This window comes from Dipteris shenzhenensis, chromosome 29 (assembly GCF_047967505.1).
Source record: "Dipteris shenzhenensis isolate YYH24624 ecotype China chromosome 29, Dip_SZ_1.0, whole genome shotgun sequence".
Classification (NCBI taxonomy): domain Eukaryota; kingdom Viridiplantae; phylum Streptophyta; class Polypodiopsida; order Gleicheniales; family Dipteridaceae; genus Dipteris; species Dipteris shenzhenensis.
In genome coordinates, this window is record NC_141624.1 from 25,445,281 (window position 1) to 25,517,369 (window position 72,089).

General features: G+C 40.6%; 1 non-coding gene and 1 pseudogene across 1 annotated transcript; both read left to right on the top strand.

Moving 5' to 3' along the window:
- The first annotated feature begins 18,719 nt into the window (after window positions 1–18,719).
- Window positions 18,720–21,411, top strand: LOC147882632 (serine carboxypeptidase-like 50 pseudogene; annotated as a pseudogene).
- A 12,748-nt stretch (window positions 21,412–34,159) lies between these two features.
- TRNAD-GUC (transfer RNA aspartic acid (anticodon GUC)) lies at window positions 34,160–34,231 on the top strand. The gene has a single exon. It is a non-coding gene; the product is annotated as a tRNA-Asp (tRNA).
- The last annotated feature ends 37,858 nt before the right edge of the window (window positions 34,232–72,089 follow it).

Genomic DNA, 72,089 nt, shown 5'->3' on the forward strand with positions numbered 1-72,089 from the left:
AAGTGGATTCACATCCTGGAAAGTGATTCTCCTCATTTACACATCCCTCATGGGTGCCTTATGCATTTTCTTCTCATTGAAGACTACATCATGGCTGTGTATGATCTTCTTTGCTTTTGGATCCCAAAGACGATAGCCCATCTCTCCACTTTTACCATAACCCAAAAAGATGCATTTCTAAGACTTAGGATCTAGCTTCTTTCGAAGCTCTTTTGGCACATGTGCATATGCCTCACACCCAAATATACATAGATGAGAGCAAGAGGGCTTCTGGCCACTCCATGCCTCTTCAGAAATACCACCATCCAAACTCTTACTAGGTGATCTATTGATCACATGCACTGCAGTCTTCATTGCCTTAGCCCAAAAACCACCAGAAAGACTTGCATTGGAAAGCATGCATTGCAACCTTTCTTGAATGGTACAGTTCATCTTTTTTGCAACTGGATTTTGCTTTGGAGTACAAGGGGATGTGAGCTCCCTCTTAATCCCACGTGTATCATAGAAATGTTGAAAGTCATGAGAGAGATAATCTCCACCATTGTCAGTCCATAGGCATTTAAGCGTTCTACTTGACTGATTCTCAACCAAGGCCAGCCATTTCTAAAATACTTGGAACACATCACTCTTTCGAGCTATGGCATAACCCCACACTTTCCTAGTTGCATCATCAATGAATGTCACATAGTGTTCAGCCCCGCCTAATGACCGTGTAGGCATGGGACCACATATGTCTGAATGCACCAAATCAAGCTTTTCAAACTCTTTCTTTCCCCTTCTTTTATGGGCTGATTTAGTCTGCTTCCCATAGAGACAGTGCTCACAAAATTCAAAATCACAGAAACTCAAATGCAGTACATAACCCAAATGGCATAAGAGTTTCATCCCATTTTGGCTCATATGGCCCAACCAACAATGCCATAAAAAAGTGCTTGGCTACTCGAGTATTGCAACAACATGATCAAATACCCTTGATACATGTAAGGGATACAAACTCCCACACTTGGCACCCCTAGCCAAAAGCATAACGGTCTTCTGAATTTTCCAACTCCCAAAACCAAAGTTGGTTTGAAAACCAGCATCATCTAGCTGACTCGTTGAAATGAGACTCTTAGTCAACTTAGGCACATGTCTCACATTTTTCAAAAGAAATGTAGACCCATTTGCAAAAGAAAACTTTATGTCATTTACTCCCACTATGTCACATGCATAGTCATTTCCAAGATGCATACAACTTGTCTTTCCACTCTCATAAGTGGAGAACCATTCCCTATGGGGAGTAACATGGAATGAAGCACCAGAATCCAAAATCCAATCCTGGGAATATGCATCATCTGAAGTGGTAAGCAACTTTGCAGATAAACTAGACATGAAGAGAATGTCATTGTCACTATCATGTGTGACTGCATTGATCTCCTCGATCTTCACTTTTCCTTTGTCCTCCCTTGGACTCTCTTCCTTTTGATTTGCACCCCAATTTGCATTCTTTTTCTTATCCTTTTGCTCTCTTTCCAGCTTGTAGCAATCCTTTTTCATATGGCCCTTCTTGCCACAGTGGTAACACTCAATGTTCTGTGCCCTGGATTTGCTACGAGACTTCCCTCTTTCTTGGGACTTCCCCCTGAATTGTGATCTACCCCTTTGCACATTTAAGGCTGCATCCTGCTTGTTGCCATCCATAGACTTTCGTTTAATCTCCTTGGCCAACAACCTACCCACAACATCATCAAACTTCAGTACTCCACCAGGTGCAGAGTTACTGACAGTTGTACGGAAGGTATCCCATGAGGATGGCAATGAATATAAGAGAAATATTGCCTTAGTCTCCGCATCAAAATTCATCTTCTGAGCCTAAAGTTGGCTGAAACTAATATTGAATTCATTCAAGTGAGAAGCAATGGAGACCCCTTCCTTCATCTACAGCTCAAACAACCTCTTCATGAGGTAAACTTTATTAGAGGCAACTTCCTTCTCATAAGTGGCACACAGTTTCTTCCACAAATCTTCCATAGTCTGCTCATTTACTATTGTGAAATAAACTGACTCTGCAAGATGAAATCTAATAGTAGACTTTGCTAATGCATCCAACTCATTCCAATCTCATCCTCAGACATATCCGCAAGCTTTGCTTCAACACTTGCCAAGGGTTTAATCTACTTCTTTTGAATAAGCACATCCCTTATCTGTTCTTTCCACAAAGAAAATTTTGTCGCATCAAACTTTTTAATGGTGAAAAACTCCTCTCCAAACATGGAAGAGGATGCCATGATGCAAATGAAGCAAAATTTCCAAATGCTAGTACCTGCAAAAGAGAAATCACACCAAATACCAGGTGCACCCAAATGTGTCTGCTTTAATGAAGGATAGTGTCACCAAAACTCAAAAGTCAAAGCATCAAAAAATGCATCTGACTCATGTGCATATACTATGCATCCATATGAGCAGATCTTGCCCAAAAGAAAAAGCCAACTACAATGCCAATCCAAAATGCTAATAAGTGCCAAATGGCTCAAGCATAGACACCGTCCATGGGCATATGCATTACCAATATCTCATCGAAGAGAGCATAACACTATCAGTGCATCACCTGCAATGTGTCAAAGCTGTCCCTCAGCATAAAATAGCATCCATGTGCAAAGCGTCCATAAAAAATAGCATCCCACAAGGTAATCTCGGCCTATCAGTGCATCCAATAAGGATCGCAATGCATCCAAATGGCCTATAAATCATCCATTGCAACCCAATGCACACCACAAATGAGCACACATGGCTCAAATTACAACCAGAGTGATCTGCATAAGGTATGCTCAAGAAATCATGGTCCCACGGCAATGACCGCTACTGAAAATAGAATCTGAGATGCCTCAAAATATGGGTGCCATTGCATAATCGGACTCAGCAAGACAATCAGCAAATATCTCTCTTCTGCTAGGACTCCAAAATCCCAACCGATGAGTGAGAAATGGGAGTCAACACTTATCCACTGCCATGTGGCATAAATCTAAGGTATCAAAACCTTATAATGAAAAATGCATAACAGAGAGACAAAATCCAATACAAGAGATCTATAACTCTAAAAATATTCCACCAAATTGCACAAGAACTGATAGGTAGGGGTTTTTAGGCGTTCGAAACACAATGGGATAGACGGTTTTGGAAACCGTGGTCTCAATCACTGGGTCCAACACACGCACTAAAAAACGTTTTTGGAAATAGAACTGTTTCTAAACTCCACTGGAGTGCGAATGATGAGCAACATAGAAGTTTTAGGACCTCCTGAGTCCAGCGGAATTGACAGATCTACAAATGGTTGCTCCAAACTTGAGTTCCAACACCCGGGCAGAGAAACATAGAAACTCACACAATGAGTCAAAAATCCAATGAAATGATCCCAAATTCAAGAATGAAGGTGTTTCCAAGCTCCTGAAGTGAAGTGGACACCAAAAGTAGGCAATAGTTGCCTCTACAAGTCAATACGGAGTCTCTGTCGTCAAACGGAACAAGGAAAAGCTTAAAAAACGACTTTTTCTTTGAAAACACTTAACATGCTCTCAAAACCACTTTGCAAAACCAAAGTGACTTTCCAAAGGTTCCTTGAAGGTCTCTGCACACTCAGATGCAAGTAAAATCACCCAAAAAGCTTCCCACAGAGCTTCTCCTTCCTCCCACAGAGCTACTAAGCTTCCAGGCATTCACACATGCTCAGCTAGATCACCCAGGCTCTGATACTAGTTGAGAGAGAGAAACAGAGAGCCACACAAGTTTTGGTGGGTGCAAAACACCCTAATCTTCTTTTTCATTAATTTATATTATGTGTTTGAGTATTGTACATAACTGAGGTAAAGGCACAGTGACCTTTAAGCCCCACACTCTTCACTAGTCTTTTGTATCCCAGCACTAGCCATCTGGTCACGCAGATTTTTGATTCGGGTTATGAATGCCTCCAGTGTCTCTTCTTCATTAAAGTTCTCAGCTGCGAGCTGATTCTCCAGGTTCTGGATCCTTGTCTAATTTTTCATCTCATACTGACTCTTCAATATGTTCTAGGCCACAGTTGCCTTAGATGTATGCTGAATCAAGGTCAAAACACTATCAGTAGTACTTGTAACCAGGGCACACATAGCATCTATGCTCCTGCGTTTCCAAGCTCGTAGAAGGTCGGCATTAGGAGGTATCGTACTCCCTGAATTTGCTGGGTTAGGGGTTCTTTATGGTTCTAGTTCAGTCCCCAGTATTGTCTCCAGAAGCTCATATGAATCCAGAATAGCAGTAATTTTAAACTTCCACAGAGTGTACTTCGTACCATCTAGCTTGCCTTCAGTGAAGGTTGGTGGGCAAATCCTCAACGCCTGGATTGTTGGTACAGTAGCAGCAATCGATTCTATTGAGCCACTTCCTATTGCCATCACTCCGTATGCTGTTGAAGCCCTCGCCTTTCTTCTATTCTTCGATCCTTAGAGCCGCCTGGGCTCTGATACCATGTTAAATTACATGGCGTAGTGGAAAAAAACTGAACATACAGAATAGAGAGTGCACACCAAAGTGGATATGAACAAAATTTTCCTTCAATATTGATGTAGTAAAGATGATGGCTACGTCCACCCATGCACTCCCATAGTGGAGCTTAGATGGTGATCTAGACAGATACTAGGTGAAGAGCTACTAGCTGGAAGATCTAATTTGATCTGAACTAATCTGATACAATGGATTGGGGAGGTCGCCTCTTTATACCTATGAGGGCGGTAGTCAGATCAACGTAGTCAGTGGAACTGACCAATCAACCTATGCAATTAAGCCGACTAGTCAACCTAGTCGGTGGAACCGACTAGTCATCCATGGAATATTCCCTATACCATCGCCTGCTGAACTCGATCCGCGTCCTGTTGAGCCACATCCTATTGCCATCACTCCGTATGCTATTGAATCCCTTGCCTCTCTTCTATTCTTCGATCCTTAGAGCCACTTGGGCTCTGATACCATGTTAAATTACACGGCCCAGTAGAATACATTCTATTTAAACATGCCCCAAACATGCATTCTATTTTAAGCAAGGGGAAGGGGACGGGTCAACTGAAGGGGAAGGGAAAAAGAACATGCATTCTATTTTAAACAAGGGGAAGGGGAAGGGATAAGGAAAGGAAGAGGGGAAGGAAAAGGGAGAAGGGGAAGTGGTAGGGGAAGGGAACATGGAAGGGGAAGGAAAAACAAAGCATGCATTCTATTTTAAACAAGGTGAAGGGGAAGGGGAACTAGAAGGGCAAGGGACATTAAGGGGAAGGGAAAAGGAAAGGGACATGAAGAAGGGGAAGGGAAAGGGGAAAGGGGAGGGGAGGGAAGGGGAAGAGAAAATGGAAAGTGAGAAGGAAAAAAGGAAAAGGGGAAGAGAAGGTGAAGGGGAAGAGAAAAGGGCGAAGTGAAAAGGGAAAGGAAAGAGCCAAGTGAAAAGGGTGAAGGGAAAGGGAATGGAAATTTAGGGTAAGGGGAAGGGAATTGAAAAGGGGAAGTTGAGAGAAAAACTTGAGAAGAGAAACCAAAATCAAGATACCTGGAAAGAAACTTCATTTTTAACGTGTCTCCTCACTCCAATCGATGTCCCTCTTGCCCATGAGGTGGTTACAAGATATAGAGGTTCACTGGAAGCTTAACACAGATGAATGAAACTGATGTAATTTGGGTTTTAGGTTGTATCTCTCATAGCATCAATATTAGCATCGCTATTTGGTCCAAAAAAATGTTGAAAATCAATAGGTGCATTAATTTTCTTCTTTTTCTATTTCATCTCAAAATTTTAATACTTCTCTCCATCCTAGTTCTTCATAGAGTTTAGAAGATGATAACATGTAGTGGATTGTGAAATTTTGAAACCTAGGAGTTTTGTTTTAGGGTCTATATCCCTCTTTTTACTGCACATTGCCTTACTGAATTTTTGATAGGATAAGGCTAAATTCATGGCTCTGTGATCCGTAGTGGGAAAAGACTTGGTATGCATATAGGTCACTAAGGGCCCCAAATTTGTACCAAATCTTGTTTAAAAAATGGTTCCACATGTTTTTTTAGAAAGACCCTATGTGGGTCCACAACGTCCGTTTTCCATGGGCATGTGGGGCATCCATGCGTGAAACTAGATCAAATTAGCAAGCCTATAATTCATGATGGTACAAACATTCATGATCAGTGTTATTGCATTTGGAGTAGCATGATGCCTTGTTTTAGGTTTACCTCCTTTTTTTACCAAACCAATTTGACTGAATTTTTGATAAGCGTAAGGCTAAATCCATGGCTCCATGACCTTTAACGGGACAAGAATTGGTATGTATCTAGGTGTCTGAGCTCCTAGATTTATATCAAATCTTGTCTACAAAATAGTCCTGCACATCCACTTCTTTTAGAAAAACCCTATGTGGCATGCAGTGCTACACTATGGGAGAACGATGTTGTTTCCATGGGCATGTTAGGCATCCGTGGGAGAAATTGGACCTAAATTGGTAGGAATCTATTTAATAAAGGTACAAATATTCATGCCATGTTTTATTGCATTTGGAGTAGCATGACGCCTTATTTTAAGGTCCGTATCTCTTTTTTTACTAGACCTTGCATCACTAAAGTTTAGATAGGGTAAGGCTTCTAGCCATGAAAATGGTACCCAATGGCATGATACTTTGCATGGGCCTCAAAATAAGTAATTTTAAGGCTTTCACAAAGTATCATGCCCATCAGGTACCATTTGCATGGTGAAGAAAGAATATTTCATTGTTTTTCACCATGCATCATGCATGAGCATAGGAAAACATGCAGAGGAAGCATGCCTCAATGGTCATCTAGCCATGTAAATGATATTTGATGTGCATTATAGATTGTAAGGGACTTATTCTAGGTGATTTTAAGGCCCATTCAGGACATCATGCCCATTGAGTACCATTTGCATGGCTAGAAGCACACCAATGTGTGTTTTGCATCGAAAATGCATGTTGCATGGTGAAAAACAAGGAAATATTCTTTCTTCACCATGCAAATGGTATCCAATGGGATGATACTTTACATGGGTATTAGACCAGGTGATTTTAAGGGACCTACAGATTACCATGCCCATCTTGTACCACTTGCATGGCTAGAAGACAATGGTCATCTAGCCATGTAAATGATATTTGATGTGCATTATAGTTTGTAAGAGACTTATTCTAGGCGATTTTAAGGCCCATTTAGGACATCATGCCCATCAAGTACCATTTGCATGGCTCGAAGCACACCGATGTGTGTTTTGCATTGAAAATGCATGTTGCATGGTGAAAAACAAGGAAATATTCTTTCTTCACCATGCAAATGGTATCCAATGGGATGATACTTTACATGGGTATCAGACCAGGTGATTTTAAGGAACCTGCAGATTACCATGCCCATCTTGTACCATTTGCATGACTAGAAGACTAGCAATGCATGTTCTCCTCCACTCCTGCATGATGCATGGTGAAAAGAAAGGAAATATTCGTTCCAAGCCATGAAAACGGTACTCGATGGGCATGATACTTTCCTGATACTTTGCAAGAGCATTAAATTAGATAAGTTTAAGGCATGTGCAAGGTATCATGTCCATCAAGTACCATTCATGACTAGAAGCACAACAATGCATGTTTTGCATCGGAAATGCATGATGCATTGTGAAAAACAAGGCAATAATCTTTTTTCACCATGCACATGGTACCCATTGGCCATGACACTTTGCATGAGCCTTAAATTAGGTGATTGTAAGCCTTGTGGAAGCTATCTTGCCGACCAGGTACCATTTGTATGGCTAAAAGACCACCGATGCATGGTTTGCTAAGAAACAAAGTCTCACTATATCAGTTCGAAAGTAGTCAATATATTCTATAATGGTAGCTGATCCACATCAAACACTGTGAGTACATGGTATTTCCGCCCATCAATTTCATGAGATGGATTAACTTTTTTTGGATATCAAAGGATGGTTAGACATTGGCTTTTAGTCCCTCTTTTAGTAAGAGTTCTAATATACTCTAAAGTATAGTTTCATTTCATGTACTTCCGAACTGGTGCTTTGAATTCATTGAATGGATCAATGTCCCAGGTTACTTTAAACACTACTTCCAAAAGGAAATAAAATTCTTGACTCAAAAAAGTATGCAAAGAAAATGCTTGCATCATTAAGAATTGGATTACAAGTCAATTCATGCATGCCCCAATGATTGCATCCTTTATAGAGGAACATATGATCACTCTACAACTTGTCCACAATGTGACGCATCTCGATATTGGCAAGACACCCAAGGACTAGAGGAACATATGATCACTCTACAACTTGTCCACAATGTGACACATCTCGATACCGGCAAGACACCTAAGGACAAAATATTTTGGGAAAGGTATTGTGATGCATGCCCATATTAACACACATCTCGCACCTATTTTATTGTGGATCATTATTTGGACTTATGGATTGGCATTCTTGCGACACACTCTGCGGATGGAACATAGTAAGGATCCCTACAGATGGAAAGGCTTAGAGACATGTAGAAAACAAGTGGCCAGAGTTTGGTCTTTGGCCTTGACATTTGCGTCTTGGATTAGCTATGGATGGTGTTAATCCATTTGGCCATCAGTTCACATCATGGTAGTAGTAGTCACAATCTACAATATTTCTCCTTGGACCTTGGCTGACCATAAAGAAGGTGCATTTGGTGGTCCCTCATTGTGCCAAGCAAGTACAAGGTGAAGGACATGATTGCATATCTAGCCCCTTTGGTAGACAAGCTACAAATTTTATGTAATGGCATGTAGGTTTATGAAATTTCAAAGCCTTTGGGCCAACACCATTTTCAAGTAAAAGGCATTATGATGAGAACCACGCATGATTATCTCAGATTGCATGATTGCTCAAGTATGAAAATTCTATTCCTTAAGATTCACCAAAATCGATTTGTGATTGTTTTCTTCTTTTACTTCTCAAAACCATTTTCTTGTGTCCTATATTTTAAATAGGTCTGCAAGTGTCCGGATACCACACATGTCCAATTTGTGAATATAGTTTGTGGAGTAGATACTCAAAAACTATTTCAGAGATGGTATTTGAGAAGCACAGGCGGTTTCTTCCTATGGACCATCCATATTGAGTGGATCCATCCTTTGGGAAGAAAAAGTAGCTCCTATTCCTCATCATGATATTTGGTGATTGGGAGCAACTTTGGCATGATGCAGAAGTCAAAACACCTCCACTTGGCATACAACATCTTTCCATATTTAATACTCTATAGAGGTAGCATACAATCACATATCTATTGGACCCAATGCACGTATTAAAAAAAGTGGAAACATATTATTGGGGATAGAGATACCCAAAAAACACAAGAGGACTTGAAAGTGATGAAAACCAAAAGAGCCTTCTAGCCAAAGCAAAACTATGCCGGCAAGGTGATTTTACCAAAGGAACGATGGGTGTTGACAAAAGAAGAAGAGACCTTGGTGAAGAGTGTTATCATGGGTAAACCAGGTACATGTATAGCTTAAAGGATAAATTTACTTCGAATGAGAAACTAAGTGGTATAAAGTTGCATGATTGGCACAAAATGATACAAGTAACATTATTTCCACTTGATTTCAAAACATTTTTAGACTATTGTTTCCTATTTATTGACACATGATTGTTACTATAGTATGTACTTCGAATCACTTTGCAAGGATGTAGTACTAAAGATGCACCTGGTGCCATAAACAAGCTCAGTGTATTTGTGAGTTATGTCATAAGGTCAACAATCGTATGTCTAATTTCCCTTCACATGGCAAAAGTTGGTTCCAATGATTACTGATGGATAAATGCACATGGATTTCAGTAAAAGAGATTTAAAAATTATCCATTTCAAAAATGAGAATTCTTAGCATTGAGGCTATATGTTTGATTGAAAAGGCATTTACCAAACAAGTATCATGGACATCCAATTGCATCTATTCGTGCACTTGGCAGATGAAGTGGCATATGCTAGCACTTTGCATAGATTTTCTTGGAACGATTTATGAAGGTGTTGAAAGGGTATAAAAAACAAGAAGTTAGACTAGAGGAAAGGATGGTTGAAGGTTGGCTAGTGCAAGAGTCAATGTTTTACATTACGGAGTTTCTTATACAACTCATGCCAAACATGCCTCGACTTTGGGATGATAGCGATGATCCGTGATTTGTAGGAGATATGGGACAAGAAAAGGGAAATGAGTGTCTCCTTGTAGCTCAAAGTGAACACCTTTTTTCTTTACAATTATGAAGAAATGGATCAAACAATAAGAAGAAAAATGAGCTAAAAGAAAGGAGGATAAAAAAGTGTGGCAAAGGACCAATAGATGTAAGAAGTATCCCCCAGAGTTATCAGAAATGTGTGCTACATGTAGCATTGATTGGTTCAATGCCCTCGAGCTAATCGAAGAGGTTAGATTTTGACAGATAGGGAGGAGGAATTTGCAGGGGTTGTGATCTAAAGGTATACAATCATGTTTCTTTTATTTACATTCATTTATAATCTTTTTGTATATGCTAAGGAGAATCCATTATCTTTGCAGTACCGTTCTTTCAAAGCAATGTGGGAATATGGTAATCATTACTGAGTACAAAAAATTGATGTAAAATGCAACACATTTTATTGAGGAGTCATGGCCAACTTTTTGCAAGACAATAGAGCTAATGGGACGATTACAAATCTCATTGCATGTGAAATGGGTTATTTTGGAACTATACAAGATATTTGGGCAAATTAATTTCAGAAAACTCAAAGTATTTATATTTGATGTGAAATGGCTCAAGGTCAAACCAATCGAGTGGATGACTAGTGGTGACTTATGATTCAAGTTGTACCTAGAAATCGACATGTCTTTGAAGATGTGGAAGTAGAGAATGAAATAGAAGATCAAGAAATAGATGGGTTGGAAGCTAGCACTTCCAATACCCCTTCTACAAGAGTTTTGGGACATGAAGATAGTTTGAGTTCCTTAGAGGGTTTCTCAAACACTGATTTTGAAGACCTCGATCTACATGATAAAGACGTGCGAGACCACGGATAATCGAGAGGATGAGCATCAATCTCACAATGAAGATTCCAATGAGGCTTCGATTGATTGCAAGATGGAGGACAACATTGATACAATATATTTTTGGTTGTGATACCATTGGAACTTGATTTCATTATTACAAGGTGTAGGGTGAAACCTCACATTGTCCAAATGTATTCAATTTGATTATCAATGCCTTTTTGATGCTTTGTATTTTTCCGGAGGATTTACCGATGCTAATGTCAATGGTAATATCAACGCTTTGTTCTAAAACATATAGTACCATTGACGCTAATATCGACGAAAATTCTGGCGTTATGTCATTTTGGCACAAATATGGATGGATTTCATTTTCACTCAAAATAATAAGCATCGATGAATATCATTGAAAAAGGGGCTAATTGTAGTAATATAAGTCAGTCTCCTAAATCTTGCAAATGCAACTAGATGGTAGTGATGACATGTAGGTAGTTGAGTTGAGAATTAGACATACGGGAAGGACTATCTTAGATGTGATGGATGATGGAATGAAGAGGCTTTTGTTTAGTGTTGAAGCACTTGAATTGGTTGATTGTCTAGAGTGGTGATCAAGGTTTGTGCACAGGCTTTGAGTCATGGATCATATGCGACGCTTGCTTCATCCACGGGTCAATTTGTATGAGAACACAAAATATTTTGTGTGTTATGGTAGGCAATGAGAATGTCTCTATTATGTTGCATTTTCTTTCCCACATGCTTGCTTCTCCTTGGATTTTGCAAATTCCCCCCCTCATCGCCCTACCTCCCCACCCAATAAACTGATCTAAGTGACATATGTAATTTAGTCTCTTGAAAATCCAAAGTATATCCACATTGCAAGGGTCGGATTTGTGAATGAAATGTTTCTTCCCTATGGTTAGTGAAAAAGGTTGTTATGCAGTAATAGCTACTCACCTTTGCCTTCTAACTCATTCAAAAGATGATGAAACAACCAATCAGTTGACTTATTTGGAATGAGTGAGTAACAAAATTCGTATTTTCTTAGCAAAATGAAATGGTTGAAGCCAAATTTCCTATGTGCATGAACATAATCGGACATGGAACCAATTTCAAGTCACAATTTGTCGTGCATGTAACTTAGGGCGGGAGCCCTACATTTTGCATGCACACTTTTTTGGTGTGACCACTAACCCACCAAACGAATCAGAGTAGCACCGATCCATATTTGAAGAGCTTGAATTGAGTAGCTTGATGGCAATCCATAGAGGATCTTGAAACACCTAATCAAAGATTTACATGTGAGCAATCTAAGAGCTCACTTGGAGAAAATGATCCACTCTCCCTAATTGATCACACTCCATAATCTATTAATTAATTCATTCACCCTCTCCCATCCCCCCTCTTCCATCTCAATTAACTGATTCACCCTCCCATTAATTAATTGTGTTGCATCGTTTAGCCCTCTCATCTCCCTCTCCCTCATCTCAGCTCGACTCTCCCTGTTCCTCACCCTCCCCCACACCTGCTCGTCTCACCTTCTCTCTCCTCAAGTCCCCTTTCTCTCCCCCCCTCTCCCTTCGGCCTTGCCCTTTGGTCACCTCGCAGCCTTACCTACTCTCTCCCCCTTTTGGGTCCTTTATACTTCATGTGAGGCAGTGGAAGGAACAATCTAGAGGGCGATGGGAGATTTCAAGACACATGGCACAACCTCCCCGCTTCTCCCCAAAAAACACTAAGTAATGAATTAATACGGGGTGTCATATCTCTCCCTGCTCAACTCATCAAAGACGAATAAGACTAGTATGCAACCCATGCATTGCTGCAGATGCAGAAGACAATGATATATATCGAGTAAACTATATTTAGAGTGGCATCTGTCATAGATCTTCTATATACTTGTAAATTAGAACATGAGTGGTAGATGTTATTCCCTCAAGAATAATATGATCCTCCACGGATAAAATGATGTGTGTAATTAATGACTATTTAATAGATTGGTAATCTCTATCAATATGGGTAAACATTTTTGGGTGAAGTCCCCCTGCAGCACTTGCTAGAGCAATAGTTGTAGGATAGTGAGAAGATCCATCAATGTATGCTCGTAGGTTTACCCCAAGGAGCAATGTTTTTGGGTGAAGTCCCCTTGCAACACTTGCTAGAGCAATGGTTGTAGGATAGTGAGAAGATCCATCAACATATGCCCGTAGGTTTACCCCAAGGAGAAATGTCTCCATGTGAACAAAGCATGTTCTGTAGTTACTATTGGAGAACCTTTAAATCTAATAAGTTCCACAGAGATGGAATAAGAAGGCATACCCCCCCCCCCCTTTCACACACACACACACTTGTGAGTAGTGTGGTAATGTACCTATTCAAATTTCTATCCAATCCACTTCTGCATGGTGGCCAAAGTAAGCACACTACCTAGCCAACCATGCATGGTCTTGATAGTGTGATATAGTCCCATGCTTTTCCTTAAGTATGAGGCTCATTCTTGGGAGTTGTTCTTTGGATCCTTGATAGTGCTATTCACGGCTCTATGTATGACTTTACCCTACTATGTGGGTTGATCTAAAGTGACTATGATCCTTGGCACAATTTAAAGTGGTCTTTACATTGTCATACTAGTAGTGGGAAATTGTAAACTACTTTCACAATTGGCCTCATAAATAATATCAACCAATCAACTTCTCTCCACATAGAGGTTCACAAAATGACATGTCCAATCAAGACATGTGAGTTTTCCTTTCTCGTTATGAGGTCACATGTTTCCCTATCTCATTATCATCATATGTGAGGTTGTAATAGTTGCACTTTTTCAATTCAATCTTCTACAAAGTCCTTGAATTGCGAAGTTGGATTGATAGTCCTTTGATAGTCTTTATTCTTTGACTCCTCTTCCCTTTGTTAGGAGCATGGTGAGCTCAAGAAGAGAGTTTTGCAAAACAAAGAGTGGCCATTGGTTTTCACATGGAGTTTTGTCTGGAGGGGTTCACCTCAAAAAAATTTAGTGTACCACGTGCATTCAAAAGGAGTGGTATTTTAATTTAACTTTTGAAAAATATTTAATAGGATTACAATAACAGGAGGGGGTTTTTAATTCAAATTTGGGAAAAAATCCGTTAGTTCATAAGTAAAGAGGGTGATTTTATTAGAGGGAAAATTTTAGTCGAGGGATTTTTTAAATACCCCTTGAATGCACATGATACATAGGTTTTCTTACTAGTGCACCCCCTGAGAGCTATGTACTCTAGCTTTGATTTCTTTCCATTTTCTCGCTTTTAGGTGGGACTTGATCGAGTCTTGAATGATACATCAATTCGAGACTGCAAGCACACTCATGTTTTGAGTGATCACTTGCCTTAGCAACGTTGAGCCAACCCGAGGAAGGGGGAAAGCACATCACCAAGCCTATGCCAAGTTGCATCTAGTAATGACTATCTTGCTAGCATCTCCATTGTTACCCAAGACAATATCTTGTTCTTTATGCCCATAAATGGACATATGTTGGTGATACCTCATGTTGATTAGATCATGATAATTGCGATTACTCTTATCATTGCCCACCATGGAAAGAAAAGGAAAGGAACCTTGAACGGAAGCATATCGGGAAGTCTTGACCAAGTGAGCCAGCACCCCTTGAGCCTAGGCAAAGGGATGAACAAGTGACCAAGTGAGCGAACACCCCTTGAGCCTAGGCAAATGGATGATCCATGCGATAGATGGATGCCTCAATTAGGCAAGGGCACTTATGGCGAAGTGCTTCTACTACATTCCCTACTTCTTTGACATCCTCTCCACCCCCATAACCGCACTTGGACAAATCTAAGAAGGGAGGGCACTTCAGTCTCCAAATCCTAGACCATACACCCCAAATTGTGTGAACAACCATCTCTACTCTACCTTATTCCTACTCCACCCCTTTCTCTAACTTGTCTCTGACCACATTGGCCGATCATTCCATATGTCCACTGCTTCCTTTGTTGATCTCAAAAACTCCCAGCCAAACACCAAGATACTCGATACCCACTTGCAACGTTGCATACGTTGTGGTTGCTTCTCTCTTCGGCCTCCTGGGCCGATGAACTTATACAATTAACGCTTTTCATATATTCCTTTGAACGTTTCATACATTTTTGGAGCCCAAATGCTCCTAAAGCAGCATGGAAAGATGAAATATAACAACACACGAATGTTCATGCAATCTCACAACGCATGGATGTTCATCGCTCTAGATAATCAAACACGGAATCCAAAATCTAGGTATACTTCTAGATGATGGGAAGATTACGGCATCAAAGAAACTATACCTATGGAGGGATTTAATTTGTGAAGCTTCAAATTCCTGGCGTGCTAATCATTCAATTCTCCTCCATTGCCCCAAGCCCCAAGAAGCTTCTGAAGAGGAAGCTTCAAGGAAGGATCAAAGGAAAATGTCACAAATCTACGGCGGCAAAGAGGCGATCGATCACACAGAGGGGAGCACCTTCTTGTTGTGGTGATGGAGGCAAAAGCTCCCTTGAAAGTATCAAACCTTCTTGTTGTCGTGTTGGAGGCAAAAGCTCCCTTGAAACTATCAGACCAATAACGAATGCACAAAAAGCTTCGAAGAATTGGCCGATTAGCCTTGTCCCTTTCTAGACTCGATCTCCTCCACTCATGATTACCTTAAGGTGTTATTTGTGAAAAAGAGGATCACTTGAACAAAAAGGGACTACATTCATGAGCTTTTTGAGCTTTCTTGGGTGTTGCATCTACTCTTCCTACCTCCAGGCGGTGTCTTCCTCCACATACCAAATCACAAATTCCAAAAACGTTACTCTTCCTCAAACTCATGGTAGATGGGCAATTGCCTCGCTCAGCTCACAGATTGGGACTCTCTCTCTCTCTCTCTCTGTCTCTCTTTGGCCTCTTTGTGCATCTGGAGGGCATTGGTTCTCGTTTGATAAAGGTGCATAGGTGTCATGCAGTAACCTTTCAAAATTGAGTCTTTCAAATTCCACACTTGGTGTAGTGCACAATCGAATTGAATTCTCCATGGGAAGCAATTGAGCTCCCTCACATTGAATTTAATTTAATTGAAATCAAATCAAATTTTTAAACATAAGAATGCTCAAATTGAGGACACATGGTAGCTCTTCACCTCGAAGCTACCACATTCCTCTTTTTTGGCCTGCCACAGGGAGGTCTAACAGAAGGCGAAGGCGATTCAGTAGCGAAGATGGCAATTTTTTATTTTTAAAAAATCATAATTTTTTCTTGCTATTTTTCTCCTCCACATTTTCAAGGCCTCTCTCTCTCTTGAGTTAAGGTTCCCCTCATTTTGAAAAGTAAAATTATTATTTTTGTATTTGTTAGGGGTTGAAGGACGTGTACTTCCGGCACCCTTCCGGCATTGGCCTATGGCTACCATGCATGCTGTGGCACTTGTCATTCCTATTTTCGTGATCAGGGATCAAAGGACGTGTAATCTCGACATTGGTCTATGACTACCATGCATGGTGTGCGACGTGTCATTCTTGTTTTCGCGTTGCTTCATGTGAGTTTTTGTGCTAACATCGTCACTTGCTACTACTGAGTTCTTAGCTATTGGCTATTCCAACTCTGCAAGTAGCCTGCAGCTATTGGCTATTCCAACTCTGCAAGTAGCCGTCCAAGATACTCGAGATAGGCAGATCATATTTGTTTGTGAAGACATCAATCGATAGTGTGTGATATGGAACCCACCCATAGTGAGAGATGTTGTAAGGTCAAAGATCAACGGCAGCTGAGAAGGTAGGGGAGATTGCTTTCTTTATCAAGAACAAAGATGCTTGCAATAACTACGTTGATCTGCCCCTAACACGGTGGATTCTCTGAGCTAGAGAATGTGAAGTCTATTAATTTGGCGTGGATAGATGAACAATTCTTTGATTGACTCGGCATGGGTTCAGATGAGCCATGCATGCAAGGTTATTCTGAGGAAGGCCTTGCATGCCTTCGTGGGCTATAAAACAGTACTTCCGTTGATTTGGATTGTGTTCTACGTTTTGGTGTGTCATATTGCTCTTGTCGAATGTATGGCTCATCGTGAATTCACAAGCGAAAATGATATTGCTGCTCATTCGGTGGAGGGAGGGCAGGATTCACCACAGTCCATGGACACTGGAGAGAACACTTTCCACACGGTTGATCTTTCATCTCCTCTGTTTCAATTCATTTCGATTCTGTTTCTTTCTATTATTCGCTTCTGACTCACAAGTTCTTGTGCTCTTTTGCAGAGATGGTGAAACATGCTTCTGGAAAAGCGATTGTAGAGACGAACGATGATACGATGTCGTCTATGAATGGTATGATTCCATGAGTTTATGCTCTGCAGCATTGTCTAGGCAAGTGAGTCCCAATTTCCAATATTTCATCGTCCTGCATGCGCAGATCCAGTCGTGCGAGCTTGTTCAATGCCTTGCTATGACGATAAGAAAGATTTGAAACTTGCACCAGCCACTTTTAGCTCACCGTTGCTGCTGTCGACCAATGTTAGACCTCCCAAACAATCATACCTCCTGAAGAGTTCAGTAATCAACAGAGAGACCAAGTGTTCACTCTCAAAGGAATTTCAAGCAGCAACGCGTGAAGTGTACGTAGAAGGTGGGATGACCGATGTCTTTGTTTTGTTTTTACGCTCGCACGATCCATCGCGCGCAAGGGCTTACCATGGGCTACCTCGCATTCGACCTATCAGGGATAAAAGCACATGGTCCGGTGTACATAGCACTCTCTCCTGTCTGCGACCCTAGTAACCTATACATCTTATAGCCTCTACAAGAAAAACATGTTGACCAATCCGTCCTTCACGAGCTAGACTGGCTATGAACTTTGCGCTTGTGGCGTCCCCACCAAATAGACTTCAGCTGCAATGGCAACACAACACACTCCCTATAATCATTGAACACAAGATCGTTTATAGCACACAGAGACGACATACTGTCGAGACCCAGTGTCATGGTTGCGTCTATCTTATGCTTGCAAGAGCTTCATGCAAAAGAATGAAACAAAGCGACTATCAAAGGCTTCAACGACGTGCATGGCGAAGGAGGGCTTGACATTGCAACCTTCTTCAAGGACAAATGCTCACTGCTACAAAAAATTACCTTCAACAAACTCGGTGTCGAATGTTTGCTCACTTCTTTTGAAATCCCAAGGTAGAGTGTCGTCACGGTCATCAATGTGTACAAGTCACCCACCGCACGTGCTAGCACTCTACTGGATGCGTTACAGTACCTGCTCCAATGCATGCGGCTAGGTGCTAGCACGTACATAGTTGGTGACTTCAACATTTGCTTTGTCAAGCGAAGTCGCGCACTCGACGCATTGCAACACTTCATGTCAGAGAGGGACATGGAACAACTAATCACACGACCAACAACAATCCCTGGGTCCACCTTAGACCACATTTGGGTGAAAAGCAACAACATCAACTCTTCGAACGGTTGCAACTACAGTTACTGGTCCGACCACTCGCTCGTGTAGAGCATCATCGTGGCATAATGTGCATGTAATTCATCTTGTTTCCCACGGTTCATAGGTTATAAAAGAAAAAGATTCTTGAGAGCATATGCTTGTAAAGTAAAACGTTGGGAAAAGGCGAAATAGAAAGGGAAGAACTTTTGAGAGGATCTTTTGGTAGCTTCTTGCAACTTCTGTCATCCACTCTCAGATTTAGCGGGAGTTGATGTTTCTTCCTGCGGATCAACGCACATTTTGAGCACAATTGAGTACATGTTCAGTGTGAGGAAGACTGTGGATTGATTGAGTCCGAAATGCGCGGGGATCAGATGGAACATGGTGTAGACGGGCGGTAGAAGATCGCAGAATGCAGCAATTGAGGCTTGCCATAGCTCCAATTTAGGAATTTGAGGGAGCGCCTGCCCAAGCCAGAAATCGAGATCGAAAGAGCGCGAGCAGAACGATTTTCCCGCTAAACCGATCAATAGATTCTGGTTCCTGAATTACCATGGGACTGAATGCAGTCTTGGGTCTGGCATGGACGCTGGCAGCATTGAATTGGGCGGCGGCGGCAGGAGGAGAAGGAGGAGGAGGAGGAGGAGGAGGAAGCAGGCTGCCAGAAGGCGCGGTGCCGCGGGAGGCAGTCCCGACAGCGTCGGGGTATCTTGTGGTGAACGAGAGCAGCGGGGCGCGCATGTTCTTCACGTACTATGAGGCAGAGGAAGCAGGGGGGAGAGGGAGGGGGAGAAATGGCGATGGCGAGGTGAAGAAGCGGAAGGAGGAGAAGCAGGAGATGGAGGAGGATGGGAGGCCAATTCTGCTGTGGTTGCAAGGAGGGCCTGGATGCTCGAGCATGATCGGCAACTTCTTCGAGCTCGGGCCTTGGCGAGTTGGCGAGGATCTCAAGCTCCATCGCAATCCAGCTCCCTGGAATCGCCTCTTCGGATTGCTCTTCCTCGACAATCCTGTCGGTGCTGGCTTCAGCATCGCCCCCTCCCTCTCTGAAATCCCCACCGATCAAGCCCATGTCGCTCGTGACGTCTACACTGCCCTCCAGGCCTTCTTCGATCTCTTCCCCTCCCTCCGTGATCGCCCCTTCTTCGTCACCGGCGAAAGCTACGCAGGGAAGTATGTCCCCTCCGTTGGTACCTACATCCTCAGCAAACAGGACGAACAACAGATCGCCCCGCTCAGCAGGCAGGATCCACATATTTCTGTCCTTAACAAGCAGCAGCAGCAGTTTGCGATCCGCAGCACTCAGATGAATTTTCAGTCTGCTGAGCCCCCTGCGCTCCGTTTGGATGGCGTGGCCATTGGCAACGGCCTCACTCACCCCGTCGCCCAGGTGCTTCTGCATTCTCCCACGGCTTACTACATGGGCCTAATCGACGAGACGCAGAGCGCCACAGCAGACGATTTGGCTCATCAAGCGGTGACCTACATCGAAGAAGAGAACTGGATAGAAGCCAACGATAAAAGGAACGAGCTGCTGGACTACATACAGAACGTGACAGGCCTGGCAACTCTGCTGGATGTGAGGAGAACTGTGGAGTATTACACCAGAGAAGATGGTGTGAATTATCTCACAACGTTCTTGAACGAACCTGAGGTTCAGAAGGGATTGCTAAACGCAGAGGTGCAGAAATGGGAGCCATGCAGCAGCGTGGTGAGGAAGAGGATGGCTAGTGATGTGCCCAAAAGCACCAAACATCTAGTAGAGACTTTGCTCAATCGATCCATCCCTGTTTTGCTGTATCAAGGGCAATTTGATCTGCGAGATGGGGTGGCTTCCTGTGAGGCATGGATGCAGCTCATCCAATGGGATGGAATCGATGCTTTCTTTGCTGCAGAGCGCAAGGTCTGGAAGGAGAACGGCATCCTGGCCGGTTATGTGCGCTCTTACTCTTCTCTTACGCATGCTGTCATCTCCAATGCTGGCCATCTTGTCCCTGCAGACCAAGAGTACCCCTCTCAACGTATGATAGAGGGCTGGATTTCTGGCAATGGCATAGCCTGATTCCTGTGGACTGTGGAGCCCTGGCACCCACATTTCATCAATGTGCTCTTGTTTGTGCTGGCTTCATCTCGTCTTGCACATCTAACCCACTGAGTGTGCCAAAGCCTTTTCTCATATTCCTTGCTTTCGGCCCCACGTTTCATATTTCTTGATTTCAGCTCGTCTTGCCCATCTAACCCACTGAGTGTGTCAAGGCCTTTTCTCACATTTCTTGCTTTCTTTCTTTCTCTCCACCACGTGCCAATGCCTTTCTCATCATTCTTGCTGCAGTCTCTCTCCCCCCTCATATGCCATATTTCCCACCTTACAATCCGTCAGCTCTGCATGCAGATGTTAGTTTTGTTTTTCGTGGCTCTGGCACATCTAACTTGCAAAGAGTTTACAATTGCAAATCTTACTAACCCCATCAACCTTGGAAATTCCATAGGGAAATGATCTATTCAAACTAGCCAACAGCTTTGGGATCATTCTTCCTCCCACATGAACGCTAAAAGCACGTTTTGATCCCTTTTTCAGTTTTCTGTGACATTGATCCAGAACATTGAAACTTCCTGCGGGGTCTATAGGTCTCTTTTAGCAAATGGATAAGAAAAATAGCAAGTATGCCTGTTAAGGCAGTCAAACAGCATTGGCAATCTTGTTTCAGGTCCCAAGAAATGCAATGATTTGTATAAGAGAACCTTCCAGTAACTTTTGTAAGTGGTAAAATAAATACTTCTGCCATGTTCTTGATGGTTGACTGGAAAAACCCTACCACTTCATGGCGCAACTGACCCATATCCACAGTTTTAAAAGAGAGGAATGTGGACGTTGTCATTTGTAGAATGCTGATAGATGGCATTTGAATGTTTGATTTAGACAGCCTTCAAAGATGTCAGTGGGTATTTGAGGACACTGATATATATTATTAAGAAACTTAAAAGACAATATATGTCTCTTATGGAAGTTTGTACTTTGCTGATCCTCCTCGTAGCTTTCATAATGTTTGAGGATGTAAGTGACAAAGTGGAGGTGTGATATGTTACCTTTGCTTGGGCTTTAACATTGGAACAGCAGAGACAGCAGTGGCATTGGCAATTTGGCATTGTTCATTATTACTTGAATAAGTGCTTTCTCGTAGCTTACAAATATATTTCTCATTAACATCTCTGGGTGGGGGGTAGCTTAAGGACATTGCAATGTTTGGTTCCCAAAGGAATCTGAGCTGGGAACATTCCCACAGGCAGGAAATTCTCAGGTCAGTTCCTGAATATTCCTGCTCACACGTCAGGCAAGGAAACAAATTGCTGCTCTTGTTCTTGTGCCCCTCTCGTTGCTCTCCCAACAGCAGCAGCACTCTTTGAAGATTTGGCATCCTTGCACCCTACAGCGCCCTCGCAGTCTGCATGGATTCCAATTGGTTGTCAGCCCATATGGCTGCCAATTGCAGCCCTCCGGCTCTTCAGCCTCCCTGGGGTATTTCCTAGTGGTCACAGGCACCCGAAAGGTGCAATTTGCCACGCCAATCAGTTGCAAATGTCCAAAAATTCAATACATGGTGGAATATAAAAAGGGCAGCCCAAAAGACAGACAATGCAAAGCAAAAGCCCGATAATTGTTATGACAGGTTTGAAGAGCAGGGCATTGGGCAAGGTACCATTCTCATCAGTATATATGTGTAAAGCAGAAACAGGGTGTCTATATGCAAGAAAGATGACACATAGAAGTGACAATGAAGGCGGCCCAGGTAAGGATCATGTGATGACAAACATGACAATGCACAGACAAGGTGATGTGGTGTTAATTGTTTCGACGCGTTGAAACCATGTTTCAAACGCCTTTTTGCAGCGAATGTCCTGCAAGTCGGAAGAATGAAACATGTCCAACCCCCCAAACATGAGAAAAATAGGTGGCACAATCCAGGTGACAGCTCTGGAAAAATGCCAGTTGGCAGGTTCTTTGCACTCCAACGCTCGTTGGTTATCTTCTCATAACGTGGATCATGAGCCATTTGGCTTGCAATAGCCTCCACATAATCTGGCAAAACGCTTGACAAGCACAAGAAGAAATGAAGCCATTTTAATGATGCCAGATATAGTCATATGGAACTTTACAAAGGATATGAAAGAACAAATCACCTTGAAAAAATCTTATAGATATAAAAAGTGAAGATTAGCTTGAAAACATCTTATAGATATTAAATAATGAATTAACATGAAAACCCTCAAATATACATGAATATCCACTTAGTTATCTTCACACAATTTGCTCTCATCACTAGCAACAAGGGTTGTCAATTTCTTCTGATCAAAACATACTGATGCTTAATCTCAAAGATGATATCAATCCAAAATACTAAAGTGTATAGAAAGTTAAAGTTCACACAATATGCAACATGAGCAAGAGGTCAAATGCTTACTAGTCATCATCGTATGGAGAGACCTGCAAAAAAATCCGCGTCATGTTAAGTGCCTACTCCATCTCCCAACTATCTCTTCTTCCCACAAAGAAGAGCCACCACATGTGATGAAATGAGTGCACCATTAAGGTCCATGGCCACATACATGTGAGTTCAGGCAAGCTTGTAGTAAGGGAGTAACACTACACCCTAACTAAAGTGCAATACCACTAGGGAGTAACACTACACCCTAACTAATGTGAGTTCAGGCAAGCTTGTAGTAAGGGAGTAACACTACACCCTAACTAAAGTGCAATACCACTAGGGAAACAAAGAAGCTCCAAGTAACAAACCACAAAGGTGTGTCTTCTTTGCATGCCACCTCGCCAATCATGACCACCTATGTCTCTTACCTTGCTACTAGAAGGCAAGTGATGGTAGACGATCGAATCAAAAGGAATGAGATGTGCTTCCTGAAATAGAGGCTTGCTAGATTTCAAGTACATGGGAGGCTTACATCCACACCTATGAACTAGGAATGGCATAGATACAAAGCACTACAACATAATACACAAGGAATTTTCATAAGATATCCATGAAAAGAAAATAACAATTTTTAAATAAATGCTATTTTAACTTTTGGTGTTCTTACTTTAGTCTTGGATCCCATGAGCTCAACATAACCAAAAGGCAAGTGATGCATGACCAAAACATGATGCCATACATCCAAACCTGACACCAAGACATTGCTCTATCCATCCCATGGAAGGTCTTCTACCAAGAACATTGCATTAGTGCTAACCTACCATGAACGCACTTATTTTGCTCAATTGAAACCCACTACAAACTAGCTTACGGGCATGAGAGCTCATAATCAATAACCATCCATTATCAGACATGGAAGCTGCTGCCACAAAAATGCCAGAATGCACATGCTCCTCCCATGGGGGACTAAACATGGGGCCATAAAGCACACCACCAAATGGAAGATCCAAAAAAATTACATCTGCAGCCCAGTTCACGAGTTTGCCATTATGCATGTACCGCCCACCCTTAGGACAAGATGTCCTAAAGTGCTCGTGAATTTGTGTATACATTGAGTTCTTCACACCACATGCTAAATCTCTACCTATGTCAATGTAGGCACCCACATTGGACAAGCAATGATGATCTCCACCACTAGATGGCATGAAATCTTTCTTGTGCGCACCAAGGAACACAAACGTGCTCATATTTTTTGCAACATGAGAGTTGCTGCCATCATCTTTTTTTCAACAGGAGAGTTATAGACAAACTAAAACCAGCACAAAGTAAGAAATGGATTATTCCACTCTACTTAAATACAAAGAGGATGGAGCTAGATGGTGGAAAAAGGGGGTGTGAGATTGACAGAGAGTGAGTCAAAGAGAATGCAGTGTATGAGAGTGAGAGTGAGAGAGAATATAAAAGCATTACATCTACCTAGGAAAGTGTGACCCTCATCGTCAACATCCTGATTAGGATCGCTCAAATTTTTAATGAGTGGAATTTTATTTCGTTTGGCATGCTTTGACTGACCTTTAAGCAAGTCACACAACAAAAAAGACAAATCATCATGAAAGTTAAATCCTCAAAACAATATGAAAAAGGGAATGGTGAAAGTTACCTTGACGACTCATATCTGGATTCCCGTCCTGATTAACATCTGTTGGACGGATTTGAGCGTGCTTCTCTCTCTCTCTCTCTCTCTCTCTCTCTCTCTCTCTCACACACACACACACACACACACACACACACACACAGAGCATTATCTTTGACTCACTCTCTATCAACCTCACACCCCGTCTCTCTCTCTCTCTCTTGCTCTCTCCAAATATTCACCATTAGACATGTCAATCCATCAAGGATAGTTGTCCAACTCCCACTTGGAAAGAGAATGCATAGACCACCAGGCTACCCATATAAATCTTTGAGCACATCCTCTACTTGTACAAGTATCCTTTCATGGATAAACTCTCTCTGTAACCAACTACAAAAACTGTAGCCGATTAATCAACATTCATAATTTTGCAAAGACATAAGCAAGTAGTCATTGTTATTACCTCTTGTACTCATGGCCTCCTCTAGGGAGTCCATAAACAACTCTAGTTGCTTTGCTTACCTCCTACAAAGACAAAGAAAGAATCTTGGTATCCGTAGGCACTTATGGACAAATGGCAAGCAAATTGATATTTTCAGAGTCGCATAACTATCTCCATTCCACCTTAATGCCAGGACTCTCCTCCACCATTCATCTCCAAGTTGAGGATATACAATTTTTAGGATATTGTGTGAACAAAAAAATACAAACCATTATGCAAGAAGGCATTGCAACCATAAATTCAAAGAATATTCTACAACAAAGGAGGAAGATGAGTTTACCTTTCCTATCCTATCACTATATTTTTGAGTGAGCTCTTCAACCTCTTTTAACTCTAACTTTTGCAACTACTCATTTGAGAGAGAGGAATGCAAAGAATCAAGCTTTTTGTCCAAGTCATTGTTCATCTGGACCTAAAAGATTATGCATCATGACATAATTCACATCAACCATGACAAGATTAGCAAAAAGTACTAAAATTTGCGAAATCAAACTCAGATTTGTAGCTCACATTGTAAACCAGTCTAGCCAACTATTTCCTAGTTAGAGGAAACCAAGGCTCAACACCCTTGGTACTCTTCTTCCCGATCCTCATGATGAATCAAAGCCTCCTCCAAGTATTCTGCATTGGTGCGGGCTAGAATTGAATGAATCACCCAAGCTACCCACATCGAATCAGTCATTCTTGGTGCACATGAATCGATCGCTCTTGTTGCACGTGACCTCCATCTAATGATTGCTCCAAGGAGCTTGTGTCAACGTGGTGTCTTTGATGGAAGGGAGGAGATAGGGAAGAGATGAGCACTCAGTTACGAAGGAGAGGCCGAGGGTTGAGAGAGAGAGAGAGAGAGAGAGAGAGAGGTAAAAAAGTAGAGAGATTGAGAGAGGAGTTGAAGAAAAGGAGTGGAAAGGAGTGAAATGATTGGGAGGTCGGCATACCATTTCCTAGGTGGGTGGCATTAATCACTTATACGAATCATGAATATAATCTCAGTGGATTACTAGTACTATATGACTGCCATGTCCGTAGGGGACTTACAAATACATGGTTGTGGTTGCATCCTTTACTCCAAGGAAATGGTCTAACATTTACATTGACCCCCACCTTTCACTTGCATGATTGAGGACATGATTGAGGATCTCTTTGGTGCATTAAGTTCTCCCATAAAAAGTTATGTAATGGTATAGGATTGAGACTTTATTATGTAATGGTACAGGATTGAGAGTTCACTACCTAATGGTACAGGTTCCCGCCTTGGTAGCGACCTCACAAAAGCATGATTGAGAATGTTGCCACCACTCTTGGTAGCATTCTGGATCCTCCAAGCCTCGAGTTCACAGCCTTTCATCCCGTCCAAGCTATTCTTATTTTGGCATGTCTTAGCTCCCCCCTTGTTAAAACTTCTCAAGCTTTAAATATCCCTCCCTCCAAGTTAATCTAACTCAGCCTCTCTTATTCATCTACCAACTTCTCTTACCCCATCTTTCTTTTAGTCTCTCTACTACCGATATCTCACTTGATGTATGGATTCTGTTCATGCCTCTATAATGGCGTTCCTCTAGCTACTTGAATTTTGTTTTCTATGTTAACTTTTGCATTTGATGTATCTTATTGTTTTCCTTTTTGCAGGATCCATATCAGAGGGTGTTTTTTGTTTTCGAAGAGAACATTGCAGAGATCAGATTGGAAACTTTCAAGGAATCCTTCCATTTGGAAGGTGTGACTGTGTCATTGAAGCTAATGACAATGAATCAGACCAAAGCAATGATTGATCTAGCGATAACTCTCTAAAGGAAAGCCTTTTTAAAAAAAAAATCCTATTGTCAATAGGAACTTTGAAGTTCGTAGAGGACAAAGGAGCACTAGAGTGGAGGTAAATTTTAAGTATAGCAGTACTAGGAACACCCAAACTTATGCAAGTGTGATTGATTTGATTCGTGCTTTGCCATTGCACACAAGTCAACATGTAGCTTCACAAAGTGCTGTTATAGTCTCCAAAGTTGATGAGTTTCCCAAGACCTATGATGGGTATATAGCTTTCGAGCTCCCTCCTTCTACTTCAAAGTTTGGTATCTCTAGAATGGAACAAACGAATAATGGCCATCCATGGGTGGAATATGTTACTTGTAGTAGTGATTTTTTTCCAAGTGTTGTTCGTTTCAATAGATGCCCTGGTCATTTGCATTGCATAAACTTGGAATGCCTATATTTTTCTAGAATAAATTGTTAGAATGAAACACAATGGAAAGGAAGATTTTGACGATGTTGCCCAGTTGGCTGGTTGGTGCAAAGTTTTTGGTAGTACTTCTTGCTGCCATTGTGTAAGAGCTCCTGAATGTGTGGCTACATGCCCAACGATGATTTATTATTGCATTCCCAAGGATCATCGAACTACTAGTCAATGTGGAACCAATAGGGAAAATGTGGAAACTATGGAGGAGAAGTTGGTTTCACATGCAAAGCTCAATCCTTTTACCACAACAAAGCACCTAAAGACAACATTAGGTAGAGATGTGGTTTTGAATATGCGAATGTGTGATGATCAAGATGAATACCAAGAGATTGGAGAGGAAGAATTTTTAGAAATGCTTGATTATGCTACTCCTCTTTCGAACACCAAATGAATAAAAAAATTTCAAGCATGAAAAGAGAGCCCAGAGCTTGACATTTACGAGACTTGAGGTAGTTCTTGATCTTAAGAAAAAATGCAGATATCCTTTCATTCACAGTGTTTTGTTCCTAGGTCAATTGGGTGATGAGAACTAGCCTCATGTGTTCAAAATGTTCATCAAGGGTCCTGGTAGTGGTTTGTACTTGGTTAATAGGATGAGACCAGGACAAAATTTGTAGGATATTTGGGTGCATTTTGACCATGTTCATAGGGTTCCGAGATGGCCTACAATGTCAACCCTCACATCCATGAACTCTTGACTAGAGCTACATATGACTTCAGAGTTGAAGATAGATTTGGTCAAGTAGAATTTTGGAAAATGTTGAATGATGTTGTTCAAAAAATGGTTTTGAGAAACCTGAGTTCAGAGGTTTCATGGCTAATGAGGCAAGTGCTAATTGGATTACAATCCATACAGTCTATTACGAGGGTACAAAGAAGAATGTGCCTGGTAAAGAAAGAAGTTGTATTTTTCATTGGGAGAAGAAGGCGCTATGTAGGAAATGGAGAAATGCACCTTCAAACGTTATTAGAAAGTGTTGGAGTGCAGGCCATGCTGTGCAAGGTGAGATACTAGCATTAGAGACATGGTTGGCTTGGTGGGACACAAGGGATTTTTATTGGGGTTCTTGGTTTGTGTCTCAAAATAAATCGAGTATGTTTGTCCCAACCACAAGTCTATCCAAGGCTAAACATGCAAGCATGAGAGCTAGTGTGGGACATAAGGAAAAAATCTCATTGTTTGAGGGTACTCGAGTGGACTTGCCCTTGGCTATTCTTAAGAGAGTAAAATATAATGCCTACCTAAAAGGAAATAGATATGGATGTGGCCCAGGAATAGTTGACATGGTAGAGCACTTTTATTGTAGAGGCACAAGTGCATCTTCAAGCAAGGGGTTAGTTGGAGGCACAAGTGCATCTTCAAGCAAGGGGTTAGTTGATTTGACAAAGGCTTCAATGTAAGAAATTGGAGAAACATCACCAAAAATGTGGCATTCAAGTGAGAATCCGCGTAGTGTACCCAAAAAACTTCATGTGGTTGCAGATACAAATGAGATATTGGATGAATATAGTCATACACCAAAGTATGTGATAGTCACTGGCACGACAGCATACCCCACATGCTACCATTGACGAAGGTGTCTTGACTAATGTGGTGGAGATAAAGGTACCAAAAACAATGTGGGCGATTTGTAGGACAAATTCAAATCAAAAAATGACTTGCTTTCGATGCTTACCAGGATGAGCTAGAAGGTGCGGAACGATACATATGTGAAGGAGGTGATAAGAATCATGTTTGTGTGCCAGTGCCTTGATTTTGGGGCCAATGTATATTTCCAGGTGGCATTACTGAGGGATATATCTAGTTTTGGAATGTTGATGAAAGTCTGGTTATAGGTGTTCCAGGGCCAGTGCCAAGAGTGTGGCAAGTGGAAGAGGGGGCAGGTTTGCAAGAAAATGAGGTGTAAATGCTTCAAACAAATGGCTTTGTGCTGAAATCTAGACTTGGTGGTTCAAAACTCCAAGTCGGGTTTCACCAAATGCCCCACAAGTGATGGGTGGTATTCCTCTTAAGTTTGGATATGGTAAGGTAGTCAAACGGAGGTCGAATCTAACAAGAGACTTCCATGAGAACATTGAGAAGGGTCATTCATTGCAAGCTACTATTGTTTGAGAAGCCATAGTGATGTGCAATGAATCACATGCATTCTATGTAGGTACAAAGGGATCTAGAGAGGTTGGTGTTAATTATTCTATATCAATTTCAAAAACGCCCTCATGCAGGTGTGAGATTTCAAGAGAGAGAAGTCAAGAAGATGGTGTACGTCCCTTACAAGCACATGTATTACATCTTCTTGAATATGCTGGGTTTAGACCCACATGCTCATGAGTTCATGCATCAAGAAGCACTAACAAAAGTGGAGTTATTTCAAGCACTGGGAGGTCGGCGATGCAATGTGCCAACATAAAGGGCATATTGAAATGAGTTCATTCAAAGTTGATGGCCTGTAGATGCATTTTGGGATAAGTATGTGTTGTTAGAGGAGATAGTGTGCAGTGTTTGTATCTTCTTGCAAGAACAAGTTGGAAAAAGGAAGGTGCTTTTTTGTTCGTGCTCTAGAGGTCTCATATATTATGCAATAAACTTGCGACTTAGTCCCAGGGGCTCAACCTATCAGTGTACCACCGTATAGGATGAGCCAGGTAGAGGAGGATGAGTTAGCTATCATCAGAGTACTCTCACATACCTTGGCATAGACTGGTCTTCTCATTGTTTGATCTTCGATGAAGTGCTACCTTCGCCTTTGTCGTCCTTCTTCTTCTTCTTGTCCGTCGTTTCTTTTTTCGTTTGCTCCCTACTCTAAGGTGCTTACTTGGGCGTGTGACCTTCGTCTTGGATGTATAGTTGCATGCACTCAATGGAGTCATCCAAGAATTCATGATCTGTCTTGTCTTGATCATCTAGACCCATGTCCATGCCCTCTATGGATAGACATAGATGCACCCCAGGGAGCATTGCTAGATCTACCTGCCCTCTCTTTATATATAATACTGTAAGTATAGCTCCTCCAAGTATGCTTTCAGAGCATCTTCGCTAGGAGCCATTGAGAATAAGGGAGTATGGACTATAAGAGGACGAGGGAAGGGATAGGAAAAATGTGTGAGAATCAGTTGTCTAGGACCCAATGGGAGTAGTATGGGGGAAAGAGAGCACGAGATAGAGGAATTATGGGAGGAATAGCAGCATATGATAGAAGTAAGGAAGGAGGGGATAAGTAGGACAGCAATAGGCCAGAAGGGAACGACAAGAGATATAGCAGAAGAGTGGTGTGAGACAAGGAAAAGAGGAGAGGAGACTTTATAGATTCAAGGATGATAAACTCAAGAAGGGAAAAGCAAAGAATCAAACATACAATATCTCCAAAGAATCAAAGTGAAGAGCAATGATTGGGGATATTTGGAATAAAGCGATTGGGGATGTGATTGGCAATATTATTGCATACACCTCATCGCACACTCAATATCTATAAAGAACCAATATCTATATCTATAAACAATTTAAGATTCAATATCCCTAAAGAATCCTTTTCATATTATTGACCTCCTCTTTCTCCATAACTAGTTTTTTGGAATTATCATTTATTTGATGTGGATGGTTGAGTTTGTATTTCCCATGAGGCTAATGAGATCTACCACTAAGCTATATAAAATTGAAACATGGCATGCGTCGCTCGGAAAATTTCGCTCGGAGAAAGATAAGACTCATAAGGAAGGAATTTCAGGTGGGGAACAAAGATGAGGGAAAAAGGTATACAGCAAGAAATTTAATGAGGGGAACAAGGAGGAGGAAGAAAGGGGTAGAGAAAGGAGCATCGAAAAAAACTAAGTAGAACTAGGAATGATCTAAAGCTTTATGGAAAAAGGAACCTTCCCCTTTGATTGGTGTGGGAGTGATAGGTGGCTTCTTGTGGTTGAATCTCATTCATTATGTACAGACTAAGTGATGGATGGAAAAATCTAGTGAAATTTCATAGTGATAGGTTGCTTAATAGTGTGGTAGAATCTCATTGATGATGTAGCCTAGTGGGATCACTAAGAAATATGTAAGATAGCATGTGCGAACAACAAAAGGGGTTTTATAGTTTTATGGAGTTACAAAGAATATACACACATAAGGGGTTTTTTAATTCAAAAAGTGAAATTTTCATACATAAGGGATACTTTAATCATCTTAAACTTTACAATTTTACATAGTGCCCCCCCTCCCCCGTGGGTTATGTAGAGAGGTGAATCTCGTAAAGATCTAAGATTGGTAAGGAACTAGATCAATGTAATGAGCTCCAACGATTGGCGATATAGCCTGGTGATAATGACATTAGGAGTAGGAAGGGTAGGGGTGTTGTAGGGGCTAAGGGATATCTAGTATTGAGCTTGATTTAATGATCTTAAGAAAATTTTTACTCAGAGAACTAAGTTTCTTGTTCACACATAATGGAAAACATACTAGGGGAATACTAGAGAACAAGTGTCACATGATAGGAAGTGGCTACTCAAGTCTTGAACATGTGTGCAACATTGTAATAGGGGAAGGGACCCATTACTTACTAATTGGGTCTCCATTGGCCACTTAGTATATTTGGACCACAACCAAACAAGTGATCTCTATAATGTATGCCATACTAAAAGAATGATGTTGAAGGGAACATGTGCAATTCCTAAAAGTCCACTTTGATTATAGAAGCTTAAGCAAAGGGGAAACTGAACAGGGAATGGGCACTAAGGCTTGCCCTACTAAAAGAATGATGTTGAAGGGAACATGTGTAAGTCCTAAAAGTCCACTTTGATAATAGAAGCTTAAGAAAAGATCAAAATAAAGGATCATAAAGTTGATGCCAAATTATTTTTCCAATGTAGGCATCTCAAAACTTGGTTAAGAAATTCAACACTATTTCCTTGACCTTTAGCATGGGTATATGGTGGAGATGGTAAAGCATCAATAGATCAGTGTGATGGGAAATATGGCCACATTTACATATTCTTAGACACCAAGTCTCTTTCTCTCATACAATTTAAATGGGTGGTTCTATTGCTTCATATCATATACATAGAGGGTCAAGTTTTTAAAAAAAATCACTTCACTTCATGCACATAATGGCAGATCGGATGGTACAAAAGACATTTTACTTCCAATTTTGACAATAAAATTCACATACATAAATATCATTCACTGATAAATGCATAATACAAGGGCCCTATAAAAGAATCAAGGGCACTAGTCAGCATAGCATGGATTGATGAATATCAAAGTACAAAAACTGGATCGACTTGTATGTGTTCTCCTGTTCTACTATGTGACCAAAGGTATATAGGTATTTTTTAAATAGGGGGACTTACATGCCATTTACATGCATGAGGGGATTTATTAAATAGCAAGTTAATGTAATTTATATATGTAGGTTTAAGGAGGGGTGTCTAAATTTTAAGATTAGAGAATGTACACATGCAAGAGGGGGTTAATCAATTACATGAGGAAATGTAAAAATGAAAGAATAGGGGTATTTTTAATACATACTTCCTCGCACATGCTATATGGGATTTATGAGAATTGACCCCCTCAAGGCTTAGTTATGGGCTGTTGTAGCATTGCCTACGGTCTAGACGCCTGGAGCTAGTGGCTTGATTGTCAGCATGTGAGTCCGTTCGAGCTAGAGTCCATTTTAGTTGACTGGAAGCATTACTGTAATCCAATGGGCGTTGATGGTAGCTTTTATGTTCGTGGCAGCTAGGGTGCTGTTGTAGAGGTCATTTGGACATTGTAGTTGACTAAGAGTTTGTAGAGTCGAGCGGGTGAGCTGTAGGTTGTTGTTGATAGCTTGTAAAAGGCCAAGTCATTGTTGTGGTGCTTGTCAAAGTGCTCTAGTGAGAGGCAATTGAAAGGTTAGTGTCACTATCATATGTAGGAATCAGGTCCATCGTTGGCTTCTTTCTTGGATGTCTCATGAGCTTCACATCGCTCTCATGCTGCTAGTTGCAACTTGAGAACCAATCCTCGTGAAACTAGCTAGAATGGAGAAGAGATGTGGCTTATCTCAAAATATCCCTCAAATATGTTGATCCCCATGAGGCCTAGTGTGAGAGGGCGGGTCAAGCATAGAAAATATTGTTTACATATGCTAGAGTAATAAAATATGCTTTTTGGATTCTTTCATACAATCTTTGATTTTAGATGTTGAGACATAAACATGCCACTCATAGGCTGTTTCTTGAAACATGGTGCCTCCCCTAAGACAAAAATACAAGCAATTTTAAAAACTTATCTTTAAGTCTACATCCTTTCCCCCCACCCGAACATATGCATGATATGAACAACATCACAATGTTTTTTAATCAACAGCACAAAGGCTTATCGCAGCCGCTCCAAAGTCTATACCAGTGCTGTTGCAATCCCCATTGCCCAAGCCTCATTGCACGAAGGCTTATAGCAGCCAGCTACCAAAGTCTGTAGCAGCACGAAGGCTTATAGCAGCCAGCTACCAAAGCCCATAGCAGCACGAAGGCTTATAGCAGCAGCTCCAAAGTCTGTACCACTCCACGAAGGCTTATAGCAGCCGCTCCAAAGTCTATAGCAGCAGCTACCAAAGTCTGTACCATTGCTATTTCGATCCCCAATCGAACAGCGGATAAGCAGCAGACAACCATTCTTTCCACTTGCCTTTTACGGCGACTAAACGCTTTGGCTGACTCGACGCTGGCTTGTCTGTGATGGTGCCACCATTGACGCTGGCGAGATAGAAGCTACAGTCTCTATTGACAAAACGATAGAAGCCACAGTCTCTATTGACAAAACAAACTGAACCAAACCAGCTTAGCTTTTTATCATCAAGGCGATCATACGCAGTGAAGGTTCGTGACATGGTTTTTCTAAGCTAGGTATATTTGTATTCTATCAACTACTTGCAACAAGGGTCGTTGTAGTATAGTGGTAAGTATTCCCGCCTGTCACGCGGGTGACCCGGGTTCGATCCCCGGCAGCGGCGATTAATTTTGTTCCTTTGTAATGTTTTTTTCTTTTGTTCCTTTCTAATGTTTTTCTTCACTTGGCTTTTTGGATTTAGTGGATACCTCGGCTTATGCCCCATGCCATTCTAAAGGCCTTATGACATGGTGGGAATTTTGTTGGAAATGGGAACTTCAATGCCAAGGTGGCATGTGGTCGACCCAACTTTTCTTCCCCACAGTGCTCAAGAGCTCACGGGATTTGTGCGAAAATGGAATTAGTGAAGCATTTAAAGGTTGAAAATGATATCTATTCCACATTTTCTCCAAACAATATGATATTCTTCATGGGGAATTGACTTATCCCACTAAAACCTTTTTCCCACCAAGGGCTTAATTTTGCATCTCTCTCTCTCTCTCTCTCTCTCTCAACCCATCAACATCCTCCTCCTCTATCGATATATTCCAACGCTCCATAAAAGTTAAAAAATCCAAAAAATGAAGGCAGTGCTATCGAGCATATCATCTGCTCTCTTATTATGTTGAATATATTTTTTCCTTTCTTTGCAGCACATGCTCAACCATGAAGTGCAGGACACTCCAACTAGGGATGTCAATTTCCGCCTTAGCTTCTTGACGTGAAATGGCCTCCATTAACATCGTATATTGAGAAGAAAAAAAGGGAAAGTTGAATCTTTGGACTGTTTGAACAACTGGGAGCTCATAAAGAGTTTGAGCAAAATGGAGAAAAGCATGATACTAGCTGTAAGATCAAAAGCAACATAGGTTGATTGCATACCCCCGTTGCCTTGAGTCTTTCAAGCCAACAATGCCTCCTAGGTAATAGCTGAGATGTGGGACTGCGTGATTATGTTTTCTTCTTCATCTGGCATTTTGGTTAAGCTCACTTGCCCCATTTCATGTTTTCTATGTTTTCTTCTTGTCGTGCCTTTTGGATAAGCTTTACGACCGGTCCCCATAGATTGGATTTTCTCTTCCACGCAAGTGGAAATCACTACCAACTAGCTGAAGGGGTAAGGCAAGCCTTAGTGTACATTTTTCCTTGGCTTCAGCCTCTATAATCAATTTGGACTTTTAGACTTCCATGTGTCACTTCAAATATCTATTCTTTTGGCAAGGCCAACTTCACTTGTCCACCATGTACTTATGTGTGATGTCTCTTCTAGCACTCAATAATTGTTTTATTGAGCATTGTTTCTCTTGTATCTTATATTTATTGAACGAGCAATTAGTTTTCATGCCAATTTGTCTCCCTTTAAGGCATGCTATAATCACGTATAAAATTGCATCTACATGCTATTATTTCTTTTTCATTTTTCAAGGGAAGGTTGCTTTGGATCAACATGCATCAATATTTTCACTAAATTTTATAGGTTAGTAAAATAGGTATGCAATGTTTTTGGATGCTCATGTGCATTTTTTCTTTCTTATGTTTTTTGTTGTATCAGGCAACGTTACCTATTCTCTATCTTTCCTTTGAAGACAATTGGCCCTTCTATGCCAATTCATGTTCCTTCTAGGAATGCTTTTGTAATTGCCTTTGTAAGCCTTTATTGCAAGTGGGTTTCAAGTGGCCTAGTGGGAGCATAGGAGATACAATTTTTAATCCAAATGGGCGGCAATCTAGCCTTGCAACCACAAACAATGAAGTTCCATACCACCTCCATGTGAAGGAAATCCCCTTATCTTGAACGTAAGAAGTTCACCCACACCTCCCCCATCACAAAAGAAAGCCCTCACGTCTCCCTCACGTAATGGCATCACCCTTTTTACATGGACTAAATTTTCATTTACCTAATATACTATTAGTCCATTCTTGCTCTTTTTTTGAAAGAAAAAGAAAGAGCGGTGTGCCCTCGGGGGGGTCACTATATATAAACCCTCTATACCACGTGCGTTCAAGGCCTATTTCTAAAATCCCTTATCTGTAAATTTTTCATTAATAAAATGTACCCCTTTTCTCTACAAATCTGTAAATTTTTTCCAAAACTATTTTAAATAGTCCCTTATGTATATTTATTTCTGTAAATTTTAGAAATAAAAAATATCCTTCTGTTGAACTCACGTGATAGGGTTACATATGATGAGTGACCCCCCCCAGGGTGTGCCTTGTTTAACTTGGGTCACCCATTTGTGCTATGGGTTTTTTTGGTAGGGTTAACCCATCCATTCTCGCTTAGGTGTATGTGAAGAGAAATGCAGATGCCCTTACAATCATTGCATTCTTTGTTGATGATTGCATAATAGCGAGCAACAATAATAATAAATTAATCAAGGATGTTAAAGTCAATCTTCACAAAGAGTTTGAAATGCATAATTTGGGATTCTTGCATTATATTCTAGAAGTTAAGATAGAACAAACTGAGGATGGGATATTTTTGAGCCAAAGAAGACACAGTGACTCCATGCTAGAGCAAGTTGGAATGTTGAATGCCATATCTTTGAGTACACCTATTGAGACCGGGCACAACCTGTAGAAGTTAGAAAGTGCATCATTTTTAGATCCTACATTATATCAACAGTAGGTCTTGTGAGATATTTCCGGTAAAGTTATGTGTCCACCATTGGAATGGAGTGAAGCATATTTTCACATATCTAAGTGGGACAGCCAATCACAAGCTGGCATATTCAAAAGGGAGTCCATATGCAAACACAACTTGAGGGCTTCTATGAGGCAGATTGGGGAGGAGCCCCAAATGCAAGTCTATTTCAAGATACACATTCATGCTGAATGCTCATTGTGTGTCTTGGTCTAACAAGAACCAAGTAACCATGGCATTATCTATAGCAAAGGATGGGTACATATCTCTTGCATGGTGTTCATGAGAAACAGTATGGACTTAGAGGCTTGGAGGATCTTGGTAGAGTCCAAGATGGTGCTACCATAATCTTTTGTGATAACTGGAGTGCCATTGCCTTAGCAAAGAATAAAGAGGTCATGAGAGGCCAAAGCACATTGACATCCACTACAATTTTATACAACATTAGGTGGAGGAAGAAACTTCTTAGCCATTTCTTTATTTCTCCAAGGACCAGGCAACATATTTGTTCACAAAATCCTTGCTTGTGAGAAGTTTGAAAAGTTTAAATCAAGTCTATCTCTTTGTAACATGGAGACCAATTCCAAAACTGGACTAAAGACAAGTCCAATTTTTTTAAATATCATAGTCCCATGGTTTTTTTTCCATATACTTCAAAACAAATATTGCAATATTGGTTGAAATTTTACACACCCACTTATATAGAGTAACCATTGGCAATTTTTCTAGCAAACTTTGAAAACCCAAATTTAGTCAAATTACCAAATACTAGATAAGCTTACAAAAAATACCTACTCTGATTAACCAAATAATTACACTTTGGTCGACACCACATAGATTTGAACCAAATTCCTAAGTATATCAAGATGACTTGTTCTCTTGAAGAGATGGTGTACATATACACCTTCTTGGTGTAAAAATACACCGTTTAGGTGTAGGCCATTTTTATGACAATTGGATGTCTGCTTGTTTCGACCAACTTTATGATGAAGGGTGGGGCTTGTCCCCTTACTGGGGAATCCAAGTGGAAGCAAACAAGTGAATTACATTCATAAGGCCTGCCAAGAAGAAAACAATTTATTGAATTTTTTAAATCCATGGTAGTGTAAATTAGCGAGTGATTTGACCAATAAATGAAGTTTGTTCCAAATATATAATTGTTATTGTAATTGTTTGTCCATATGTGGTCTATAGTTGTTCCATTAATAGTAGTTGGTTGATTTATCAATTGAGTGAAGTTTCTTTGTTTCATGAACTAGAATAGTTGTTTATTATTGTAGTTTGAATTATTGATGTTGATGTTGAAATCTCCTAGGATTTTTGTTGGCATGTCAGCATTTATTTTTTGTAGTGTTGTTTATAGTGCTCAAGTTAAGTAGTGTTTCTGTTTTTGATAATGGGGGATTGTATACATTAATGACTACAATTTTTTTTGAATTTTTTGTTTTGAAGATTGTAAGGTAGCATTCTGTTCCATTCTCATTAATATAGTGATCTTGAATGAGTTGTACATCTATTTTGAAACATGTTGCAATGCCTATTCTATCAGACTTTTGCAAGCATGTGAAACTGGGCAAGTTTAGTGTTGTTGTTTTGTTATGTAATTCTTGGAGACAGAGGATTGTAGCACTCATTAGGCTTTTATTGTGGCAAATGTTTATTTGGTGGGTGGTTAAGGCTCATGTATTTAGTGATTGCAGTGTCATGATGTGTTGCTCTTCATTTGAGAAGTTTCTTTGAAGGGTATTCCATTGTTTTTCTATTTTGAGTCTTTTCATTTCTTGTAAGACGACGTTGTCAACTTTGATGCGCTTGGCTTGATGATGTAAAGTTTTTTTGGGTTTCGTAGACGTGAGAGTGTTGTGTATATCAATCCATGTGACTTTATGTTGGATGGATCAAATGGTAGTTGATCCATTGATAATCCTTGTGAACAGTGGATTGTCCTCGCTACTGTTGCAGGTTGGATTGGAAATTGTGTATGAGTAATTGAATTAAGGTGGTTTTTCCCAATTTGGAATTCTCTTGTGATTTGAAGTATTGGCATCCATTGTGTCGAAATTTGGTCGTCTTGTAAAGAGCAGAATTATTGATTCTTGTTTGTTTTCCTATTGATCGATTGTTGAATAAGATCCAAACAACTTGTTGTGCATGTGTTATATTTGAAGTTTGAAAAATACCGTCCGCACCATTTACCAAGCCATCAGAGATGTCTAGATTTCCAGAACATATTTCTACTATCATACCTAGCTTTAGTTGTAGTTTTTGATGTAGTCCTACTGTGTTTGTTGGGTTTGAAGGTATCATTATTGTTTTGCTGCATGTTTTGTGACGTTTGTCTATTGCTTTAAGAATATGGGGATTTTCCTTGAGCAAGTGGAATACTTCTTCATTATGAGCGTCTTTGGAGGCATTAGTGTAGAATAGGTGAGGCACACTTTCTTTTTCCATTGGTTGTCTATGATATATTTGGTTAATGTAAGATATGTTGTTTGTTGTATGTTCTCCTATTCGTGTCCTATTGAGGATTTCAATGTATTGAGAATTAGTGTGGCGCATTTGTTCTGCCAATTCATATTGAAAGACGTTGTCCTTCCAAAAAGAAGTTTGCATATTTGCTTGTCTTGATTGGTTCATAAATATCCAAGAATCTTTAGTGGGACTAGCTTGGCATAAGTCCCCACAAAGGAGAATATCAACTCCTCCAAATGGTTCGTTGTGGTTGTGTTTGATTTCGTGGAGGCGCATATCTGCTCTGCAACTAATGTGGAATGGCCTATCAAAGATACTTCATCAAAGACAACAAGTTGAAGGTCTTTGTAGAGTTGTGATAATTCTTGAAATTTCTTGCTAGAAAGACTTGTGTAGTGTGATGCCATTAGGGGCAAGTGTAGTGCTGAGTGTATAGTGGTTCCGCCAATGTTGAAAGCAACTTTTCCTGTATATGCTAGGAGAAGTACTTTTGGAGATTCTATGTTGTGTGTCTGTTTGTGTGAGTAGTTGCGGAGAAGTGCTTATACTATCATTAGAATTGTAAATGTTTTCCCTGTCCTAGCATTTCCTATCAAAAAAAGGTGAAATGCTTTTGAGGGGAAAATCATTTTTTTAAGCATTATGTCTTCTACAATCAAACGTTGGTTGTTGTTCAATGCTCTAAAGTTAATGAGTAATCATTATTTTTTGCCATTGTATATTTCTTGAAAGTGTAATTAGGCAGTTGCTTTGTTTTTTGTTGATTGGGCATGTCTATTCCAATGTCATAGACATGAATGCTATTGTTCATGTCAATATTTGATGTGCTTATGTTTGTGTGATTACTTGTACAATTTTCCATTACTCTTGGAATTAGCTCGTTCAATATGTCTTTGTTTGGGTGAATAATGTGTCTGTTGTCGTTGTATTTATCATGCCATATTAAAGTGTAGTTATCAAGGGTGGGTTCCAGGGATGTTTTTATCGAAGCTAGGCTTATATATTAATGTAAAATCTTGGCGAAAGTTTTCAACCTCATTTTTTTAGTTTCACAATATTGGTAGAATGTAGTACTTTTTTCTATATATTCTTTTGAATTTTGAAGAAATAAATGTAAACCTTGGCGAAACACTTTTTTTTTTGCATGATAGTTTCAAATCCTGGTGAATGTTTCAAACATTTATTTTTATTAGGGCATACAAACTATTTTAAAATCACCAGAGGGAAGATATCGGTGAAAGAAGTTTTGATTCAGCACGTGTACATGCATAAAGAACTTGTCTTATGAGACTATCCAAATGATCTTCCGCAACACAGGCCTAATTGTATATTTTTCTATTGTGGCTTTTTTCTTTACGAGGTGTATGGATTTTTAAGATGAAGCTTTCTTTCTTTGCTTATTGACATTCTTGTGTTGTTTTATTTCAGATTTATACCCTTCATCGTATGAGACATGGCAAAACATCGATTGTATTCTGGGATTTATAGATGTTTTGCATGGATCGATAGGAGAACAACAATACCAAGGTCGATGTGCAACAGAGCTAGCTCAATCGGGTATATTTTTTACTGATCATTTTTATTAGTTGCTGGACAATGCTAACACACATGGTGTGTTAAGGAAACAAGACCTTCCGGCATGGAATTCAGTGGATTGGCCTCACCCACATTTTAGTGTTATAGAGGCATATAGGACCAAGCTTTTCAAAGAAGTACAGAAGGCTCTGAGGCCCAATATTGCCACAAGGATAATAAAAATTTCTTTATGCATGCCTCTCACAGTTTTTGTGGACTTGTTTAATACCTTTCCAATGAAGGTTTCAAAAACAATGTTCACAGTTAAAGCAACAAGTTCGGCATGCATGCCACAATTTTTGGATAAAGGTTGGGATAAGAAGACATGTAGTTCAGTGTTTTGTGAGGTTGTTCAGCCTTCTATGCAACTGAAGTACATGGTTGCATCACAAAATTTTATTTTTTCTTTTTATTATAAGCGCAGTCGAATGCTAGGCACAAAACTAGTCCCAATGGATCAAGATGAAGATTCTTTTGGTGCAGAAAATAAACTTCTTGATATTGATGTTGTTGAGAATGGTGATGTGCTAGTCAATATCTCATTAAGAGAATGTTGCTCCCTAGCTCAATTGCGCAATGACATTCTATTTGAGACAGAAGGTTCTATTTCAAAGGACTTTTTATTTATCTACAACAATAAAAAGGTACACCATCTGATTTATCCTAGTCTCATTAAGCACTGCTATTAGTTTACTTTACCCTATTGATTCATATTGCTTTTTTGCAGGTGCTCAAAAGAAGAGAGAGTTCAATAAAATGCAAAGACATTGAAAATTTGAAAATTGAGATACCATAGACTTCATAAACAAAGGTATTGTATTCAATAAAGTAAAATTTTGTACAGAAGTGTTTAATTGTACATGTAGAACATATTCCTGACAACCATTTTCTATTTATCTACAGCTTATCCAGAGGCTGCTCTACATGATCCAAGCTCTTCGTATCATCATTTTTTGGAGAATCTATTTTCTGCTGCTCCATCCTATCCTGTATAATATCTTGGTGCTGCTCCATTGTCTCCTCTACTGCCCTTGGAGCATCTGTTTACTACTTGTTTGCTACTGCTCCATCTTCTCCTCAACAACATCAGTAGCAGGTCCTTGTTCCTGTGGCTTCTCCTCATCAGCACTAGGTCCTTGTTCCTATGGCACCACATCAGCTTCATCTATGTCATCAAGGTGTATGACACCTTCTCGGACTTTAGAGCTCTCACTCAACTCGACAGTAGCTGGTACAATATGTTTGGGGGAGGCATAGCTCAAAAACTTCCAAATTGTATCAGCTCTGAAATTATATACATAGTTTGAGCTGAAGCTATCTTCTCTCATCTGCAATGGCATATGATGATTTAGAACACTTTGTACCACTATCAATTATCTTGAAGCTAAATGAAAATTATTTTTTCTTACAAGGTCTGGCTGTTCTATTTCAAAATAGCTTGAAAGTAGATATTTGGCACTGATCAGCACTCTCCATCCGTAGCTACTTGAATCATCTTGTTGTGGTGTCTGTACAGTTGGAAAGATATGTTAGAAACGGTTAACATCTGAACAAAACAAAATTATTCAATAAGTTCAAAGGCATAGCATGAAATAGACATCAGTAGAGGGAACGAATTTTTACCTCTAGATTTATTGGCTCTATTGAATCCAAAAGAGAGACATTAGGAGGACAGTGATCCAATGCATCTAGAAGCCTTCTAATACAACTACAATACATATAATTTAGTTAGTATGAAATCAAAATAATGAAGTTTGAAGTTAAAAAAAGCACACACACCACTTACAATTTCAGCTCTCTGTGTGTGTTTTTAAGAGAGTTGAATATAAAGCATTTCTTCTGCTGGATGTCAATAGAAATAAAACTCTAGTGGTCACTGCGTAAGGAAAAAAGCATTAAGAAATCAAAGGCTACAAGAGTTCTCAATCTTAAAGAAGAATCCCAAAATAAGCAGTCACCCACATACCTGTTATGGTATGGAAGTAGCAAAACATCAATAACTTCAAAATTACAGTGTCTGAACCAGTTGGAAATACCAATGGGAGTTTCCTTTGCATCTCTTAACTTAGAAGAAATGGAAGGATCAATAATATGAACTGTATGCTGTACAGAGTGGTGAAACCAGCTTCTCATCATGCTGCATGGGACCAAAAAATAATTAGGGTAGGGTGTAAAGGAGGTACAAGGAGGATTGTTTTGCAAACAAATGTAAAATAATAGACACTTACTAGAGCATTGCAAGAATGATAGTATCTGAGCAATACTCATTTTTATGAGCCAATGCTGCCAAGAATGGTTTTGTCAAGTCAAAATCATACACTGAAGTTCACAAGATGTGGCTTAGCTTCGTGCTATAGGTACATACAAGCACTTTTTGAGCTTTCAATTTTCTTGTGCAATGTTCTATCAATCATCCTCAATATGGACAACTATATTAGGGCCCAGCTCCTGCAACCTTCTTTGTATCTGCAGCTCCCTCTTTCTAGTCTCCACATCTATAACAAATTTTGATTCTTTTATTTGCTGCTTCAGTGACTCCTCATAAGCAGCCTTCCCTCTAGTGTTCTTTGAGTGGGTTACTTCAATAACCTTAACCTCATCTACCTTCGACTTCCTTGTAGGTGGAATTAATAATATGTCTCTCATCTTTATGTCCTGCCATTCCACAGGATGAACAAGCTTGTCATACCTCCATCTCACTCTGGACAAAGTGTTAAAGTCTTTGGCCATCAGAGTCACCCTGTGAGCATGGGCTGCTACCAGCATTGCATCTTCAAAATATTTTTCCAAGTAATCCTCTGCCATTTCTTGTAAGGAAAGAATGGCAAACCTGTTCCACCTGAACCCAAGGTGCCAACTATCACATATGTCTTTCACCAGTCTTTGAAAAGGTGCCTTGGGGATTGCAAAGCCTATAGCTTTCTGTTGCTTCCTGATCTCCCTTAGCACACTTGCACCATGTTTCAATCTCTTGGCCTTTTGCTGGAGCAGGCTCATTGGCTTACCCTCCCTGCCATGTGCACCTCTTCCCTTTGGAGGCACACTAAATTTCTTGATACCTGCCCCAGTTGCTGTTGCTGCAAGCCCTGGCCCTTTGCCAGCTTTCCTTGCAGTTGACTTGGTTCTTGCCATCACTCTGACAAACTGAATACAAAGCAATGGAAAGAGATTAGAGCCATGGAGAACATGGTATGACACAAAAATACAATGATAGGGGTGGATGAAGCAACATTGACAATTTTGCAATAAAACGCGATATGGACAGTTTGAAATTCCTAACAGCTCGAAATCGCGTTTTCCTGCAAATACTTGAAGTGACATGCTGGTGCATTCCTACAATGATTTCTCTATCTTTACAACTAAATACAATATGAATTGAGTCTATGCAAGGAGAGTATAGCCATGGACAACTATGAAAGTCACAAAACTAGAATGACAGGGGTGGATGAAGCAATAGTTCAATATTTGCAACAAAACGCGATTTCGGCTGTTTGAAATTCCTAAAGCCTTCTCCTCGCATTTTCCTGCAAATTCATGAGGCAGCATGCTGGAATATGCCTTCAGTCATTTCAAGGTGTTTGCATGTCCATGCAGGATGGATTGAGTCTATGGAAGGCAAGAAGTGTGCACAGACTGAAGGAAGAACCCATAAGTACAGTTTTACCCTTACATGCAATTATCACACTTGAAGATCTGCATTCCTACAGTGATTTCTCTGTCTTTACAACTAAATAAAATATGGATTGAGTCTATGCAAGGAGAGTACAGCCATGACACAAAACCACAATGACAGGGGTGGATGAAGCAATAGTTCAATATTTGCAACAAAAAGCGATTTCGACTGTTTGAAATTCTTAAAGCCTTCTCGCATTTTCCTACAAATTCATGAGGCAGCATGCTGGAACATGCCTTCAATCATTTCATGTGTTTGCATGTCCATGCAGGATGGATTGTTTCTATGGAAGGCAAGAAGATTGCAGAGACTGAGGAAAGAACCCATAAATACTGACCTGAAAGCTATCTGTGGGTGTGCTGTGCTGTTGATGAGTACCCTGTGCTGGGGATGAACCTGTGCTGCTAGTCAGGATGCTGATGTTGCAGAGTAGGGAGGTAGGGAGGCAAGAGGGCTGAGACTAGAGGGCCGAGATAGGATAGATTAAACAGGAGGGAAAAGATTAGTGCAAAATACAAACAAGGCAGCTACTAAATCCCACACGTGTGGAATGGAGTCGTTTTTCACACGTGTGGATGGGACCCAGATTTCTTGGATTTTGAAACTTGGCACATGTGAAAGGGACACTTTTTTCCTTAGAACTTGTGCCATTCATGATTTCATAATCAGTTCCATAACCACTCTTCCCTCCCCTGCCTCCCAATCTTTCATCCCTGCCAGCACCCTCCCATCATCCTTTTCCTTCCCTCTCGGATCCCTTCCTACCCACCACACTCCATGCAAGGAGAGTCTAGCCATGGACAACTTAGAAAGACACAAAACCAGAATAACAGGGGTGGATGAAGCAACAGTTCAATATTTGCAACAAAACGTGATTTCGGCTGTTTGAAATTCCTAAAGCCTTCTCCTCGCATTTTCCTGCAAATTCATGAGGTAGCATGTTGGAACATGCCTTCAGTCATTTCAATGTGTTTGCAAGTTCATGCAGGATGGATTGAGTCTATGAAAGGCAAGAAAAGTGCACAGACTGAAGGAGGAACCCATAGATAAAGTTTTATTTTTAAATGCAATTGTCACACATTAAGATCTGCAAACATTGCTAAATCTATAGAGATGATAAATCTCTCACTCAACCAGCCCAATTCAAAAGTCTTCCTACTTGTGGTTGTAGTGGAAAAACCTTAGGAATGCCTATAATCTTTATCCTAATATCCAAGGTACATCACATCCTATAGCCATGTGTGTTATACTATTAAACAAGAAGATCAGGATATAAAGAGTCCTACAGACCTGGAAGCTACATGTGGGTGTGCTGTGCTGCTGATGAGTACCCTGTGCTGGGGATGAACCTGTGCATGCAGAGTATGGAGGTAGGGAGGCAAGAGAGCTAAGACCGGGAGGGCCGACACAGGAGAGATTAAACAGGAGGGAAAAGAGTAGTGCAAAATACAAACAAGGCAGCTGCTAAATCCCACACGTGTGGAATGGAGTCATTTTTTCACACGTGTGGGTGGGACCCAGATCTCTTGGAATTTGAAACTAGGCACATGTGAAATGGATACTTTTTGCCTTGGAACTTGTGCCATTCATGATTTCATAATCAGTTCCACAACCACTCTTCCCTCCCCTGCCTCCCAATCTTTCATCTCTGCTAGCACCCTCCCATCATCCTTTTCCTTCCCTCTCTGATCCCTTCCTACCCAGCACACTCCATCCAGACTGCAACCTGCCTGAAGACTACTACCACTGCCAGATCTCCAGGTTACCAAGGCTGCAGTTCAAGTTTGGGAAAGAGCAGGATATTCACTAGTGCAACTCCAACAGCATGGAAAAGGAAAAGAAAGGTCAGAATTCTAGATTCTTTTCAATGTTTTTTGACATATATTTCTTCCATCCATAGAATTCTTGATGTCCAAATATCTTCACTCAGCTCCACCCTTCTTGTTACATATTCAATTTATACTGTCTAAGAATCTGGTAGATCACCCTAGAATTTGATTGGAGATGGATATGAATAGAACCTAGAATTTGCAACAAAATGCGAGGAGAGTGCTTTATCCATCTCTAGATAGCCCATATCGTATTTTGCTGCAAATTCCTATTGTCGACACATTCCTCATGAAAAGCTTCACTCAGCTCCAGCCTTTCTCTTGCATATCAACTCATACTGTCCAGGAATCTGTGAGATGATCCTAGCATTTGATTTGACATGGATATCAATAGAACTCGAAAATTTGCAACAAAATGCGAGGAGAGTGCTTGACATTTTCCAAATGGTCCTACATCGCGTTTCCCTGCAAATTCCTGTGTCTCTTTTGGTTCTCACTTCTTCCTCATTGTTTTGCTATCTTTGGCCCTGTGAAACTCTTCCTTGATGATGAGAAATGTTTTTGCTTTGGAACAGTTGACTCTCAGGCCCCTCCTTTCAAGAGGAAGCTGGACTTTTCTGCTGCTATAATTAGACCACAGCAATCACCAGGTGAGTCATGAGAGCTCATGAAGGGAATTATTTGGTGATATCCTATGCATTTCCTGATTGCATATGTCAGCATATAGAATTCAATGTATATAAATTTTGGAACAAGCAAAAGGAAGAGACTGGAGCAGAATGCTGAGTCTTCCATCTCAAAACAAAAGGAACCAGAAGAGGACAAATCTCTAGATTTGCTCCTATTTGAGTTTCTTCACAAATGCAAGGCTCAGAGGAACTTCCACATATACCATAGTATTTTCAACATGGATTTCACTATGAGCTCTATACTGGAGCATCATAAAGATTTTCTTTCAGACCATTGGGATACCTTTAAACAACTGATAGAGGCAGGAAGAATTGTGGAAGGTAAAAAGGTTTTTGTGCATATAAATCATATTGTCTCCATTGACAGGCTGAGGTACCATGTGAATAGAAGATTTGATAGCTTGCCTGATCAATATAAATTCAACTATAACTTGCACACCAGAAAGTGTAGAGTGCTTGAGGAAACCATGGCATTCCTTATGTACATTGTCTTCAGTCAGGACTCTCTGGGATGAACAAGGGCAGGAGGCTAAAGAAGAAGACACATCTGAAGCAGAGGAAAAAGAGGATGTTCCTTTGGTAACAGAAATGGCAGAGCAAGAAGAAGATATCAACCTCCAGGATGAGGAGCTGCAAATAGCTGCTCTTGACCTTGTTCAACTGAGGACAAAAACTCTTAGGGCAGCACAGCCAGTTGAAGATTTTGATGTTCAGAGCAGCAACTATGTAATGCCTATGCTTCCAGGTGTCTTGATTGGTGGAAAAGATTATGTTTTCCTCCATGATATAGAGTGTATGTTCAATTTGAGGGAGGACTATGCCATTTCCCTTATTGCCCAGGATTCAAGGCTTGACAAGGAGGTTGGCATAGAGGATGACCATTCACTACTGGCTTTGGAAACAACTTTTGATCCTGTAGAGGCCCTTACTATTTGTTTCAAAGAGGCTGAAAAGTTCCAAGAGCCAGGTGAAGCTGCCTTCCAGCTCACACAAGAAGCTATGGATCTCTCAGCACTATACACAGAAAAGCTTAAAGAAGAGGCTAGACTAGAGGGGAGAGGAATAAATCTTTGGAAAGATGAACTACTTGTTGCTGATGAAAATGAGAAGGTACGATCTTGTTACTTCAAATCAAATACTTTATCTTCTACTTAAATGTTTTGTAGGTTGTGTATTGTCTCACTCCAATCTTTTGATATGTGGCAGCTAGAAATTGAGGATGACACATTCCTCCAGAGAACAAGTGGAAGCAGGCCGGCTGGGTTTGGCAAACTGTCAAGCCTAGCTCATTATATTCATGATCTAGGTAGTGCTAAGATCTTGATTTACCATAGGCAGTTGAGCAACAATGGAGAAGCCATTGTTTACTTCTGAAAATGTTTGTCCAGGGTTTTAGGTGGACATGATCTTTCATGGCAAAAGGAAGAGATCATTTTGATAGAGAGGTTGTTTGCCATAGATATATTTGGGGATTATGTGAATAAGCAGACCTCTAGGGCCTCTTACTTTTTGTCTTACACTTCTTATGCATTAGCATGTGGTGTTAAGGAGCCCAAATGTCTGGAGGGCTATGGAAAACACAAGCTCATAAGGTTTCAAAAGCCACCCATGATTGCATCAGGCGACACAATCCAAGAAGAAGAACACGTGGAAACAGCTGAAGAAAAGGATACCCCTCCCAGACAAGCAACAGAGGCAAGCATTGATAAACAAATAGCCGACATCAAGCCAATAAGGAAGAAAAAGAGTCCAATCAAGATAAAAAAGAGAGTTCCGATCGGTAGGCCCTAGGAGAAATAGGATTTAGTCATCAAATATAGCACAAACATTATATTAAAGTTGAACTGATTTGTACAAAGTCTTTGATGTCTGGTATGATCTTGTATAAATGAACAATAAGTTGAAGATGAACTGATTTGTACAAAGTCCTTGGGATAGATAGAGTGGTGTCATTAAATATTAAACAAACAATCTATTGAAATTGTGAACAAATTGTATTACGTTTAGATCACATGTTTCACAAAAGAAATACTGTTTATGGAGTCTCAAATCATATAGGCATAACACCAAGAGTCACTTGTTCCACACAACAAAATTCTATTGATTGAGTTTGAAAACATGTGGACATAACACCAATAAGTTACAAACTGCTATTCATGTTTACTTGTCCATTTATGGTTTCTAAATATCTTCGATTCCCTCCATTGTCTATGTCTCTCTGCTGCCATTGAATTGTCTAGAGTTTGTCTTCGTCTTTGCTTTTGGGCTAGAAGAAAAGCAAGCTTGACTTTGGAGCTAGCAACTTTTCTTTTAGCATGCAGCCTTTGTAGTATGCCTCGGTAAAACCATTGGAAGACTTCCTTCAGACTATTTGTCTTTTGACTCCCTCCATAGTGTTGTGTGTGTCTAAAAAATGCATTATGTGCCATGTAGTGAGACTTCTCCATGCCTTGGGTAGACCAAATTGCTGGGCATCCATACTTTTTGACAAAATAGGGAAGGTGGTTGTAGATGATATGCTGTAAGACATAAGAATGCATAGTAAGTAATAAAAAAAAAGAGGATCACACTTAAGTAAAAGAAGAAGACAAAACCTTACCATGTAGTGAGTTATATTGCAGGCTATCCACGCATCTTTCATTGACTTCCCAAAATGTTTAATTGCCTCTTCAAAGTTCTTGTAATCATTCTTTGTCCATGTTACTTTGTCACAGAACATGAAGAGTTGATCAAGAGACCTCCACACCTCTGCCTTCACATTTCGTGCTTCCCCATCTGCCTCATGATCTTTCACGGCATTATGGACTTGCTTCCACAATCCATAATTAATCTTTGAAACTATTCTACCTTGCCTTGTGTTTGGGTCAAGACAAGAATCTTCTTGCCTTAACACCACCAATAGAGGGCTTGATTGGTACCTCCTTGCCATTGGTAGACTTTTTAAAATCCTTTGTGATTTGAACATCTCCTCCATGCAGACCTATATCGGATAACACTTTTTCCAATGCTTGAAGAGCATTATTTCTATTTTTATCAGGATGGAGTTTCCAAGCAAATCCAATATACAAAAATACCAATTTCTCAATAATTCGACATAGACCATGCAATGTGCAGATGTGAACATTACATAGTGGAATGTCTAGAATGGCCTTGAAGTCAGTGTCAACTTTATCTCTATTAGGTGCTCTCTTCCACCATTTGGAATCCATTACTTGAGCTGATTCTTTGCAGTAAAGACAAGGAGACTTTGAGTTGCCTCCTTTACTAACGTTATACATGCACTTAAGTGTTTTAAGATCCCCTGCCATGTGCCACTCTACTTGAAAATCACCTTTTCCTGCAACATGGAGATTCTTGCCTTGCACTTGTCTTCTGATTATTCTTGGTATTTCTGTGTGGTGAAACACCCAATCTAGTGTTTCATGGTGTTCTGTCTTCACCTGCCAGATTATAGAAAACAAAAGTCTTACTATAACAGATTTGAAAACAATGACCAAAATCAAGTACAAAACAAAAAATGATCATACCTGGAATGAGCCTAACCACCATATGTGTTTCTCCGACTGCACACTAAAATACTTCGAACTCGCTTTAGTCAATGATGTATTAAGTGCTCCATTCATCAATGTAATAGTAACCCTTTCCATTTTCTTTTCCTTTACAACCTCACACTCATCTAGTTTGATAACAAATTTCAATATGCCTTTGCACTCCTCAAATGTTATTCCATAAAACTCGACCATTCTTCTTTGAAGTTGTTGTAAATCTACAAATATATTGTTCCAAGGGTCATACATAGTGGTTCCTTTACCATCATGAAATCTTTCTTCAATATGGATATATTGCCCAATAAACTCATCTATACTTTCATTCAAATGACCTCTTATCCTCCACATGGTTGCTGGATTTGGCAGTAAAACTCGTTTAATCCTTTGATCTTTTAAAGTTGAGGATATCGCATGGAAAATTGAACTATATCCCTTCCTGCTAACTCCACTAACATCAAGAGCCTCTTGGATTGTAGTGCCATCAACTTGATTATTGGATACAAAGTCCTCTACAACATTGCATTTGACTATTTTGTATTTTTTTTCCTCAATCAAACCTTTTGTTACACCACAAGAAAGCAATCCTTTCATTTGTTTAATAGGAAGAAGGTTCGGATCCATATTTTATTTTGCAGGCTCCAATAATTTCCCTTGAGAGCCTTTTTGAGTATACAAAATGATAAATTTCAATCTAACCTTGCTTCCTGAATTCTTCGCTTGCATCCACTAGTCCCAGCCTTCAAATTTGCAATGTTTTTAATCTTCCTGCTATGTAGTCTATCTCCAAGCACAGTTCTCTTCTTTCTTGCTTTTGTCAACTCTTTTTTACTCTTTGAATGCTCCTCAATTTCATTTTGCAACTGCTGCTCCAATTTTGCACGAATGGCTGTCTCTTGCATCCTGGCCCCCTTTTCTTGTAGGTACATCATTTTATACGTTTCTGCAAATGCAGACTATGCTAAAATATAACCAAGAAGTCCATTTTGTCCATCGCCGGCAAACCTCAATAATGTGGTGGGATTGACAAATGGAGGTGTAGAGTTTTTTACTTGACATTTTGGATATATGCTTCCATCGCACCATAAGTCAATATGTTGAAGCCCTTCTCTTCTCATATTTTCCCGCTGTTGAGCATTCAGCACCATATCCTTTCGTCTTTTTTGTGCTGGAGCATATTGTTCTTCTAAGTTCGATGTGAAGATGGTGTAATCGCTTCTTCTGAGATAGTGACTCACTAGTATCGGCCATTTTTTGTGCTTCTGAGGTTGCGAAGTTTGCTTGTCAATCTCATAGTCGTTTTGTAACATGAATCGTGGAAGTGTGGCGGTATCCATGTAAATATTTTGAAAACGTGCAATCATCAAGTTCAGTGATGGATTCTTTATGAAAGGCCTGCACACGTCGGCAAAAGAGATGCAGAATCTTCGAGAAACAAGAAAAAAAATAAGGAGATATTTAATGCAAAATCATGTTAGTTAGACAAAAGATTATCTTATTTCTTTCTGAACTAACAGTTTTGTAGTCCTTACTGATAGTTCTGAGCCACGTTTCCATATTTTACTATTTTTGAGGTCTTTTAGGAGAGAAAATAGCAAATTTCTTACAGGGCCCCAAAATGAGCTCCCTTTTTTCCTAATGAGAGCTGGAATATGACGTAGAAGAAGGCGAATACATTGCAAGATATGACACACCAGATTTGGCCATGAAAGGGTCTCATATACATGTATATCTGGCTAAGGTAGGTGTAGGCCAATGGAAGCTAGCCATGTGGCCACGCAATGCCATGAAGGCTTGCTTATAGGCCAGGTAGAGGCAGCCAACCAACGAGTTGCACATCGGTGGGTAGGAACTATGCCTCTACTTTCAATGACTATCTCTTCCCCTCCCTGCTTCCCAGGAGCTGCGCTTCTTCAATAGAGGATTTGCTTAAGAATATTAGGGGATGTTGCTGCCATAGAATGATCATTAGTGTATTATATGGCTATAGCTCTATGTCTGTAATGATTTAACATCCTCTCTCTTCTATTTGCATGCAACGTGTTTGGTGTTGTTTTGTTTGAAAGCATGGGAGGAACGAAAGCTAGCTACAATGTGGTGCATGAGAGTGCTCTCAATGGAAGCAAGAATGGAAGAAGGAGAGAGAGAGAGAGAGAGAGAGAGAGAAAGTTCCACACAAGTTTTGGTGGGTGTAGAACCACCCTAATCTTCTTTTTCATTCATTTATATATGTGTTTGAGTATTGTACATAACCGGGGTAAAGGCACAGTGACCTTTAACCCCCACAACCTCCCACTTAAAGGACAATGTGCCTTTAAGGGAGAACAACTAGTGAGCATACTATCCAATGCCCATCAATACATGACAATACTCAAACCACTGACTGGGTAGACTCTTCATCAGCATATTTGTAGGGTTATCATCTGTATGAACCTTGACAAGCTCTATGCGCTTGTCCTCAAGTACATCCCTGATGAAATGGTACCTGACCTCAATGTGTTTGGTCTTTGCATGAAAGACCAGATTTCGTGCTAGCTGAATAGCACTCATGGAATCACTATGCAATGTCGGTACACCTGTATGAATCCCCAAATCTCCCACTAGCCGATCAAGCCATATAGCCTCCTTGCAACCCTCTGTGGCTGCAACATACTCACCCTTTGTGGTGGACAAAGCAACGCACTTCTGTGCGTGAGACATCCACGACACTGCACCACCTGCAAAGGTGAACACATAACCAGAAGTGGATCTCCTACTATCCACATGCCCTGCATAATATGAATCTGTGTACCCAAGTACACGCATGTCTCCTTTACCAAAGTAGATGCACATCTCCTTGGTACCCTTCATGTACCTCATGATGCACTTAACTGCCTCCCAATGCCTCTTTCCTGGATTAGCCATATACTGGCTAACAACTCCCACTGCAAATGCAATGTCTGGTCTAGTAGCTATCATAGCATACATAAGACTCCCAATTGCTGATGCATAAGGAACCTTGGCCATCATGGCCCTTTCCTCATCTGATTTGGGACTATCTATATGACTCAGTTTCACATATGGAGGCAATGGAGTACTCACTGCCTTCCCCCCCTCCATATTGAAATGCTGCAATACTTTTGTAACATACTCTTTTTGTGAAAGCCAAAGGAGTTTCCTACTTCGATCACGCGTGATGCGCATACCAAGAATATGACCTGAAAGTCCCAAATCCTTCATATTAAAGGCCTCATGCAACTTGGCCTTTAATGCATCTAGCTCATAAGTATTCTTGCTAGCCAATAGCATATCGTCCACATATAGTGCCAGGATTATCAGGCTACTATCCTTAGCCCTTTTAGTGTAGAGGCAGTGATCAATTTCACTCCTTCTAAAACCCTGGGACCAAATGAAAGCATTAAACTTCTGATACCATTCTCTAGGCACTTGCTTAAGACCATAGAGACTCTTCTTTAGCTTGCAAACTAAATGCTCTTTGCCCTTTTTTTCAAAGCCTTCCGGCTGCACCATATAAATTTCCTCATGCAAATCCCCATGCAAGAAAGCTGTCTTGACATCCATTTGCATAAGCTCCATATCCTTTGATGCCACTAGTCCAAGCATGCATCTAAGTGTGGTCATCTTCACAACCGGAGAGAATATCTCATCAAAGTCCACACCCTTCTCTTGCTTGAACCCTTTAGCAACCAAACGGGCCTTGTACCTAGGCACATCATCACCTGTGACCTTCATTTTGTAGACCCATTTACATGGCAAGGCTTTCTTTCCATGTGGCAAAGAAACCAAGTCCCAAGTCTTATTCTTCATAAGTGACCTCATCTCTGATTACATAGCATACTCCCACTTGTGTTGATCCTCGCGCATCATAGCCTCTTTGTAGCAAGAAGGCTCCCTGCAATCAGTAAGCATCACATAGTCTACCCTTGGAACAAACTTATCAGGGGGTCTAGACACTCTAGAGGATCTTCTCAAGGGCATTTCAGCTTGCTGACCCACCTGCATACCAGCCACATTTGGCTCATCATTTCCACTAATAGATGATCCATCATCTACCCTTAATTGTATACCGGTGGAAGTACTTGGTGGTACCATTTCTTGCACATTTGGTGCATGGACAGCTTGCTGTCTATCAACATATGCAGGTGGATTCACATCCTGGAAAGTGATTCTCCTAATTTCCACATCCCTCATGGGTGCCTTATGCATCTTCTTCTCATTGAAGACCACATCATGGCTGCGTATGATCTTCTTTGCTTCTGGATCCCAGAGACGATAGCCCATCTCTCCACTTTCACCATAACCTAGAAAGATGCATTTCCTAGACTTAGGATCTAGCTTCTTTCGAAGCTCTTTTGGCACATGTGCATATGCCTCACACCCAAATATACGCAAATGAGAGTAAGAGGGCTTCTTGCCACTCCATGCCTCTTCAGGAATACCACCATCCGAACTCTTACTAGGTAATCTATTGATCACATGCACTGCAGTCTTCATTGCCTCAGCCCAAAAACCACCAGAAAGACTTGCATTGGAAAGCATGCATTGCAACCTTTCTTGAATGGTGCGGTTCATCTTTTCTGCAATTGGATTTTGCTCTGGAGTACGAGGTGATGTGAGCTCCCTCTTAATCCCACGTGTATCACAGAAATGCTGAAAGTCATGAGAGAGATACTCTCCACCATTGTCAGTCCATAGGCATTTAAGTGTGCTACCTGACTGATTCTCAACAAGGCTAGCCATTTCTAAAATACTTGGAACACATCACTCTTTCGAGCTATAGCATAAGCCCACACTTTCCTAGTTGCATCATCAATGAATGTCACATAGTATTCAGCCCCGCCTAATGACCGTGTAGGCATGGGACCACATACATCTGAATGCACCAAATCAAGCATTTCAAACTCTTTCTTTTCCCTTCTTTTATGGGCTGATTTAGTCTGCTTCCCATAGAGACAATGCTCACAAAATTCAAAATCAGAGAAACTCAAATGCGGTACATAACCCAAATGGCATAAGAGTTTCATTCCATTCTGGCTCATGTGCCCCAACCTGCAATGCCACAAAGAAGTACTTGGCTGCTTGGTTATTGCAACAACATGATCAAATACCCTTGATACATGAAAGGGATACAAAGTCCCACACTTGGCACCCCTGGCCAAAAGCATAGAGCCCTTTTGAATTTTCCAACTCTAAAAGCCAAAAGTGGTGTGAAAACCAGCATCATCTAGCTGACCCATTGAAATAAGACTCTTGGTCAGCTTAGGCACATGTCTCACATGTTTCAAAAGAAAACTTTATGTCACCTGCTCCCACTATGTCACATGCATAGTCATTTCCAAGATGCACACAACCTGTCTTTCCACTGTCATAAGTGGAGAACCATTCCCTATGGGGAGTAACATGGAATGAAGCACTAGAATCCAAAATCCAATCCTGGGAATATGCATCATCTGAAGTGGTAAGCAACTTTGTAGATAAAGTAGACATGAAGAGAACGTCATTGTCACTATCATGTGTGACTGCATTGATCTCCTCAATCTTCACTTTTTCTTTGTCCTCCCTTGGACTCTCTTCCTTTTGATTTGCACCCCAATTTGCATTCTTTTTCTTATCCTTCTGCTCTCTTTTCAGCTTGTAGCAATCCTTTTTCATATGGCCCTCCTTGCCACAATGGTAGCACTCAATGTTCCGTGCCCTGGATTTGGTACGAGACTTCCCTCTTTCTCGGGACTTCCCCCTGAACTGTGATCTGCCCCTTTGCACATTTAACGTTGCATCCTGCTTGTTGCCATCCATAGACTTCCATCTAATCTCCTTGGCCAACAAGCTACCCACAATATCATCAAATTTCAGTACTCCACCAGGTGCAGAGTTACAGACAGCTGTACGGAAGGTATCCCATGAGGATGGCAATGAACATAAGAGAAATATTGCCTTAGTCTCCACATCAAAATTCATCTTCTGAGCCTGAAGTTTTCTGAAAATAATATTGAATTCATTCAAGTGAGAAGCAATGGAGACCCCTTCCTTCATCTGCAACACAAAACAACCTCTTCATGAGGTAAACTTTATTAGAGACAGTTTCCTTCTCATAAGTGGCACACAGTTTCTTCCTTAAATCTTCCGTAGTCTGCTCATTTACTACTGTGAAATAAACTAACTCTGCAAGATGAAGTCTAATAGTAGACTTTGCTAATGCATCCAACTCATTCCAATCATCCTCAGACATATTTGCAGGCTTAGCTTCCAGGCTTAGCTTCAATCCCTGCCAAGGGTTTAATCTGCTTCTTTTGAATAAGCACATCCCTTATTTGTTCTTTCCATAAAGAAAAGTTTGTCCCATCAAAATTTTTAATGCTGAAAAACTCCTTTTCAGACATGGAAAAGGATGCCATGATGCAAATAAAGCAAAGTCCCAAATGCTAGTGCCTGTAAGAGAGAATCACACCAAATACCAGGTGCATCCAAATGTGTATGCCACAATAGACTGAAATATCACCAAAAACTCAAAGCTCAAAGCATCAAAAGATGCATCTGACTCATGTGCATATACTATGCATCCATATGAGCAAATCTGGCCCAAAAGAAAATGCCAATAAGTGCCAAATGACTCAAGCATAAACACCATCCACTGGCATATGCATTAATAATATCTCATCCCAAAGAGCATAGCACTATTAGTGCATCACCTGCAATGTGTTAAAGCTGTCCCTCAGCATAAAATAGCATCCATGTGCAAAGCGTCCATAAAAAATAGCATCCCACAAGGCAATTTGGGCCTATCAGCGCATCCAATAAGGGCCGTAATGCATCCAAATGGCCTATAAATCATCCACTGCAACCCAATGCCCACCACGAATGAGTGCACACTGCTCAAACTGCAACTAGAGTGATCTGCATAAGGTATGCTCAAGAAATCGTAGTCCCACGGTAATGACCGCTACTGAAAATAGAACCTGAGATGCCTCAAAACATGGGCGCCATTGCATAATCGGAATCAGCAAGAAAATCTACAAATATCTCTCTTCTGCCAAAACTCCAAAATCCCAACCGATGAGTGAGAAATGGGAGTCAACACTTATCCACTACCATGTGGCATAAATCTAAGGTTTCAAAACCTTAGAATGAAAAATGCATAACAGAGAGACGAAATCGAATACACACAGATCTATAACTCTGAAAATCCTCGATCGAATCGTGCAAGAACTGACAAGTAGGGATTTTTGGGCGTCCGGAACTCGTCCGGAATGCAATGGGACAGATGGTTTTGGAAACCGTGGTCTCAATCACTGGGTCCAACACACGGATTGAAAAACGTTTTTGGAAATAGAGCTATTTGTAAACTCTACCGGAGTGTGAATAATGAGCACAATAGAAGTTTTAGGACCTCCTGAGTCCATCGGAACTGACAGATCTGCAAATGGTTGCTCCAAACTTAAGTTCCAACACCCGGGCAAAAAACGCAGAAACTGACACAGTGAATCAGAAATCCAATGAAATGATCCCAGATTCAAGAATGAAGGTGTTTCCAAGCTCCTGAAGTGAAGTGGATACCAAAAGCAAGCAATAATTGCCTCTACAAGTCAATACGGAGTCTCTGTCATCGAACGGAACAGGGAAAAGCTCAAAAAACGACTTTTTCTTTGAAAACTCTTAACAGGCTCTCAAAACCACTTCACAAAACCAAAGTGACTTTTCCAAAGGTTCCTCCAAGGTTTCTGCACACTCGGATATAAGTAAAGTCACCCACAAAGCTTCCCACAGAGCTTCTCCTTCCTCCCACAGAGCTGCTGAGCTTCCAAGCATTCACGCATGCTCAGCTAGATCACCAGGGCTCTGATACCAGTTGAGAGTGCTCTCAATGGAAGCAAGAATGGAAGAAGGAGAGAGAGAGAGAGAGAGACAGAGATAGAGAGCCACACAAGTTTTGGTGGGTGCATAACCAGGGTTAAGGCACAGTGACCTTTAACCCCCACAGTGCACTCAATCTCAAATGAGTGAAGAAGTGTTAGTACTTAGGAAGGCATGCATTCCACTTCTATGTGGATGGAGCTTCTATCCTAACATTTTTTAACAAGCACGAACAATAATTGGCAGTCATCAAGGCAAGGACCAGAAATACAACTACCACGGCCATAGGTTCGAGCAAGAACCACAGCCAAACAGAAGATGAAGGCAAGTCTATATACTCTTCTAACTATTCTATATAATCAAAGCCGAAATGCGATCGATAAAGGCAGGAGGTTTTGAAATTTGGTTTCAAAGCTAGACTGCGATTGATAAAAGTCAGAGATTTTGAAATTTTCTGGCAAAGTGGTCAATAAAAGTAGAAGATGTATGGTCTCCTATTGCTGAAGGAGCAGTATGGCTCTTGCTAAGATTTTGCAAATGGAAGGAAGATCAGGGACCTCTGAAGCAAGAGCCAGTGATGTTATTACAAAGAAAACTGAGCAATATGTATTGATGAGTTAAATATAACTAGGAGGTACTGAGGCATCGCTGATCATGGATTGCATTAAGTTGATTATCTCATGTATTCCATTATGTTTGCTATCTCATACTTTTAGAGTTCATGATGTGGAATTAATAGGTTGAGAACTTTAGATGGGATAGATAATAGAGTGAATTTTGAGGCCTTTACATGTTGTGTGAAAGCATTCACACAAAACATTTAAGTGATGGTCAATATAGAACCCATCTTTTCTTGAGCTTTTCCTTAAGTCGAACCTTTGGACTTTGCACTTGGGGTTACTTCATTGTTGACTTCATATTCATGACGATGCTAATGCGTTTGGAGCGGGGCTTCTATATTTAGTTCTAAATCTACCTAGATTTGTGTCACTATATATCTATTTCTATTCTATTTCTTAAGGAGGAGTTGTGCCACGTGTCATGAGGAGCTCAAGTGGAGGGAGAGTTGGGAGATGTGACACGTGGTGCTTTCTCAATGTCTCCTTGACAAGCCCTTTCCAACCTCACCCTTACAACATGATGCCTTGCTACCCACACTTCAGCTTTCAAAATTCCCAGTTTGAGTGGTCTAATTGGCCTTGGCATAAAGTTGATCTTGCTCTGCTTTGCCGTTGCCTCCTCTCTCTCCTCTCTCTCTCACCTCCTGACCAAATCCAAACCCTCCACTACCTCTACTTTCAACGATCGTCCCTCCTACTCCCTTCTTCCCAAGAGTTTTGCTTCTTTAGTAGAGGATCTCTTAAAGAATATTCCCACTTCCAAGGGGATGTTGTTGCCACAAAATGATCATTAGGGTATTGCATGTTTGTAGCTCTATGTTTGCAATGATTTAGCATCCTCTCTCTTTGATTTGCATGTAGCATGTTTGGTGTTGCTTTCTTCAAGCAAGGGAGCAATAGAAGCTAGCCATAGAGTGGTACACTCAAGCTCAAATAAGTGAAGAAGAAATGAAGCAAGCTATTGGCTTGCTACTAGGGAAACGGCACTTAGAACACCTCTGTGTGCACTTGCTAGGACTTTTTTATGGAGGAAGCTCTGAAGCAAAGATGTGGCGATGGAGGGAGGTCTGTGGTGAAGGATGGACCCGAAGGGAAGTCTCAGAAATTTCATTTTCTCTAACTGCACATGAATGAGGTGATTTCTCCTATGCTTGATGAAGTGGTGATTTCTCCTATGCTTGATGGACAATAGTAGCATGGGCATGATGCTATGCTAGTAGGATTCATAAAAGCATTTGACAGATTTGTGGGCATTTGCCACTACCATTGCCATGCTCTCTCACCATAGTCTTCTCCTATGGGCTTTTGCCCTTGAATCTCAACTGAAATCCTAGAATTCATGCCTAGATCTCTCATAATTGAAGCTTTCCACTTCATCTTATTGCGTGAGCATCACTTATGGTGATTTGGGCATTTTGATTATCCGTTGCACATGTTTGCTTCCAAGGAGCACATCAATGCAAGAGGAGCTTCTTCTAATGAAGGGTGCCAGAGGGAAGGATGCTAGCTTTCCCTCTCTAACGACCCACATCAATGTGAAAGTTCACTACTCGGAGAATCCTCAAGCATTTTGAGTTGTAACAAGCGAAGATGGAGAGACACAATGCAACAAAGAGAATGTTGTAAGAATGTGAGTACTCTAGGCGTGATGTAGTGTGGGTACTCTTTAGAGTGAAGCTACATATAGCTCGAGGTATTGCACATCCCCAAAACATTAGGTCACTTATGAGCACCTTTGAGGGATAACATAGGCTATATATAGTTCATACTTAGCTCTTAAGATCTTCGGATGTTATAGTCTTTTCATGTTTCATGAGGGGACCTTCCATACATTCTTAAATCATCCACTTGACCTTTCTCTATTTGAGCCACTATTCCTACTCGAGCAGAGCATTCATGCGATGCTTTTATTAGGTAGCCTAGTAGCCTAACTGTTGTCTTATTATATTGCTATGGGCTCCATCGAGTTGAGAAACATAGAATTGCTATTTCTCTTTTTGGTTGTCATTCCTTTTGCGTTAATTGTTATTATGTTCCAAGACAGTGCATGGATTATTGCCAACATAGAACTCTTATTTTCCTTTGATAAACTGAGATGTTACTTGCTTTGACCGAGACTTCTAGCAAACTTGCAATGGAGATATATATATATAGATAGATATATATATATATACATATACATATATATATATATATAGAGAGAGAGAGAGAGAGAGAGAGAGAGAGAGAGAGCATTTGTGTGTGTGCAAGAAGGGGGGTGGGGGTTGTGCGAACGCTTTGCCTCTCCATCAACATCACATGGTCACTCTTCTAACTGAATAGTTTAGTAAAACTGAGCATAGAGGCAAGCCAAGTGGTGCCTATGGTGGAGGATTTTGAAACTTGAAATTCTATTACTAGAAATTACAAACATTTTAAGATCTCACTTTGAGACCTAGCGGAGCGGGTCTTTAACCTGTAGTAGACGACTCGTCACTTCTAATGCACACATAGGAATTGTAATGATTTCATTGATTTTTTGTGTGAAACGTTCATATTCCTGCGCACGAGTGCTGCAGATACCAGGCATCCCTCATCACTTCAAGTGCGGAAATTTGAACTATGGGCTGAAGCGCTCTGACGCTGAATACGTTGTGATAATGGACGCCGATATGATCCTGCACGCGTCTTTCTTGAGGAGGCTGCTCGCTCACATCGTTAACGTTCAATTAGATTCCACAAGCTTTCTACAATTTGCCTATTGGAGATCCTCTCAACGACGACCCTGATGGCAGATCCGAAGAATGCTGCATTATTATTGCGTAAATGTCCTGTTGATTCACGCAATATATTAGAATTGAGAAAACCATCGATCATTGGAAATGCCGACGAACATCGATCTACGATCACACACCGTGTAGCACTTTACGTGTTCTTTAGTAAGAATTGACAAAGTTATTGAAGGAGAAATCGATGGGCTGATTGTCGTGATTGGGTCATGCGAGTACGAGTTTTAGATGATGTAGCTCGCGAAAGCTTTTTCTCAGTGACTCATGATAGTCAAGAACTAGTTGCTCTTCAGTGATTTAGCACCAGTTCCAGGCTTCCAGCTAATTGCTTGCCTTCAAGCAGTTTTTTGCCTTACCAGTCAGTAGATTCATTTGCACCCTTGCGCTGCTCGTGCCACAAATCTGTGTCGTAATTACAAGCTACGCAGAGACGAGTGGGCACAGAGTATCGAGTTTCAAAACAAGCTACCTAGATGGAAGAGCGCTGTTGATTCAGTAACGAGTGCTCCTAAATTGCTTGCCTAATTCATGAACAGCTGTTCGAACTTCGCCTGGTAATTAATTGCTGGTTCATTCATTTGCCCCCTTAAATTACTTGCTTCACCGGCTGCTGCTGCTCGCTTCCTCGCTCGTAGTACATTATGTCTACAACCATGCTGCAACTTACAAAGCAGCACCTCGCTCAACCCCATGATCTCCCCTCATACCCTCTTCAGTCACACCCTCAAGACTTCGATGCATTGCCCCTTCTACTTCCTTCTCAACCATTCACCTTCGACTCCGTTCAACGTCCGCCCAAGCCCAGTTCCCCCTTCCGTCGAAAACTCGTTCTCCATGCCTTCGTCAGTGGCCTCGTCCTCGCCTCGCTCGCTGCCAACCTCAACTACTCGCTTGTGAGTGCGTCTACGCGTGTGGCAGCTTCATCTCTGCCGTGGATAATCTTTTGCCGCCTTCCAGTCGCCCCGACCTAATTTTGCTTGACCAAACAGACTCCGCCTTCGACTACCCCTGTGTGCACATTTTACTCCCGTGCTGTAAGGAACCCACCGAAGTGCCCCAGGAAAGTATCCTTGCTGCTTTGTCCTTGGACTATCCTCCGGATCACTTCAAAGTCCTCGTGCTAGACGACGGAGGCGACGATGATCTCAAATCATTCTGCCATGCTTTGCAGTCCGGCACGCAGCTTGTGTACCTGCGGCTCAATTCCTCTTCTCCATACTTTCATAGGATTTCTTCCTGTCATCGACACTCCTAGCCTCGGACACACATACAGATGCAGATAAGATCCGTCTTGGGCTTTCACGAAGATCAGAACTTGCCCCGACTTCATCAGCAGCACCCTCTCCAGCCTCTCCAAGGTTATCAGCTCCACGGCCTCGGCACTAAATGACGGAACCAATGCACGTCTAGACTGAGCACCTACTCCACATCTCGTTTCGACGGAACGATCTCGATTGCTTTCCAAGTGACTGTTTCTGCCTCTAACCCTTCCTCCGCATATTTCAAAGTTAACTTTGTGTTGCTGGACTCGAAATCTTAAAAAGAAGCATGGGTATGATGTGGAAAAAAGCATCACGATCCCTGACAGCAGCCTCGCAAATATCAAACATTGTTTGGGTAGACTCGATCGGAATAAAGATGCAGTAACAAAGTCTGATAACTCAGAAAGAGATTCCGAAGCATAAGAGAAGATATGTCGCTATGTGGCGGTCCCCTCTCGATGATCTTATGCATCATTATCCAATATGGTGTATCTTTACACCACCTCTATGTTGATATGAAGAACTCTTGAATTCTATCTATTAATAATTAAGTTTAAATTAAGAAATTAATTATTAATTAAGCAGAAAACTAGTTAGTAATTAAAGTAATTAATAATTACAAAATTAACAAGAAGTAATAAAAATCAATAAGTTAATAATTAATCAAAAAATTATTTAGTAATAGAAAAGGATTAGTAATAAAAATTAGACCAATAGGTGTTCCCGCATGTCCCTGAGAGTCCACTGTGACGTGACAGTCACATTCTTAACATCTCCTAAATGAGAACCAATACATAAACTTACCCCTATATTATCATCGTCGTTAGAGTCAAGGGGGAGCCAATTGTCACCTGTTTTCTTCCAGCGCCTATATTGGAAAGAAAAATATAACATTTGGCGGGAGATGTGGTACTTGATAACCACATTGTCCTTACATACATGGCATTGAAAGAGATCACCCTTTTGTTCACCTGACCTGCGTCCCCAATTCACCCCAAGCAATTCCTCAAGGGCATTCTCATGTAGGCACTTGCATGACCACATGGTTTTTGTTCTGTGCATCTGGATATTCTGAAAACAAGAAGCAAAAATGGAGCAAAAATGTGTAGAGGCATAAACCAAGACAACCTTACCTATTTAGAGCCAAATGTAAACTTCATGGCCATGCCCAGATCCTTTGCAATCTTTTCCTTGTATTATTACATTGTTCTTGTGTCCACCATGTTGCAATCCATGTCTTCAAGTTGTGGTGTTGCAATGCATTGAAGATGGCCATAGCCTGATGCCGCGGCTCCTTGGAGTAATGTACTTGGCATTATACCAATAGATATTTCTCTGTTTCAAAGTAGAGGACTTCTCTTCAGCATGCATTTGCCTTCCTAAATCCTAAGCACGAATGGCAGTAAACTTACCTAAGAAGCACTCGACTGGTTTCCACTCCTCAAAGTCTGAAGGAAATACATATGCTATGCACAAGTGCTATTTCAAAATACAATTTCAAACTAACTCATTACACTGGTTCTATTTCAAAATACAATTTCAAGCTGACTCATTACACTTCAAAATCTTACACAAAATGCAGACTTACAATGCGATGGTATTGTTGATTGATTGCTTGACGGAGGAAGGCGCATGTCCTTCCCCATGTAGATGTGTTGCATCTTTGCGAGCAATCCTTTATTCCCAAGCTTGAACTTCATGATGCAGCCCTTCCATTCATGTAAAAGATCACCTCTTTTGCTCTTGGGAAGCTTATGTGGACCCTTGGCAGATCCTCTCATGACTATCCAATCATTTAAGCTGTAGGTGCAAGGCACCCATTCACCCAGTGCATTTTTGCTCCTGTGGGACACAGAGTACATGTATGGTCTCCTCACCCTGCTTGTACAGATGTCACAACAGCAATAGTGGACTAGAAAGTGTAGCTTAGAGGGAGAGAGCAGCTCCGATAGAGAGAGAGAGAGAGGGAGAAGGTATAGAGGGTGAAACTGAAGGTTGAGAGAAGCTCCAAGAGGTGCTGTAGCTAGGAATGGAGGGAGAAAGAGTAGAGGGGGATGAGCAGCTACTCAGGAGGTGTTGTAGCTAGGAATGGAGGGAGAAAGAGCAGAGGGGGATGAGCAGCCACTACAGGAGGTACTGTAGCTAGGAATGGAGGAAAAAAGAGCAGAGGGGGATGAGCAATTGCTGCTGTAGGAGATGCTGCAGCTAGGAGTGGAGAGAGAATGAGCAGCTGCTACAGGAGGTGCTGGAGAGGGAGAAACACAGTGGACCAGAGCAGGAGGGGGCAGAGAAGATGCCAAATGCATTCCCACATTTGAAAAATGGAGGGAGAATGGAGTTGGACCAGAGAAGAGGATGGGGCAGGCCTACAACAAGCTGAGAGGGGGGAAAAATTCGCCCAGAAGGGCCCACTGTCTTTTGAATGACTTGTAGGTTTGTTTGGGGGAGGTGCATATGGGAGAAGGGTTAACATGGGTTGAGGGGGGGGGGGGATGGTTTGAGTGGTCCCCGGTGTAAGAGGAGTAGCCAATAGGGGCTGTTTGCAGGTTTGCCCACCCTCCACCTCAACATGGCATTGTCCCACAAAAAGGAGCACTCCCATTGCATCTACTTTTGTAATCTTCGTGTTGTGAATTATATCAACAAGAGCTCATCGAGACATTGCAATGTCTCCAAATTTTCCTTCTTGGGGCCTTTTTGTGTGCTCCCCTTAGGGTTGTCGGTTTGTGCATGGACTTGTTTCTTACTCTCATTAGCCTTATTCTCTTGCAAGACTAAATCCTCAAGGATTTAAGCTTAAATTTATTCATTATCCGTAAGGGCTTGACATGCTCAAGAAACTTACCATGTCAAGAGCATACCTTTTCCTTCCCTCTCTACAATCATTGGTCATGATAAGAAGCGCCTAGAGAAATTTCAAAATAGCATCCATATGCATTTCCATCCATACTCTACATGCATTTCCATCCATACTCTACCCTTCGAGAAAGCTACAAGGACCTAGGTGTCTCATTTCATAGCTAGCATATAAATTTTCTATTAGCCTAATGGGTATTTTGTTACATCCTTCTATAATCCACTAACCAAAATCTCACTCGTATGAATCCTAATCTCGATCATCAATGGGATTCTTGGATTCTAAACTACATTATCCGTCTTGCTTCTCCACAATTGTAGCATCTAAATATTAGTTGTGAGGATAAATTGTAGCATCTAAATATTAGTTATGAGAATGATAATTGAAAAATGAAAGACTCTAAAGCCTTGAAATCTATTTCTACTTAGGTGGCTTCTTCATGCAAAGCAATGTGTTAAAGTAGTGCACACAAATAGCATTTCTTAGCCATTGCTACACTCTAGTGGCTTGTTCTAAATAAAAAAGTGTGCTAGCATTTATTGATATATTCTTAACAATGCAAGGACCCATGATCAAGTTTACTTCACTTGAACCCTTGTTGCCTAAAATAAGTGTCAATCTTGTTATACCAAGCCCATGGGGCTAGCTTGAGACTGTAAAGTGTCTTCTTTAGCTTGCACACTAATTGATTATATCTTTTTTCCACAATTTCTTTTGGATTCCGCATATCTTCTTGTAGTTCTCCATTAAGGAATGTAGAGTTGACATCCATCTGATGCAAGTGTAACCCCTGGGGTGCCAACTCCCTTTAGTAAGAAAACATATCAAAATCTTGAGTATGGGATGAATTTAACAATATGCCATGCATAGAAATTATTCAAATTAACATAGTTGTGCTCTACACTAAAAGAGCTTCAAATATGTCTTTACACCTTGAAATTTGGGTAACACATGAAAAAGTTACATTCATTTGAAAGGAAATGGGTTTTCATATTTTAGTGTATTTTTTGTTTTAACCCCCTCATCCAAAATACCCCTCCCCTCAGGCCTCACATATTATGAAAAATATGTACAAATCTTAAAACCTTGCATACCTTATATTTTGTGGGAGGGGGACATGAAATTTTCATATTTTTCCCTTGCATATTTGAAAATTTTAAAGGAAATCCATGAATATTATTTATGAACCTTGTCCCCCCATACCCTAGATTTTGGACGAGGGTAGTAACATATTACATATTGAGTTGGTGCCCTAGGGTGTAACCCCATACTACAAGCAAGGGATAGAATAAGGTGGATTGTCTTCATCCTTGTGACTGGTGCAGATGTGTCCTCATAGTCAATTCCCTCTTGTTGATCACATCCTTTTGCCACCAATATTTCCTTATACTTGTTTACACTCCCGTCATCTTTATGCTTTACTTTGTAGTCTCATTTGTAGCGACTGACATTCTTTCCCTTGGGTGGTTCCACCAATTGCTAAGCTTCATTTTTCAAAATGCATTAAACTCTTCTTCCATGGCATCAACCTATTCATTGTATTCTATTGCCTCTGGAATTTGACAAGCTCTTTGAATTGTACCACATAATACCTATAAATTGTTTGCAGTTTTCTAGGTTTAATGTCCCTACATATGCTTGCTTCTTTGCCCAGTTTGGCAACTATTTGGATGATGGTCTTCTTGGTCATGCTAACCATGAGATGCATTCTCCAGTTGAGAATTTGTAGGATAACTAGGAGATGCTCACCCATTTTGTTGATTGGAATCCTTCACTGCTTGTGTGGCATTCCATGCTAGAGCTGGCACTTTTCCATCAACAAGTACCCAAAACTTCCTTCCATAAATAGATTCTTTATTCGGCATTTCTAGATCTAGGAAAGGTATTGCCATCAAACACTAGAGTTTCTAGCGCATGAAATTTGCTTGATGTCATCTTGGTGAAACTCAAACACATGCATAGTACACACTGATTGTTGGTTTCTTGATTCCAGTGCCCACAAAGTTGCTCAAAATTGCCAATTGAGAAATGCACAATGAAGATAAAAATGTGTTTTTAGTTCTAGTTCAAGAAGCTTTGAATTTGGGGTTCTGAGCAAAAAGTTAGGCCCCCCCAAATTTTTTATGCCTTTCTATACCAAAGATGAGGCAAAATTACTTGTGATTTTGGCCTTTTGATCACCAAAAAAAATTCCTTGCAAATAAGGTGAGGACCTTGGAGACCTCCTCCTTTCAATACTTGGATCACCACTTTTGGTCATGGCATAATGAATGTCGAACTTCATGTGGGGAATTTTCACCTTGTGAGTTCCAAAATTTCCACAGTGCAAAATTTATCCTCCTATGAGGACTTGAACTGAGAACTTCCTACGCATAGCCTCATGCACTGAACACTAAGGTTAAGATTTCATGTGGGGTTAAAGGTCAATAATTTAACTTGGGGGGTTCACTAAGAAATATGTAAGATAGCACGTGCGATCAATGGAAGGGGTTTTGAATTTTTATGGAGCTACAAAAAATATACATACATAAGGGGTTTTTAAATTCAAAAGTGAAAATTTCCTTACATAAGGGATACTTTAAAATAATCATCTTGAATTTTATAGAAGGGGTATATATAGGTTATAAAAATCCATAGGTGGGGGGTTTTTTGAATACCCCTTGATTGCACATGCTATATGGGGTTTTTACATAGTGGCTCCCTCGAGGAATTTAATCAAAAGGAGACTTTTTCCTTGGACTTTGTAGATTTGACTTGAAGGGGAGCCCTAAGTTTTGATGTAACTTGAAGGAGTGCCCTAAGTTTTGAGATCAAGTAAAGAAAATATCTGATTTGCATGTAATTTTTATATCTTCTTCATGCATCGCTACTAGTCCTTCTTCTCCTCACTCTATTCTTGATGTTTGTTTGTTATCTCTCCTTCTTGATCTCTTATCCTTTAAGGTTCATAGTTCTTGTTCAATCTATACTGCTCGCAAAGCCTTGTTTACTACATGTCTACAATTTGATCTCTGTGATCAATGGAGATAATAAGTTCTACAATAATGTATGAAGAATTGTTACAACGAACTATTCCCTTAGAAAAGAACAAAAGGCCACCATCCAAAAAAACAAAAGTTGGAAGGAAAAATGTAGTAAAGTGAGGAAGATAACTCCCCAAAATACAAGAAGAGTAGCTTTTCCTTATAATAAAGAAAGCAGTACAAGAACTTAGCATATGAAAAACTTAGCTCAACTGAGAAATGGTGGAGTAAGTGCTACAAGTCTAGCACACCTAGAAACAATTTTGGGCCAAGTTCTTTCAATGACGAATGATGGTTTGATAGCAAAATGATTACATTAGCCAATCAAGCTCATGAGAAAATAAGGTTGCTAAAAGAAAATAGTGACTAAGATTAGTTAGAGACTAAGGACCAAGATTAACCAAAGTCAAGGAAAAGGGGAGGTCATGTTATTTTTCTATGAGGGAGAGCATCAAATCAAATATAAATGTAAATTGTAGCATGAACATGCAAATCTATTGAGAGCCAATAGTGAATGCCACAACATGGGACCTAGATGTCAGCTATGGTCTTGATATTAACAAAGTCCTTGAATCTTCCTCGACTAGTGCCCATGTTGTAGCTTGCATCCAAGGAATACTAGTAGAAGACATATTGAGAAAAAAATAGTTTGAATAGAGAAACCAATGGTCAAAAGCAAGGGAAATGGATTCAACTAGCAATGGCGACAACAATATGATTTCGGCCAACTTAGCCACCACTGGTTACGGACCTAGCCTTGAAGCTCAAGATACTCAAGGATGCGTGCTCAATCACTGTGTGGACACAAGAAGTCACATCGATATTGACATGCAAATTACTGAAGAAAGGCTACTAGATAGACTAAATCCCATAGCCCCATCCCTGGATTCATGCTGCACTTGGAGGAAAGTGACATCCATGAACTTCATAAAAGTATTGGAGAATTTGACACACTCAAAAGGCTATTGGTAGAATGTAGAGGCTTTCTAGAAGCCTTTCCCAGCTTTGGAAAGAAGGAGACAAAGATAGAAAACACTACCAAAGCACAGTCTTTCTCTTCCACCCCCCAAGAGACCGAACCCAAAGTTGAAAAAAATGAGACACAAAAAGAGTTTAAGATGCTCGCTCTTCCTTAGGTAGAGAAAGGGAAAACCCATATTCCTGCTCAAAATAAGAGTAAAGTGGTCATTGTAAAGGATGAAAAAATGGATGACACCTTAGAGAGGAAGGAAGATTTCGTAGCTAATACATAGGATTTTGCACCATCTAAAAAAATTGTGTGCATCAGAATATGAATTTTGTGAAATTCTGTCCAAATTTTTGCACCAAGTTTAAAGCAAGGTTTCCCATAATGGGGAGCGAGAAGACACTGTCTATTTTGGCAACAAAAAAAACCAAAACTTAAAATCCTCTACCTTTTAATTGCACTCTGGGGATCACTCTTCATAAACCCATAAAGCATGTGCAAGCAAGCATGTATTAAAAATTACCCCTATTCTTGCAATTTACATTTTGTCATGTAAATGGTTGAACCCATGTATGTGTTTACATTTTAAAATATCTACATATATAAATTACATTAAGTTACTATTTTATATATCCCCTCATGCACACAAACAACATGTAGGTCCCCCCACTAAAAAATACCCCTCAATGCACAAAAGTGGTATGTTACATGTTTATGAGTGACCCCCCAGGATAATTGCCAAACCCAAATCGGGTCATGTTACAATAGTCCTTAACTTTAGACTACTCAATTTCAAGAAATGTGACACATAACCACTCTTTTTGATACTTTATACTTCAAACAATTATTTTATGTAAAACTTAGATTCTTTCTTTGCTTGCTTGATTTTCCAATCACTTCAACTAATTGTCGCTCGCTTTTTTGGGCTTGCTCGCTTTTTCTTGCTCGCTCTATTGACTGCCTCACTTAGCCCCACCCCTCCCCCCCTTTTCCCCCCTCCCCCCTCTCCCCTCCCCCTTCCCCCCCCCTCCCCTTTCTTACCTTCCCCCTTCTCTCCTTCCCGTCCCTCCCTCTCGTCTCCTTGCTTTCCTTGCCAACATGGCCACTCTTCCTTCTGTTCCCTCTCCTCCATTTCATTAATTCCCTTTTTTCCCTCCCTCCCACAACCATGGCTGTTTTTTAAATTTATTTTTTCCAAAATAAGAAAATTAATAAATCTGTGTTCGGACACAAATCATAGTCAATCTTCCTTTCCAACTCCTTTTGTGGATTATATATAAGGCATGGTCATGAAACTTTGAAAATACCTTTACCATGCTTAATTCCTATAGCCTAAATTCTGGACCATATAGCATAAACTCTATACCCTAGACCCTAATCCCTATAGCTTAAAGTCTCCTATGGGTATGATATTTTGCACGTGCCTTAATCTTAACCACTTTAAGAACTATGAAAAGTATTGTGCCCACCATCAAATCTTATTTTCATGGTCAGGAATGCATTTTCCCTTGGTTTTCACCATGTGTCATGCATGAGGGTTAAGAAACATGCATTGTAGCATCTCATTCAAATGTGCGAGTCTCAAATGGGTATGCTAGTTTTCACTTGCCTTGAGCTTGCCCATTACAAATAGTGTGAAAAGTATCATGCCCATCGAATCTCATTTGCATAGTTAGGGACACATTTCTCCTTGTTTTTTACCACTCATCATGCATGAGGCTAAAAAAATATGTGTCAGGATGCCCCATTTGCACTTGTGAGCCTCTGATGGGGACACTACTTTTCATGGGTCTTAATATCACCTATTTTAAGTCTCATGCAAACTATCATGTTGATCAAATCATATTTGCCTCACTAGGGATGCATTTTTCCTTGTTTCTCACCACCCATCATGCATGAAGGTGAAGAAGCATAGCTTGGTATTTTTGATTTGCACATACGAGTCTTCATTGGGGAAAATACTTTGTATGGGTCTTTATGTCACCCACTTTAGGACCAGTGCAAAGTACTGTGGCCATCATATCTCATTTGCATGATCAGAAATGCATTTTCCCTTGTTTTTCACCACATGTCATGCATGAGAGTTAAGAAACACACATCGTCGCATCTCATTCAAATGTTTGAGTCTCTGATGGATGCCATACTTTTTACAGGCCTTAATCTCAAATATTACAATGCTTGTGCAAAGTACCATGCCCATTGGATTT